Genomic DNA, 72,089 nt, shown 5'->3' with positions numbered 1-72,089 from the left:
AGTCTCCTCAAATAGGCTAACTTATGAAATTTCCATCACACAAATAATATTTTGTTACAAAATGAAATCGTGTTGAAAGTAATACATTGAGCCCCTTATAGGGGGACCAACCAGAAGAGAGGGCGCCCCCTGGTTTCGGCGCCTCTGGGTCCAGACCAGTAACGATTTGCCTTTTTGTGCATAACTTAAAACATCAACTCAATCAAAACAATCAATTATCTCGACAAGAGATCGAACATATCTCGCCTCCACTACCCCACTCCGTCACTATGTACCACCATAGACGCAGACCCTTTGGTTAGGGGGGGGGGAGGGCAAAAGTCGGGAAAGAAAAACCTCATTTTATCTCACGGTTTTAGTTTAGTTTTATTGCATTGATCGGTATGTGTGTGTGTGCCTGTGTGTGTATGTATATATATATAAAACATTATTTAAATACATTAGATACATTACATAATCAATTCATCCACCCCATAACAAACCAACAGCAAAAAGATGCAAATTGTCTATGAAATGTGTGCGCTCCTTTCCCTCCAAAACAAATTGTTTTGCTGCTATAAGTTATAGCAGCAACTGTCTGAAGTAATTAATTGTTTTCACTTCTCATGGGTAATTCACAATGCATCACAGAAAAGAAATTGCGAGCGAAGCGATCAAGAAAATTTTCGATCCAAATTTTTGGAAATTGAAAACAGTATTGATTTTATAGCGCGCAAAAAAATTTATGGGACGCCATGGCATTCTCTTTTACAATTTTTCCCATTCTGATTGTTCGGCCTCCAGGGACAACTTCCGCCGCTCCCTAGCTACGACTATGAACTTGACAAACTGTAAGAAAAGCAGAAAATGCGAGCGAAGCGAACAAGAAAATTTTACGAAATGTATTTTTAGTTGTATAAAATTTGAAGTCGAGAGGGCAATTGACCTTCTGTGCTCCCCTGAAATGCTCCTAACCGTCTGGAAGAAATAATTCAAGAAAGACGTGGAAAGTAATTCCATCTTGAGTATCCTTTTGTTCTGCTACACTTAGATTCTGTGTCTCTTGCTATCTTTTACTTCAATGTTTGCCCCCCTAGAATTGATTTCCGTCCACGGTTGGGAAAAGGCAATGCCTCTCTGCCCCCTTGTGGTTGCGCCACTGTACCCCCTTCTCCTGTAGTTGCTATGAACTTTCAATAATATAGTTTAATAACAGCGATATGATTCCTCTACACTAAATTTCTAGGGGCGAGTATAATAATGTAGGGGCATGGAACGTCTGGAAGGCGGGGATGGGGGGCAAGAATGGCCACACCTAACCCTTCGAAAACGAATGTCAACTTGAATGTATATATTTCAGACGTATAATTTGATTTCATTCATAGTAATTTACATGAGTTATTATGTAATGGCGTGGAGACACAGGAATAGCATAATTTCACATTCAAGTGGTGTATTTTTGAGGCGGCAGCACTATTACCAGAGTAATATGCCCTATGGGAAAATACATTGCTTGTCCCTTCGGGAAATAAAATCTATCCCCCCCCCCCGTGCGCACGCCTATGTGTACCACACTTCACTGGACGCGCACGTGTCAAGTTTATGAGGGCAACTACGTGCGGGTAGGTCTCAGGGCAGATTATGCGGACAGTTGAATTCTGTAGTTTTCCAGAAACGTTAAAAGATGCCACCATTGCTCTAAGAGTCTAATTATTTCTATATTTTAGAAACCTTTAGATAAGTGTAAAATATGCTGTAACTATTTTCTGTATGTAAATATGTGTTATTAAGATATGTGAAGACAACACAGTTTTGGTGTATTTTGAAAGTTATTTGTAGTTATTTGTAAAGTCTCACAGTAATTTTCCCGGCGATTGTTTTTAAATAGTTTACCCCGTTAATTGGCAAGTGTCGTTTGATTTGCAAATATCCAATTATATTATCTTAAAATGAAATAAAAATGCAAGCTTTGGGTGGCTCCAGAACTGCAGCCGATTGTTTTCAGATGCTGGTGGAAGAGGAGGTGTTGTTTGGGGGCAAATACACAAAAATTTCCAAAGGCAGTCGAAGTGAAGCCAATCCACACCACAGAGGGAGTAAAGTATGAAAGAGCACAAAGTAGTGTATTCTCAACGAGAACACCAACGCTTCAAATCAGGGTTTCACAACGGAGTGGATCAACGCTCCAGCTGTTGCTAACGCTCTGTAGCGAGGAGCTACATTCCAAGAAATGGTTCGAACTCCGTTCCTAATCGGAGCAGCGGAAATTGGAAAATAAACTTGTTCACTCCGCTCCGAGCTTGGAGAATACGAGCACATATAGAAACATTATTCATAAACATTCCAGAAAAAATGTATATGTTGACTACTACCAACACTGCACACGCTGTCAAAATCTTTGGTACGCTGGCTTCTTAGAACTCGTTACTTAGAACGTCGAAAGATTGCTTTATCCTTTATTTTACTTTGCATTTTGTGCCAATTTTGGCTAATTTGCGAAGATGGGGATGAGTGATGATATGATGAAATTGATGAATGGACACTCACAAACATCCATGCCCAGGCCGGAATTCGAACCAGGAACCGCTGGCGTCGTATAGCCATATGTGCTAACCACTCCGCCACGGGGGTGAGAACGTGGAAAGAAGTGGGAGGATTCAGTGGCTGCCAATCGTAAGTAATGGGGTTGCCTTCCAAAGTTCTATGGTACCCAACAGAAGTATATCCTGTCTCGGTTATCTCTGTAGCAAGCGAACGAAAACAAGTCTCTGCACAAGTAGTGACACGAGATGGCTCCACCAATGAACACGTGAGAGGAACGGAAGTGCGTGGGGGGGGGGAAGCCACTGCAGTTCCCAGCCTCCGAGCAGCGTGTATTGCTTCGCTCTGCCCACTCGATTCGCTCCATCACTGCCGCTATGAGCGGCCTTGCTCCAGAGATAACCTGGACAGGGTATAGCTTGAGAAAATCGGCAGAATCCACGGATTGGGTAGGTGTGGACAACGTCGAAAGTACAATAGGAATGATTTGGCAGAAAGTCTACGTGAGGAAGGCAGCAGCCTTTTCGTGTGGAAACTATACCCTGTCCCAGCTAACCGTAGAGCAAGACCGCGCATGTCTGCAGAGGAGGAGGAGGAAAATCGAGTGGAGAAATTGCAGCGTTGCCAACCGTACGGTTCTGACAGTACACGTACGGAAATTTCAAGGCATGTACGGACGTACGGCCCAGACCTTAGTCCGTACGCTAAATACCCGGCTTGTCAAAATTTGCTCTTGCAGTTTTATCCCTAATATTTCCCTAAGAAATTCTTAAACCAAACATACGGACCTGGAGACAACAATACGGCCCGTTTGCCATGTGCTTTCGATATTATCGTTTTCAAAAGTTTGCAACGCTTACAGTGCGAAGGAGGACATTGGGTAACTCCCGTCGCCCATTACACAATCCCGTTTCTCCACTGTTCATAGGTGGAACAGCCTCGCGCATCACTACTTGCGCACGAGACTTGTTCTCGTTCGCCTGGTCTACAGTTAGCTGGTACGGAGTTTAGCATTTCTGGCAATGGAAATTATTTCAGAGCGACGATAGTTGAATTTTCATGCTTCGAGAATGTGAGTAAAAATATTTTTTTTTCTAAAGGTGCTGTGGGTACGCATTGCGTACCTTGCGTACCCAGAATACACGCCGCTGGCTCTTTCCCTTCCGCCGTATCCGTACTATTACTGCAGTCGGTGCAAGCTTTGTAGCTATCTTCCCTCCATTGCTTCATTGTCTATAGCCTAATGCAAGTGACATGTTTGACTTTCAGTTGTCCTCACTGCCACACACCCTTTTTCTTGCCTCTGCCATACTCGAAACAAGATGAGGAAATGGTTGCTTATATCCTTATTTTACTATGTACATGTAGAAATATTGTTCCAAAATACTCTCTTAACACAGGCCATTGATACTCAAGAAATTTGGTTAGATCAAATGATATGGTGTTAAAATTTAATTATTTCAATAGTGTTTTTTTTTATGTAAGAAAGATTCTAGTTCAAGAAATCATTACTAAATTTGTTAATGTACAAATGATGGATTCATTTTTATACCATGTAAGTCATTATTTTGCTATTAATTCCATTTTACATAATTTTCTTTCATTTCATAAATTGTACTTCAGTTCTGCAAATGTGTAAATTTTGTACAAAATTGATATAGTTTGGAGTAAAGAGAGTGTGTGATACAATTACACATGTGTGTTTATGTATAAAATTTTCTTTCATTGATAATTTTGTTATAAAGCAATGCTACTTATTTGAACCAAAATATAATACATATTCGTAATAAGGAACGTTATCCCTTTCACTTGGACACCCAAAGCCATAATACAAAAATAACATAAAAAATTGGTGCAAAAATATTTTGCCCAAACAAGTTTTCCCTGGGTGTAGGCAGGTACAAAAATGAATCGTGGCAATTTTAGGCATGCTTGGATGTATGGTTCCGGAATCAAAAATGCGATGCCGACAGACAGGCATACGTACAATTTTGTCTTCTGACTCTACATTATTCAAGGGTAACACTAACAAATACGATCAGAACCCCACAATATGTAAACGTATTGCAACAAGTGGTGGTTACAACGTTATTCTACTCAGCTCTTCTGGTGGCAGTTTTCCAGGTACAGTTTTCTTCTTCTTTGTTACATATGGCATGCCAGCATCTCTCAAAGCTTTCCTCTTCTTATCCTTCCAATGCGAAACATTAACTTTCCGTTTTTTTCCATTATTTATGCATTTTTGATCACCCGGTGACAGAGTAACGCCCGACACAGCGTCCATTGTTTGGCGCATACAACGTTCTTCTGGCGACGAGCCAAATTCCCGTGCTTCTCACTTAGGTTTGCAGTGCTACCAACCTAATATATGATCAATGTAAATTTACTACATGGTGGGGAATGTCGCATACTCCGTTTTTGCCACAAAATCTCCACATTGGAAAAGTTGGCGCTTACAACGTTATATGGCAGACTCCTTCAATTATTCTGCTCCATTTTCGTATTCTCAATTGAACTCGCATTATTTTTTTCTGAAAGTTGAACTACACCTTTCACCTTAAAAATTTTGGTGAGAGCTTATCGGAGAGCGACACACACACACACATGCAAGCAGGAAGAAGTGACATGTAGCTGTAATCTGGTACAGTTGCAATGCAGCCGTTTTAGGACAGTTCTAGGTTAAAGCTTGCAGCTCTCATACAGTCTATCGGTGGTGTGTATGTATGTGTCTTGTGTTGTAGTTGTGCTGTCTAGTATGTTTGTGTAGTAGTTGTGCTGTCTAGTAGGTTTGTTTTGCGTAGTAGTTGTGCTGTCTAATTTGTTTGTGTTTGTCTTGTGTAGTAGTTGTGGTGTGTTTGTGTTTATATTGTGTTATAGTTGTGAAGTGTTTGTGTGTGTCTTGTGTAGTAGTTGTGCTGTCTAATGTGTTTGTGTTTGTCTTGTGTAGTAGTTCCTCCATTCATATTGGGGGTTAGGCGTAGAGCTGACAACTCTGCACTGTAAAAAGCCATGTCAAGAATCAGCAATATAAGGCCATGGATGTTCCCAAGGTAAAATATTCCGGAGGTAAAATAGTCCCCCGTTCGGATCTCCGGGTGGGGACTACTTTGGGAGGTCCCTGGACTAAGGATAAGATCTACGTTAGGAATAAGAAAACTATTAAATTAGGCACCTGGAATGTTCTGAGCCTTTACCGGCCTGGGGCATTTCAGTGTACAGTTAATGAGATAGTCAAGTATAAATTAGATGTAGTAGCTGTCCAGGAAGTTAGGTGGCCAGGAGAAGGGAATTGTAAAACTAAAAATTATACTTTTTTCTATGGTGGTACTGAAAATCATAATTTTGGAACAGGCTTTTTCATAAATAATAGAATTATCTCGGCTCTTAAAACAATAGAATTTATTAATGATAGGATATCATATGCAGTTTTACAGGGTAGGTGGTGTAAAATTATTTTAATAAACATACATGCACCAACGGAAGATAAAGATGATAATACTAAAGATGATTTTTATACAGAGTTAGAACAGGTCTTTGATAAATTTTCTCAGTATGATATGAAAATTCTGTTAGGTGACTGTAATGCACAGATTGGGAAAGAAGACACATTTAAACCCACGATTGGTAAAGAAAGTCTTCATGAATTAAGTAATGATAATGGTATAAGATTGATTACTTTTGCAACCTCAAAGAATTTAATTGTGAAAAGTACCACTTTTAAACATAAAGATATCCATAAATATACCTGGTCTTCTCCAGATGGTAAAACTCATAATCAGATAGATCATATTCTCATTGATAAGAGAAGGCATACTAGTATAATTGACGTTCGTACACATAGAGGTGCTGACTGTGCCAGTGACCATTATTTAGTAATTGCTAAATTAAGAGAAAGACTCTCAGTGATAAATCATAAGCAACAAAATCTAAAAGTTCTAAAATTTGATACAGGAAAGTTTACTGATGAAAGAATTAAGAAAGATTACCAAATTAAACTGTCAAATAGATTTGATGTTTTGCAGGATTTAAATGATGATGAAAATATAAATGAAACAGACGTAAATAAGAATTGGGAGCACATACGTAATGCAATAGAATCAGCAGCTAAAGAAAGTATAGGATACCATAAACCGAGAAAAAGTAAGCCATGGTTTGATAATGAATGTCATAATCTAATAGGAATAAGAAATCAGGCTAGACTTAGGTGGTTAAATAACTCTGATGATACAAATCTAAACAATTATAATAGAATAAAGCGAGAAGTTAACCGCACGTTTAGAAGTAAAAAAAGAGATTACTTGAAAAGCAAAATTAACGAAATTGAAACAAACAGCAAAAATAAAAATATCAGAGATTTATATAAAGGTGTAAATGAGTTTAGAAAGGGGTGGCAACCTAAAGTAAACTTGATAAAAGATAAAGACGGTGATTTTCTAGCTGACCCAAGCGATATTCTAAATAGATGCAAGAACTACTTTAATGACCTTTTAAATGTCCATGTAGGAGATAAATCAGAAGTGAATGAAGTACACACAGCAGAACCTTTAGTCCCAGAACCTAACTTGACTGAAGTTAAAGATGCTATTAAAAGGCTAAAGAATAACAAAGCACCTGGCATTGATTTAAAACCAGCTGAGTTAATTAAATATGGTGGAAATTCATTAATATGTCAAATTCATAAATTAATTTGTTTAATATGGAATAAAGAAGAAATCCCTCAACAGTGGAAAGAATCCATAATTGTTCCTGTGTTTAAAAAAGGTGATAAAATGAACTGCAATAATTACCGTGGAATTTCTCTACTCTCAACAACATATAAAATATTATCTAACATTCTTTTAACAAGACTAACCCCATATGCTAATGAAATTATAGGTGATTATCAATGTGGATTTAAACGCAACAGATCAACTACAGATCAAATTTTTCACATCAGACAGACACTTGAAAAAAAGTGGGAATATAATCAAAATGTCCATCAGCTATTCATTGATTTCAAAAAAGCATATGATTCGGTCAAAAGAGATAAATTATATAATATATTAGTAGAGTTTGGAATACCTAAGAAGCTTGTTAGTATGATAAAAATATGCACCAGTGAAACAGAAAGTAAAATTCGTGTGGGTATTAATATGTCTGACAAATTTACAATTCATGATGGGTTAAAACAATGCATTATCTCCATTGCTCTTTAATTTTGCCTTAGAATATGCTGTTAGGAAGGTAAACGAAAATAAAGAAGGACTAAAATTAAATGGTGTAACTCAGTTGTTAGCATATGCAGATGATGTAGACTTACTGGGGGATGATGTGAATACAATTAAGAATAATGCTAAAACATTTTTCAAAACTGCTAAAGAGATAGGTTTGGAAGTTAACAAAGAGAAAACTAAATATATGCTTACAGGCCGAAACCAAGTGTTAGGTAATAATCAAAATCTAATTATTGATAACAACTCGTTTGAAACAGTTTCCAAATTCAAATACTTAGGAGTAATATTAACAAATGAAAATTATATTAAAGAGGAAATAAAAAGTAGGCTTAATTCAGGAAATGCATGTTACTTCTCTCTTCATAAACTTTTGTCTTCTTGTTTAATATCTAAGAATCTAAAAGTTAAAATATACAAAACCGTAATTTTGCCTGTAGTATTATATGGGTGTGAAACTTGGTCCCTTACATTGAAAGAGGAACATAAATTGAGAGTATTTGAAAATAAGATCCTTAGGAAAATATTTGGACCTAAAAGGGATGAGGAGACAGGTGAGTGGAGAAGGTTACATAATTTAGAACTACATAATTTGTATTCATGTCCAGACATTATTAGAATAATTAAATCAAGAAGACTTAGGTGGGCAGGCCATGTGGCACGAATGGGAGAGGAAAGAGGAGTTTTCAGGATTCTTGTTGGGAAACCTGATGGTAAGAGACCAGTAGGAAGGCCAAGACGAAGATGGAGGGACAACGTCGAGATGGACCTAAGGGAAATCGGTAGGGATGGAAAAGAGTATATAGATCTTGCTCAAGATAGGGACAGATGGAAGGCCTGTGTTGCTGCAGCCATGAACCTTCGGGTTTAAGAAGGCTAGAGAGTTAGTTAGTTAGTTAGTTAGATGAGGAAATGGTGGTGATACCATTGAAATTTCCCCCCTTTAAAAAATCCCTCAATTTGCCATGGTGAAGCACAAGCACGATTTTATTGTATTTTAATGAAAGATGCACCATAAAATGTCTCCAAATGGATGATAGTACCAAAAACGTTATGTCTTTATCACAGTCCGGTTGTTAAAAGTCCCGAATCATTGACTTGATAAAAGCAAGAGACTTGGTATAATTAATTGTTATTTGTTATGCCATTTAAGATATTTTCAGTCGATTAGCTAATCGCCATCTGCATGCTGCCGGCCGTCATATTGAAAGTTGTCCGTCATATTAGATAATTTTTGATTTGATATATCTCGGGAACGGTGGTACGTACTATATCCTCCATTTGCAGACAACTGTTTACGGTGCATCTTTCATTAAAATACAATAAAACTTATATCGTTAATAAAGCTAATAAATTAGGCTACAACTTTTATTCGAGACATTTTCCTTTAATTTAATTTGTACAAATGTTACAAGGCAAAAACTTTATGAAATCCTAGAAAATTTTCAATTTTTAAAGATTATGTTTTAAATTAAGGCACAACCACTGACATTATCTGAAAATTTTACAGAACCTTTTTTGTAGCCAATCTAATAAGAATTAAGACAGAAAAATATTATCTGCCTATGATCATTGGTTACGGAGATATAGGTCAGGAACTGAGAGTCTGTGAAATCGATGTTGGGGCGGGGGAGCACCCCGGGGAGGGGTGGAGACTTTTGGGATTTTGCGCTGCTAGTAGTGTTCTATAGTTGTGTTATAATAATTGGCCAAAATTCAACATTCACGGAATTATTCCCGACATTCAAGTTTTCTTTTTTGCCATCATTGACTAGGCTAATCTGAAAACATATATTTGCCGCCAATAAACGTTAATTTAAGCAACGCATACAATAAAGCTAAGAAACAACATCTGCTTGGTACGTATCAATACATTCCATGTCGATGCAGAGCGTTTTATGAAAAATTGAGTAGTAAATAATTTAGCATGTTTTTTTTCCCCAATCCAGTTAGATTTAGTTAAATTTAGCTCTGACCTTTAAAACAAATTCACCTTTAGAAGCTTTTCATTAGCCCGTTTGCTGTAACAATAACGACGTTGCCAACATCTACTTACAACGTTGTTCTATCTGAAAATAACAACTTTTCACTGTGTATATATATTTTTTAAATACCGCCCCAATAAGAAGGAAAATAGTTTTGGTCAGTGTACGATGGTATAATTAACAGAGAATTAAAGGATATGCTTCAAAATAGTATTAGATATGCATCTGACAGATTATTTTTGTCTCCTGAAACAATGTGGTTTATGTTGGTTTCAACTTGGCAGATTGACAGATTGAATTGCAAACTGTTTAAAGATAATAATAATAATAATAATAATAATAATATCAATAATTAGTACGGTTACCCTTTTTTCAAATGTAATAATTGACATACAGCAATATTTAATTATTATTATTATTATTATTATAATTAAAAGTTTATAACAATTAAAATTTTAGTATCCTCGGACTGTTGAAAGTTTAACCACTAGCATTTCTACTCTGCATACACGGCCATGAAAGCAAGACTGGTATTTTAATTCTAAATCTCCTTTAGTTTGAAAAGAAACGATTTATTGCATATTAGGCCTACAATAATTAACGGAATATATACTTATTTTGAAGTTGAGAGTAGCGTTCTTTTCTTATTTCGTATATATATTTTATATTTAATATACATGTTAAATAAATCTACTTCATACTTAATATACATGTTCAATACATCTACTTTTAAAATTTTATTTGCAACTATCTCCTACTGTCTTGCAATTTTCTCGTTTCCAATTCAGAATTGTAAGCGGACTAATTTGGGGTCTTAACTATCTTTTTTATTTGAAAATACACTTTTTTGTTTTAAGTCCACTTTTATGCACAGAAGGCTAATCAGGATTTAAACCTGCATTTTATAGTGGGATCCGAATCACCATGTGCCTCCATCGTGTATCGAATCCGAGACCCCTTGATTTCAAGGCGACGACTTTATGGCGTTGGTTCTCAAAAGATTTCCTGCGGTGCAAATTTGAGATTTCCCCTCTGTCCTCCATTTTGGTTAGAGAGCGTCAAACTTTTGATTCGTTTTCTCGTTTTAGAATGTTTGTCTTGTGTAGTAGTTCCTCCATTCATATTGGGGGTTAGGCGTAGAGCTGACAACTCTGCACTGTAAAAAAAAAAAAAAAAAAAAAAAAAAAAAATAATCAAGAAACAGCAACATAAGGCCATGGATGTTCCCAAGGTAAAATATTCCGGAGGTAAAATAGTCCCCCGTTCGGATCTCCGGGTGGGGACTACTTTGGGAGGTCCCTGGACTAAGGATAAGATCTACGTTAGGAATAGGGATATTAAATTAGGCACCTGGAATGTTCTGAGCCTTTACCGGCCTGGGGCATTTCAGTGTACAGTTAATGAGATAGTTAAGTATAAATTAGATGTAGTAGCTGTCCAGGAAGTTAGGTGGCCAGGAGAAGGGAATTGTAAAACTAAAAATTATATTTTTTTCTATGGTGGTACTGAAAATCATAATTTTGGAACAGGCTTTTTCATAAATAATAGAATTATCTCGGCTCTTAAAACAGTAGAATTTATTAATGATAGGATATCATATGCAGTTTTACAGGGTAGGTGGTGTAAAATTATTTTAATAAACATACATGCACCAACAGAAGATAAAGATGATAATACTAAAGATGATTTTTATACAGAGTTAGAACAGGTCTTTGATAAATTTTCTCAGTATGATATGAAAATTCTGTTAGGTGACTGTAATGCACAGATTGGCAAAGAAGATACATTTAAACCCACGATTGGTAAAGAAAGTCTTCATGAATTAAGTAATGATAATGGTATAAGATTGATTACTTTTGCAACCTCAAAGAATTTAATTGTGAAAAGTACCACTTTTAAACATAAAGATATCCATAAATATACCTGGTCTTCTCCAGATGGTAAAACTAATAATTAGATAGATCATATTCTCATTGATAAGAGAAGGCATACTAGTATAATTGACGTTCGTACACACAGAGGTGCTGACTGTGCCAGTGACCATTATTTAGTAATTGCTAAATTAAGAGAAAGACTCTCAGTGATAAATCATAAGCAACAAAATCTAAAAGTTCTAAAATTTGATACAGGAAAGTTTACTGATGAAAGAATTAAGAAAGATTACCAAATTAAACTGTCAAATAGATTTGATGTTTTGCAGGATTTAAATGATGATGAAAATATAAATGAAACAGACGTAAATAAGAATTGGGAGCACATACGTAATGCAATAGAATCAGCAGCTAAGGAAAGTATAGGATACCATAAACCGAGAAAAAGTAAGCCATGGTTTGATAATGAATGTCATAATCTAATAGAAATAAAAAATCAGGCTAGACTTAGGTGGTTAAATAACTCTGATGATACAAATCTAAACAATTATAATAGAATAAAGCGAGAAGTTAACCGCACGTTTAGAAGTAAAAAAAGAGATTACTTGAAAAGCAAAATTAACGAAATTGAAACAAACAGCAAAAATAAAAATATCAGAGATTTATATAAAGGTGTAAATGAGTTTAGAAAGGGGTGGCAACCTAAAGTAAACTTGATAAAAGATAAAGACGGTGATTTTCTAGCTGACCCAAGCGATATTCTAAATAGATGCAAGAACTACTTTAATGACCTTTTAAATGTCCATGTAGGAGATAAATCAGAAGTGAATGAAGTACACACAGCAGAACCTTTAGTCCCAGAACCTAACTTGACTGAAGTTAAAGATGCTATTAAAAGGCTAAAGAATAACAAAGCACCTGGCATTGATTTAAAACCAGCTGAGTTAATTAAATATGGTGGAAATTCATTAATATGTCAAATTCATAAATTAATTTGTTTAATATGGAATAAAGAAGAAATCCCTCAACAGTGGAAAGAATCCATAATTGTTCCTGTGTTTAAAAAAGGTGATAAAATGAAGTGCAATAATTACCGTGGAATTTCTCTACTCTCAACAACATATAAAATATTATCTAACATTCCTTTAACAAGACTAACCCCATATGCTAATGAAATTATAGGTGATTTTCAATGTGGATTTAAACGTAACAGATCAACTACAGATCAAATTTTTCACATCAGACAGACACTTGAAAAAAAGTGGGAATATAATCAAAATGTCCATCAACTATTCATTGATTTCAAAAAAGCATATGATTCGGTCAAAAGAGATAAATTATATAATATATTAGTAGAGTTTGGAATACCTAAGAAGCTTGTTAGTATGATGAAAATATGCACCAGTGAAACAGAAAGTAAAATTCGTGTAGGTATTAATATGTCTGACAAATTTACAATTCATGATGGATTAAAACAAGGAGATGCATTATCTCCATTGCTCTTTAATTTTGCCTTAGAATATGCTGTTAGGAAGGTAAAAGAATCTAAAGAAGGACTAAAATTAAATGGTGTGACTCAGTTGTTAGCATATGCAGATGATGTAGACTTACTGGGGGATGATGTGAATACAATTAAGAATAATGCTAAAATATTTTTCAAAACTGCTAAAGACATAGGTTTGGAAGTTAACAAAGAGAAAACTAAATATATGCTTACAGGCCGAAACCAAGTATTAGGTAATAATCAAAATCTAATTATTGATAACAACTCGTTTGAACCAGTTTCCAAATTCAAATACTTAGGACCTAATATTAACAAATGAAAATTATATTAAAGAGGAAATAAAAAGTAGGCTTAATTCAGGAAATGCATGTTACTTCTCTCTTCATAAACTTTTGTCTTCTCGTTTAATATCTAAGAAACTAAAAGTTAAAATATACAAAACAGTAATTTTGCCTGTAGTATTATATGGATGTGACACTTGGTCCCTTACATTGAAAGAGGAACATAAATTGAGAGTATTTGAAAATAAGATCCTTAGGAAAATCTTTGGACCTAAAAGGGATGAGGAGACAGGTGAGTGGAGAAGGTTACATAATTTAGAACTACATAATTTGTATGCATGTCCAGATATTGTTAGAATGACTAAATCAAGAAGACTTAGGTGGGCAGGCCATGTGGCACGAATGGGAGAGGAAAGAGGAGTTTACAGGATTCTTGTTGGGAAACCTGATGGTAAGAGACCTGTAGGAAGGCCAAGACGAAGATGGAGGGACAACGTTGATATGGACCTAAGGGAAATCGGTAGGGATGGAAATGAGTATATAGAACTTGCTCAAGATAGGGAAAGATGGAAGGCCTGTGTTGCTGCAGCCATGAACCTTCGGGTTTAAGAAGGCTAGAGAGTTAGTTAGTTAGAATTTCTGAACTTGCTGGTCAGAACAGTACAGCACCGCACGGGGAAACATAGCCTAATATGGTTTAAAATGTTTTGCTCACCCCTCGGCCCCTCTATCAAATTCATGGGTATTTTGTATACCAAGGATGAAAAAATTATGAAAACTATCCATAGGTTTGGATGAAGAAGTTTGAGAAGCAAATTGACCATCACCGTGTTTATTCACTTGCTATTGCGCAATGAGAGCTTCAGTACTTAAAACAAAACCACAAACAAGCTTCTGACAACCTCTACACAAGCATAACAATTCATACCTTGAAAGCATGTAGGATACAAGAGAGAAATTAATGAAAATAGTCACGGATAATTAGCCTAAAAATACTTATGCATCCTAGTGTACAGTACAGCATAGAACCTACTAATCTAATATTAGAGCAAAGTCATGATAATTAAAAAGACATGAATGTTTTTCTTTAAAAAAGTTTTTTGTATAATTTCATTTGGAATTATGGAAAAGAAGTTATACGGATTTTCATAAATAATCTAAAAATGCTAAAATTACCACACACAGACGCAGTAGATTACCTAACTGAAAATTACCACCATATCTATTAAACCGTTCGCAGGATGTTTATTTTCTAGTGAGAGACAAGCAAGCGCGGTCTTTCTCCAAACACTACTCTGATTCATAATTCTGGACCGTGACACTTCCCTACCCCAATATATACGCCCAGAAGAAAACTGTTCGAAGTTGAAAACTTTGTGTGAAAAATAATATGCAGCTCAGTGTGGCTGGCTGTGAGACAAAAGGTTAGCACAGGTGGGTGTTTTAAGGGCGTTTACGCATCGCAACCAACCACAACTCCCAACACCACTAATAAACATATGAAAGTACGTTAGCGAAGGCGAGTGAAAGTGTTGGAAAAATCTGTGGACGTGCGATAAAAGCAAGGGAACGATAAAAAAACGAGGTCTTGAAGTCACTGATAGGAAACAGGCGGTGTGAGTGCTGTTAGATGAAGAAACTGTGGAATTCGTTGCAATTGTGATTTCAATTGTTCGAGTGTTCAGTGTAAGAACATCAGTGGTATGCAGTTATATAATACGAGGCTTGAGATAATGATTGATCTCTAATATCAATATATTACATTCGTGTAGGTTGTGAACAAGAAAAGGCAAGTGAAAAACTACCCATAATGAAGAAACGTACATTATCCGGGAATGTTGGCACTGTATTGTTCCTAGCTGCTTTTGTTTGTGTAGCAGTTTCCTTTTGCGCGCCAACGTGGCTGGTTAGTGATTATAGAATTTCGGGTGCTAAATTGGACAAGCTTGGACTTTGGTTACATTGTTTCCGAACACTACCAGATCCTCAAGATCAGTTCCAACGTCGTTTCTTTGTTGGCTGTCGATGGGTGTATGATCCCTTCACAACAGGATATTATGAAATAAGAGATTTCCTTTTACCACGTAAGTAAATAAAATATTTTGTACATTCTCTACAGATAAAATTTAATTTATTTGTTCAGTCTTGTGGATTTTTTCTGACACAGTCATTCTGCTGAACAAGATCTTTACACAAATTCGGGTTCTCTTTTTATAGTGATTCTTTTTTCTTCATACTTTCGTCTTTTGTATTTTGTCTGATTAACCTAATGATATAAAGTGAGCTGGACATCCTAAAGAACGAATGAAAATCATTCTTGCGGAGTGCTTTTATATTTCTGATACTAAGCCCAGCAAAGATATAGTTGACGTTCTGAAGATTGATTGATTTGGTGTTTTAAGTCCACTTTATGCGCAGTAAGGCTAATCGGGACTGGACCTACAGTTTAAAGTGGGATCCGAACCACTTGTTCCTCCACCGGGTATCGAACCCAGGACCCCTTGATAACAAGGCGACGACGCTACCACTGCGCCATCGGGGAGGCGTTCTGAAGAGCAACGCATGTTAAGAAATTAAAAGGACCGCCAACAACATTATTCGACTCCACTTTCATGTGAAATTGACGAATAGGAGTCGCGTGCCGTGTTCCAAATCTCTCTGTGCTTAGCTGCCAGATTCCAACGAAGCTTTTTCGAAATTTCCTCACCTTTCGAAAAACAGCTACGAAATTCAAAATTCTGAAAATTTACATTTGCTTAGAATTCCTTCTAGAGCATTCACGTGAACCTTCATGTGGTGTGCTTTCGCTGTTGTCTAGATATTCTTAATAGTTTAATACAGTGGTTCTCAAACTGTGATACGCGTACCCTCAGGGGTACATGAACCACTTGAAGGGGGTACGCGATCAGCTCGGAGACTGGTTTTTCATGTATGGTGTACCAAAAAAATACAATTACCGAAATAGACTAAATTTGGAGCCGAATCTCCGCTTGAAAGTTTCAAGTGCACAACCAGACACCGAGAAACAGTATCAGGCTATGCAGACACATCCTTTTCACTAGAAACTCTGAGGATTTAAATACGAACTCCAAAGTTGTGCTTGACAGTGTGTTTACAAACATATTTTTGTTCTTTACTTTTTTCAATAACTTTAGAAAACATATATGAAAATTAAAGTTTTTAATGTACTTCTTAGCATACAGGTGTTTCGCATTTCTATTTTTGTAACTAATCATAAATATTGTAAACGTGGGAACACCAAATAAAATAATAAACGTAGGATTCTAATTTTTTTACCATCTTTCCACATACAGCCCGAATGCAATTTTGCTCTATTGCAGATACACACCTTCAACATATGAAAAACACCCCACCAATCAGGCAGTCAAAAAAATTACCCAAAACCCACTATTCGGAGAAAACCTTTGGTGTGGGTACATTAGACGTTCAGTTACGATTAAAGGGTACAAAGAGAAAAAAATTGAGAATCGTTGGTTTAATAGGCTTACGTAGCCACGAAGAAAATATGTACATCAGCAATTATCGCAAGTGCTATAGAACCTTGTAGTACCATAATCTTCACGGAGTGCAGCTGTAATATAGAGTGAATAGTAACAATCTTAAAATGTTAAGCATTAATTGTGAACAAATATTTATGCTACGCATCATTCAGAAAAAAAACATGTCACGAACGAAACCCCGATTATCCCCTACGCGTAGACAAAAGTCGATGACGCGGTTGAACTTAGTATAGGGTAGTTGGTATAGTGTTGGAGACATCCGTTGTTTTATCGCTTTTGTGGGTTGTTGTTCTGCTTGCGATCTTCGTTGACTCGTGTCCCTTGTGAACTCCATTACGCAAAAGCATATCCTGTTCGTTTATCAGTTGAGAGAAGTATGCAGAAATGCAACTGCAAACAGCATACCATCTGCAGAATTTCCCTTTTCTACAATTCCTCTTTTTAATGGATTTCTGTCGTCCTTTCTTCTTCGACCCAATTAACCCAATAAGTTAGTAAAACAATAAATCCGGTACGCATAATAACAAAATGGAAATATCTTTGAATTCCATGAAATCCTCAGTATTTATTAGAAAATTTTCCTTCGGTTTGGCGAACTGGTTGCCATTCGCGATTTCCGTCTGTTTGTATTTTATAAAGAAACGAAAATTACAGAAGATTCGTGTCTAATGCCTATTATGTTATTTGACGTAAAATGTGTAATATTGACTATTATTAATTGTAATACAACGCGTCATTTCACTTGTTGTTAACCTCTTCGCTGTAGTAATCAAAGACAAAATGAAAGACGACACAATATTAACGAAAGTAAATCGTTCTGTTTCGTACAAATTTCCATTATCAGCCCTTTTCCCAGGTGCCAAAGTAAACCCCAGAGTCCCTCCATGCGGGGTGCAGAAAGTTCAAATTGAAATCAACGTTGCAGCCAAACGCTCTACCAGACCTCGGCAGGTATATATTTATAAGAAGAGTAGCGGAGTGGTTAGCACATCGCGCTACGACGCCAGGGGTCCCGGGTTCGAATCCTGGCCTGGGCATGGATGTTTGTGAGTGTCCATTCATCAATGTCATCATATCGTTACTCATCCGCATCTTCGCTAATTAGCCAAAAGTGGCACAAAAGCGAGGTAAAATAATGAAAATAAATATATTTACATGAAAAGAGAGAGAGGGGGGGACTATATGGTATGTATGCATATATGTTGTTAAATTTTTAATGAATTTGGTAGAAAAAATCTTGCATGTGAGTCCTCCCGATCTCACGAAAACATACATTAGAAGAATATTCGAGGGATCTTCAATGAACATCTCAACTTTTTGATAAAATAGTTTTCGATATTTTAAAATTTACCTTGGTTTTCTGCTCTTTTATCTGTTACATGAGCCTTGTTCAGAAGTTCCTGAAACGTCCTGTGGAAAATTGCATTTTTTTAACAATTGTAGTTTGAATAAAATGTAAATAATGTTGTATAGTGGAAGCATTTAGTGTGTGAACGAGAATGTCATTACTAGTGTCCGGACTTTCAGGATTCAATAGACATCATTTTAGGCTTTATAATGAGATGATTTAGCCCGTTTTAGGATTTTTTCCCTACCCGTATTTTTATTGAATTCAATCACAAATCTTTGCATTTACATGAGCATCAATACTGCAAACACATTTTCCTTCACATATTACATGTTGACTAAACTTAAGGCACACAAAAAACACAGTTTTTAGAAAATACAGAAAATAATAAACATTTAAACGTGTCATTGTTGAGCTATTTCTTTTGTAATGCCAACTTTGCTTCCCTTTTCTTTCTCATGCTTTTTCCCTTGTCTCATTTCCATACCTCCTTCTGTGTGTGTGTGTGTGTGTGTGTGTGTGTGTGTGTGTGTGTGTGTGTGTGAGAGAGAGAGAGAGAGGGGGGGGGGAGAATACGTTTTCATATTGCCGTACAGTTAATAATGTGTTCACTCTGATGAAACAAAACAAGGTTTCCGCATATTTTTTTTTTACATTTATTTAGCTGAAAAGTTCAATTTAGCCTTTTTTAGGATCTTAACTCCTTTTAGCCGTTTTTAGGACCTATAGGATTCATGTATTTCATTAAGAAATTGCTAAAACGAAAATATATGTTAGAATAGTGACGTTACCAAGTAAGGAATAAAATAGGTTAAAACCTAAGAATCCTAGTCATTACACTCTCCTGAAGCAGATGCCGGCCTCGATGAGAATGAGTGATGATATGATGAAAGTGATGAAGGGACACTCACAAAGAACACTCATGCCCAAGCCGGGATTCGAACATCGGGTCCTGTCGTCGTAGCTGTCCTAACCACTCCGCCACGGAGGTTAGCTGTATGAATTAAAAGAAAAATAATTTGACTAGAACATTTATTTTGGAGATGATCTCTAATTAAAAGCAAGCCGAAAAAAATTACTCGAGAACTAAATTCACTGGGCCACTGATTAATGCCGTGGATGTATACAGCGGCATTCAACTCAAGACACAGATTGACAAGAGGGAGACAAACAGTGGGTTTATACGTACTGGTTGCAGATCCAGGCGCCAGAGATTCGTTGGCATTTACTGAAATTTTCTAAGTCGATTTCAAGCTTAGAAAGTCTAATTGCAACTGGACCTACAGTTTAAAGTGGGATCCGAACCATTGTAGGTGCCTCCGCTGGATATCGGACCCGAGACCCCTTTGTTACAAGACGACACGGGCGGGGCGAGAACGGGGTTTGCTAAGTAATTTCTGGTGGTCGTTGACTCCTTAATGGAACAAACTCTGACTTACAGTAACACATCTTTTAATTTCACCGACAGTAAACAACAAGAGCAGGTCTCTCTGTCAGTACTAGCCTCAAAGAATTTCCAGAGCAAATAGTGTCATTCTTGACCCACATCTGTTTATTAAATTGATTTTTTCCACACAAGTGACACTATGTTGCGTAATTTCTGGGATTATACAAAATTTCAGGAGTATGTAGAAAGCATTGCGTGGCCTTTTACACCTCTACCTCGACCTGCATTGTGGAGGTTGCGGGGCTGGCTAATACGCCACTGCATGGAAACTACTTATCTAATTTTAGAGCGAAGTGGCGATAAACAAAAAGAAAGCTTTTGATATTGAGTCATTAAATTTGGAATCACAAAAGAATTACAGCGATTTCCATAAATGTCTGAAAATGCTTAACTTACCACAGGCAGCTAATTGAAAATAGCCACTGATTTATTAAAGTTAATGGCGCTTGCAGACTGTTTATTTTGTAGTGACAGGCAAGCAAGGCGCTATCCTCCTCTAAGGTCGCCGCAGATTTTTCTCCGGGGGGGGGGGGGGCAGAATAAGAGTTCATATATTGCCCATCAGTAGGGATAGGCGATATCGGAACTTTGATATCACGATATATCTTCAAGAAAATTTCGTTAAAGTAGATACGATATTTTTCTGTATCGTGATATCGGAGATATATCGTCTCCGCGATATGTATCGCCAAATATCGTGACAATATATCGCCGATACGATATATATCGCCAAATATCGTGATAATATATCGTCGATATGATGTACTTCACCAAATATCGTGACGATATATATCGCCTGGATGATATATTTTCAATATCGCAATATATCGTCTGGACGATATATCGCCCAACACTACCCCATCAGTCATCTAAAGTTACTTTATTGTTGATGTTGTTAAAGTTATTATTATTAGTATATTTAGTATTAATATTAGTAGTAGTAGTAGTATTTTGCAAACCAGAAAATTGAAGTTGACTTGAAAATACTTCGGCCACAAAGTCTGTGCCACAGACTAGTAGGGGAGTGCGGGATCCCGAAAAGTCGGGACCGGATCGGGAAAAAAAATTCTCGTTCCGATCCCGACTTCGGGAAATAACTTCCGGACTTTTCGGGAAATACTTTGGTTTGAGTTTGGTTTGAGTTGATGTTTTAAGTCCACTTTATGCACAGTAAGGCTAATTGGGGCTGGACCTACAGTTTAAAGTGGGATCCGAACCACTTGTGCCTCGATTACAAGGCAATGACGCTACCACTGCGCCATGGGGGAGGTCATTATAAAAAGTTGTTAATTCTCGACGTTTTCTGCATTGCAAGTGTCTGGAACTTATCGGAAATTGTTTCTTTTTATTCTAGAAATGCAAAAACAATCACGTAAGTTGAAAATGACGTGTAGAATTCGAGATTTATAGATCTTCGGGAAATTTCGAACATTTCCCGTCCCGAAAATTTCCCGACTTTGTCGGAAAATGGCGAACATAGGTGCCGACTTCATGGGGCTTGGGGAGGCTCGAGCCCCCCCAATGTTAACGATGTGGGGGCAGAGCCCCCCAAATAATTTTGCTTAAGAGGATCTAATGTATTATTTTGCTTCTCTTGTAAAGTTTACTCTGAATTGTGCCACATGAACTTAACTTTAAATACACATTTGAAATGTTCTAGACCATCAACTTTGGGGGGGGGGGGGCTATGACCGGAGACAGTAAAACACATGACTTATTAATATATACTAAGTATATAATTATGTGTATTGTTAACATTTTTACTAACAAGAGTTTCAAAAGACGATGTGCATGAACTAGGGGAGTGGATGGGACGTTCGATCTACAAATGGCTCTCACATGACATTCAGAACGAGATCATTGATATATTAGGGAGATCTGTTTTGCGCTCCGTGGTAGGAGATATTAAAAGTCGGGATTATTTTGCTACTATGGTTGACGAAACTTGTGACATATCCATCCGTGAACAAATGACATTTTGCATTCGAACTGTGCCCGACCCTGTGGCCGAGTGGCAAGTCCGTGCTTGGCCACGGGAGAGGCAGGTCGAAGCTAAGCAGTCGTGCGGGCTTAGATAACGCGTGACGTGGAAAACCGAGTGCGAGTGTTGAGCCAAGTGGAAAATAGGACTCTGATCGGTAATAGTATTTGACAATAGTTAATAAGAATAAAAAGGATAGAAATGGAACGTGAAAATACCATTTTGATAAATTTCGCATATGGAGCAGCAAAACCCAGTGCAATGGACGTGCATGAGTTCATTTACAGTAAGTTTAAACTTAGTATTGATGAAATTTTAGCAATACAAATACCGACAACTGCGCGTGGTGTTTATTTGAAATTAGTGCGACAACGTACTATGTTAAAATTGCTAGAACAGTACCCAGGTGAATTAGAATTTAAGTATGATAATGGGAACGTAGTGAAAGTAAAAATTAGCGACGCAAGTCGAATAGTGAAATACGTACGTGTATTTAATTTACCTATGGAAGTTGAATTAAGACAAGTGCACGGGAAATTCAGTGAATATGGAACAGTGGATGAAGTGACAGAAGAAATGTGGAGTGAAAAGTTTCGTTACCCTGTGCCCAGTGGCGTACGTACAGTAAAAATGTCATTAAAGAAGCCAATACCATCATTTGTAACTATTGGTAAATATAAGGCACACGTGATATATACGGGACAAACTCCAACGTGTGAGTTCTGTGGTTCGGATGAACATTTAAGATACAGTTGTAACCAGCGGCAAATGACTACCCTACGGGTCCCACCGAAAGTCAAGGCAACCTACAGTAAGGCAGCTTTGCCCAATGAGACCGACATAGTAAGCTCAGAGGGTTTAGCTAGTGCATCAAATCAGCAGAAAAATGAGGTTACCTCACAAATGAAGCCAACCGGTAATAATGAGATGGGAAAACAAATAGGAAGAACACAAGAGGAGGGAGCAAATAAAAAAAACGTCAGAACCTCAAGATAAAAAACACTCGAAGGAAGAAAAAGAATCAAGAGAATTAATGAAGAGTGAGAAGAAAAAGGAAGAATTCATGGACACATCCCTCCCCCCCACTACCTTATCACCGAGGAAACTGCATCCGCCACTAAATCACTGAGTGACAAACAAGAATCAGAAGAAGACAGTGATCTTATTTCCACTTGTGGGAGTGAGAATAGTAATCAAATGAAGGTAAGTGAAACTAAGCTTAAACGAAAAACAAAAACAAAAAACTCTATAGCAAAACGGCGTTCTACCAGACGATTAGGAAATAACTTTTCAAATAGTGCTCCAATTATTGGATTAAATTCTCCAGTAGTGAAGATGGGGACTGGTAATCGAAGTAAAGAAAGCGAAAAGGCAGCTCAAGAACATAGTACATAGAGTAATTTATTTATATGGAAAATATGTATTATACAAAAGTGTGGATTATTTTAATACTATTAATAGTATTATATAGGAATATGGAAACATCAGTAATACGAGTTGCAAATATAAATATAAATAATATACAAAATGAAACAAAGTTAAAATCACTACGTAGTTTCTTGCATCAAAAAAGTATAGATGTTGCGATGTTGCAAGAAGTAGGCCGAAATTCGCTAGAATGTAATCAAAATTACATAGAATATAATAATTATAATTCAAGTGGTACAGGAACTGCAATTTTAGTTCGTAAAGGACTATCATTTATCCAAGTACAAAAAGAATCCAGTGGAAGGCTAATCATGGGGAAATTGGGAACCTTGACATTAATTAACGTTTATGCACCGTCGGGATCAAGATACCGGAACGAAAGAAGTATTTTTTATACATATACAGTACCACAATACATTGCAGGTAGTGCAGATTCAATGTATTTAGCAGGGGATTTTAATTGCGTATTATGTAATGTGGACCAAACACCGGGTTATAATTTTTCAAATGCTTTGCAAAAATTTTTGCACAACTTGCTTGCAGTTAAAGGACGTGTGGCACAGTGGCGGCTGGCCAAGTGAAACAAGTGCAGATGTTTTCACCTAATTTTCAAATTAATATTGACATTTTTCATTTGCTTGTTAAATTTAACTATTTCCCAGCAGAACGCACACGATAATACTCAAATAACACGCCGCTCGGCGCTACGCACGTATTGAGTTCGTCCCAACACAAGAGCAAACACCGCTAGGTTGCGGAAAACTTAGCCGGTTGTCATGGCAACGGTGACGTCACCTAGCGTTGGCCTTGAACGGGTGTCGCCTTCTAGATGAAGCAGTTCTCTCGTCGGAGAAAACATCGCATCCAGTGGTTGTGGCAAAATCTTCGCGTTCTCGCGAGATCTTGTTCCGCGTGTGTGTTTCGCGTTTCCTATCGTGTGTTGTGTTCATGTGTTGAGCTGTGGTTTCTACAATGAACCCAGTAAATGACTTAGTGTGTAATTTGTTGCAGACACCATTTTCCAGATGGACGGATGAAGACAAAAAAGACGTTTTAAATTGGGGGGGGGGGGCACTGGCACTTACTATTTGTTTTCATTGCCTATAAATATACTTCTTCACCTGTTATTTTAGGCACGAGCCGCTACTGGACTGTGGCAAGAAAAAAGAGGCAATGAACTCGGATACACATACGTCACTGCAACTAGTACCTCGAGAATAGATAGGGGATATGTTTCAAGTGAACTAAAATCAAATATTACCTCTGTTCATATGGAACCGGTGGTTTTTAGTGATCACCATGCTGTAATTACAACAATGACATCACCGGTAAGGTTAACTAGAATAGGGAGGGGAACTTGGAAAATGAATACATCACATTTAATTGAAGAAGATTTTAGATTTGGCTTTGACAAACAGTGGGAAAAATGGACTAAGAGATCATTATATGAACAAAATATTAATAGATGGTGGACAGAAATTTTTAAGCCAAATTTCCAAAGATATTGTAAACAATACTCCTGGGAAAAACAACACGAATGGTATAATAAATTTAATTTCCATTATGCAGTATTACACGACCTATATAAGAAAAAGAAAAATGACAGTGACACGCAAACGAAAATTAAAAAAGTAAAAGCACAACTACTGCGCCTACAGCCAACAAAAGTAGAAGGAATACGTATACACAGTGCGCTCCCCAATATAGATATTGAAGAAGAAATAAATTTAGTTCACGTAACAAATATATATCAGCGACAAAAACAGAGTCTGATAACAGAAATGCAGGATAATCATGGAGTAGGCCATAATGAGGGGAACCAAATACAACAAATAGTGTATAAATATTTGGAAAATAAATATTCAAACGCATATCAAAATAATGAGAAGTCTAGTCAATTTTTAGACAAATACATACCAATCCTGAAATCAGAAGAAATGGTTGGATTAAACCAACCATACACAAATGAAGAAGTGTATAAAGCAATAGTACAGGGGGGTACGGGGAACAGCACCTGGGGAAGATGGAATAGCGACTAATGCATATAAAGTTTTATGGCCAACAATGGGTAATACTTTAACAAAATGGGTTAATACAGTATTAAACAAAAATAATTTAGTAAATTACGAGACAACAGGAATAATAATTTTAATACCAAAAAATAGTCAACCCAAGGAGATGAAAGATTACAGACCAATAACTTTATTTAACACAGACTATAAAATACTGACTAGATGTGTAGCAAATCGATTAAAGTTGATTTTGACAAAACTGGCTACACCATATCAATATGGAGTAGTTGGAGAAAAAAAAATATACCATTTATTGACACTATTACGAGATGAAATAATAAAATCTCAAGACTCCCAACAAAATAAATACCTCGTAGCGATTGATTATTCACAGGCATTTGATAGAGTGGGACATAGTTTTTTGTTAAAAACAATACAAAAGATGGGTATTCATGGACAAATGTATGAAAATATTAAAACATTAGTGACAAATATAAGCTTAAAGGCAAAAATCAATGGGTTTTTAACTAATAAATGCATAGTCAAAAGAGGACTTCCGCAAGGAAGCCCATTAAGCTTACCCCTTTTTGTAATGGCCTTGGCACCTTTCCTTCAACACTGTCGCACGACCGTAAATGATAACATTACAGGAACAGAATTTACGATTGGAGCTTATATCGACGATGTCACAGTCATATGTAAAAATCAGGGCCATATCATGGGCAGCGGAAAAACAGACCTTCATTCAGAACACTTTTACTCGAAAACTATTTGAGACATTTGAATGAGCTTTGTTGTGAATTGATTAGAAAGGATGAATCTTAACAGTGAATATTGACATTTTTTTATCACTTTCATATTTTAAAAGATATTAGCTGTCAAATATCTCACTTTTTGGATCGGCGTATAGAGCCCGATTCTAAGTTACTGTAAAAATTAAACCTTGCAAAGCTTTCTTGCATCCTTCCTGAGTAAACTGATTTTTTGTTTTTTTCAAATTGAGAGGCCCATTGTGACAATACGCCATTTGCAAACATTGATATGCGTTTTCGAACACCTTTGACAATGGCTTTATTCGAGCCATAGCGGGGCTGGCCATCGGCTGGCGGGGTTATGTTCAAGTCCTACAAGTTCAGCCGTCTGCCGATAGATGACTCTGACCAGGTTTTACAATAGTGGGCGTGGCTTCGCTTACTTCTTCTTCTACCCTTGGTATTGTCTTTTCCCTTGGGGGCGGCTTTTGACCGTGCTCCGACCATTTCGGAAAATCCAAAGTTGATTTCCTTCACCCGGCTGTTTTTTCATTGTGTTCCATTTGTCTTATTTCTATTTTCCAAAAGGATAAATACATTAATACAGAGACTGTCCCAATTGAATCTTACATACATTATAGCAAAATTAAAGTTAGTTTTAAGTCAATTACATGCTTAAATAGGGTAATCGGGACTGGGGCTACAGGATAAAGTGGGATCCAGACCACTGTGTAGTTCTACCGGGGATCGAACGTGAGACCCCTTGAATACAAGTCGAGATAATTACTACTAATTTCATCGAGGAAACTAAATGACTTATTTGGGGAGGGGTCCGGACCCCTCCCCAAGAAAGACTTTCCAAGTGCAAAAATTAAATAATGAAAATATATTTGTGTAGCATTCATTTATTACATAATCGATGGTTATAATTTCCTTTGAACTTATTGATTGATTTGTAATTTCTAAGTCCACTTTTTGCACAGAAAGGCTAATCGGGACTGGCTTACAGTTTAAAGTGAGATTCGAACCACTACTTGCATCCACCGGGTATCCAACCCGTGATCCCTTGATTACAAGGCAACGACGATACCACTGCGCCATCGAGGAGGCCCACTCTTTGAACTTGGAAGAAAGATTGGAATTAGGGGGCTTAGAAGGACAGTACCAATTACCAGAGATTTATGATTGCACGCTACTATTTATAACAATATACATAAAATATTAATCAGGAACTTTACTTTTCGCTAACCGGATCTAACATTCTCTCTTATTAAATAAATATTCAATTCTTCATCAATTTGAAATGAATTTATTTGCCAGGGCACTTGTTTTTATGCAAATTATGCCGATCTTAACTACAGGTAAGCTAGATAATGAATACGTGCTGCTATTCGATCTTTTTACCTATTTATGTGATAATAATATAATTTTAACTTAAACATCATATTATTATTATTCCTGACACACTTGGTTCGGTGTATTTCTAGATACGTGCCTTGGGAGGCCCTACAGAAATTACAGCGAAAGGAAGTGAGACAGTCGGGTACTCTTTCAAACTCTAAATCTTGTTCTTGTCCCAAGTTATGTAAACGCTCTCTCGTTTTCGTCTCGATCTCTGAATATAATTTCAATTATAGTCACATTAACTTTAACGCATTTTAAAAATACAATTTGTATCTATACAAAGAACACGCTTGGGCAATACATTCACATTTACAGAACACCGATCTATTTCATAAAGAGGTAAGACAACTATGCTGAAGGTAGATATTTAAATTTTAAAAATAATTCACTGCACATTCAATTATACTATATGTAATGTTATGTTATAATAATGGAACCCACATCTTGCAAATTTTTTAATTCTAGTTTCATTGATATTTTACTTTGGATATTATGTGAATACATTAATGGTGATGGAGGGAGAAAACACACCGGAACGACAAGTGACCGGTGACACGTGTCGCTTGAGAATTTCACCAATCGAGCGTAGGCATGTGCTGCCTGTCATGCCGCTACGGTGTGAAACGTTGCTGCTGATTGGCTCGTTCCCAAGCGACATGTGTTGCTTGTCGCTTCGGTGTGAGTTCTCCCTAAGAGGGCGAGTGACAATGAATTTAATTACATCTTCATAGTTTGTTCGTGACTGAAAGAAGCTACTCGTGTCGCATGTCGCTCGGATTGGGACTTTCAATATCGTGTATCATGTCGACTCGGTTTGTTGTTCGTGCATGTTTTGCTTTAAACTGAATAGGCTCTTGTTGCTTAATGTGAATGTCCCGTGTCGCTTCGGAACGAGCCAGTCAACAGCAACGTTTCTCAATGTAGCTGCAGACCGAAGTGACAAGCGACACATACCTCCAGAGAACAATCCAATCAACAGCAACGTTTCACACAGCTGTAGAATAACATGTCATACAAGCCTGCGTTCAATTGGTGAAATCCTCAAGCGACACGGATATTTCATGCCGTCTAAAGCAAAATATTCACTGTGCATGAGCGAACAACAGGCCAGGGCGACACGATGCACGGTATGAAAAAGAACTCAGTCCGAGGGACACACAAGCAACAGACAACACAAGCTGAATGGTTGGTAGCATTTATTACTGAGAGCCAGTTACCAAGAGACACGTGTCGCTTGTCGCGTGTTGCTTCGATATGAAGTATCCCTAAAAGTAAGCAGCTTTTGAATAGTTAATAGGTAAACAGCAGTGACAGCGCCAGACTTTCTTACGTGGGAGAACTACTGGATACCTGTCAAAGATTTGGGTGGACCACATCTTCACATAAATATATTTTGATATTCAAATTTTACGTGATCGATACTAAGAGGGTCCCTACCCTTGCAGCCACTTCTGTAGCCTTTTTAGCACATATGCTCTTAAGCTGACAATAACTATTAGTTAATCATTTTCAAATGCAATTTTAACATGAATTAATTCAGAGAACAACCAGTGTAGCATACAGGTATGAATAAGCGCATGATTTTCTAATGTCACTATATGTTTGCATTCACCACACCTACCATAGTTTATCAGAAAGATATTAATTTACATTGAAGAACGAGATCAGATCCTGCGTGGCCTAGGGACACGAGATCGAGTATGAGACTCCGTCTCTAAAATAGAGCCAAACCAGAATTGGAGGTAGGATATTTATTCCTTCTCATGTGTGAGCCGACGAGCTGTAGCTATGTATACAGTTGTGAAATACGTTTTCTACCACACTTTCCTTTTCGTTTTGGAGAAAAACTACCAGTTGCCCTTTAGTTTCTAATAATTTTTGACACCGCTGATTTCCCAACACCAGCCACTTCAGCGATTTGCCGCACAGTCATGGATGTGTTCTCAGTCAATGTAATAATTCTAGAACGTTTTCTGGGTGTTATATCCATACTGAAAACGCGTAGGAACACGGAGCACAACAAAAGCGTGTTTACTACAGCCAAGCACTCACAGAAGTCTGTTGGTTAATAATTGGCATTGTACCACAACGACAATAATGAAACAACAAAAATGCTTCAAACCTTGCAATTGTTGCAATTGTTGTAAACAGTATCAAGTACGCATCAAACAGTTAGCTGATACTACTAGTATAATTTATGTTACGTATTTATTCGATTAACTCCCATAAATCGTGGAGAACTGTGGGTGATTTTTCTCTCTTTGTCCGCATTAATTTGCACAGCACTGTATGTGTGAGTGTGAGTGTGTGTGCCCGTATCTATAGGTTAGATTACCATTCTTGTATGTATTTTTTCTTTGTATTTCTTATTTCTCTGTAATTTTAATATATATTTTTATTTTTCAATATTTTAATTATTTGACATTCATTTTTTTTTGTAAACATGGTCAAGTGGAAGAAAAGGCTCCACAGTCTTAACTTCGCCATGTAAAAGAAGACGAAATAAATAAATAAATAAATATAGATACATTGTTTGAAAAGTAATAATAATTCAAGGGAATTTTAATGGTACACTTCTATGGTACGGCTAAATGATCGGGCAAGAAATTTTATGTTAATTGCGCAGTATTTCCACATTTATGGTAAACACCAACAAATACTGCTGTTTCACTACATCTAACACGGATGATCTTTCTTCTTCCTCGCCGTTACCTCATTTCTGCAGGTTTCATTTTTTTAAATTAGTATTTCATACTCTCGGTCTCGACTACTTCAAACATACCTGAACGTTATTTATCAACTTCATTATTTACAGATTATCATAATCGAAATTACAATCATAAAGATAAATCGTAAGTGTCAACTGTGAACCTGTGCGCATTCATTTCACATATTCAGGCGAATTCAGTTTTCCGAGGTTCTAAGAGTTGAAACAAGAGCCAGCCCCATAGATCAGTCCCTGGGCAGGATTGGGGTTTGATGCCTCCCTTTCCCCGCACTACTAAGCACCGACATTTTATACTTTCTTCTTATGCAATGGTTTTTGATATTTACATATTACAAATTGTGAAATGATGAAACAATTAAAACTCAGTAAATGAAACAACAACAACAATAATATACTAGACCTTGGTGGCGTCCCTTCATCATCATCGCGATTAGCCGAAGTTGGCTAAAAAATGACGCTAAATAACAGAAATTGAATAAGATATATAAAACATGTTAAATTTGAAGATCAGTAAAGCCGGCGAATGGCAAAACTGTCATAAAAGTAACAACAATAATAGCGGCGCACCGTAGCGACTATTTTATTTTCGGAAAGGGTTTGCGTTCCTAGGAACTCCTCTATCCCTCTCCAGTAGTCGGGGCATCAACCCATCTCATGGTAGGTGTAAAGAAAATCCACCCACTGTTTATGAGTTAGACTGTAAATATTTATTTCCCACAAGAATACTTCCGATCTGCAGCAAATTTGAGCACCAGACCTTGAATATAGTTGTTTTTAATATACGAAGATAAAAAGATACTCATTCGTCTAGAGAACAATCCAATCAACGTTCGTCTAATATCACTAAGGTAAGGACTTAGGGCAGTGCGGGCTATTCTCAAAATTATATTATTGGTATCCTGAGATCCATGCCAACCCTATTAAACAAACACTTCAACTACCCCAACTTACGAGGAATTTATACTCAAGCTCTCAGCCTCGAACCCCTGTCCTTTAGTAATTTCAAGAATCTGAAATATTACATGCAGATATTCTGAAAATACACAGTTTCATTTCATGCAATGTACAAAGAGAAATGTCATTCCTTTAAATTAACAGTTCCTATCACGTTTCACACAGTTGTAGGATAACATGTCACACAAACCTGCGTTCAATCAAGCGACACGGATATTTCACACCGTCTAAAGCAAAATATTCACTGTGCATGCGCGAACAACAGGCCAGGGCGACACGATGCACGGTAAGAAAAAGAACTCAGTCCGAGGGACACACAAGCAACAGACAACACAAGCTGAATGGTTGATTGCATTTATTACTGAGAGCCAGTTACCAAGAGACACGTGTTGCTTCGATATGAAGTATCCCTAAAAGTAAGCAGCTTTTGAAGCACAGTATGAATAGTTAGTAGACAAACAGCAGTCACAAAACATATGTAATGATATATATATATATATATATATATATATATATATATATATAGAGAGAGAGAGAGAGAGAGAGAGAGAGAGAGATAGATAGATAGAAAAAATTGCCTATAAATCCGCACCCTAATCAAAACTTATTAAACATATCAAAACACATTTTTTCATTCATCAATTTTTTACGCTTACAATAACCTCTAATTATTACTAAATCAATTTTTGTATTTTCCATCTAATATCTTATTCTATTTAGCTCTTGCCAGTAGGCACTTTATCTTCATATGTACATTTTTTTGCCCTCCATCTCATCAGACTTACGCTATCATTCATTAATTTCCTCAATTATCTCATCCAACTCGTTTGCATTTCCACCCTTCTACATAGGAGTTGTAGCTTACCTGGCGACGTCAATTGAACAGGGGAGGTCAAATCAGCGTTAGCTTCCATCGTATACATTGCTCTCATCTTCAGGGATGAGATGTTGTTGCTATGTATGTGCTCGAAACGTTGGAAGATAACGCCGATATAATCTGGCTGGTACACCTGTTCGAATCCTTCTACATGCTAAATTGAAACAACAGTCTTTCGTAATCATTAAACAGGATGGAATATATAGCGGGGAGGCTTTTGTAATATTAGTAATTTAAATTACATCCCCATTAAAAACTGAGCATCCTCGATGGCGAAGTGGTAGCGTCGTCGCCTTGTAATCAAGGGATCCCGGGTTCCATGCCTGGCCCAGTCCCGATTAGCCTTACTGTGCATAAAGTGGACTTAAAACACCAAATCAATAAATCATTAAGAATTAATTTTAAAATTTTATAATGAATTTCGGGTGAAAGATTCAATATACTAACCTTCATTATTAATTCAATGCCTAGAGAATTATAAAAAATTGGGGGGAGGTTGTATTTATATACACGAACGCTCGGGAGCTGCACCTGATTCAAAATCGGTCATAATTTATTTCGGAAATTATTTTTGGGAGAATAAAGACATTCGATAGGAGAGCTTGACTGCCGTTCGATTCCCGGAGGAGAGGGTGAGGAAAGTGGACTCTCCCACTGCATGAGGTGCATCTACGCACAAGGGACTCTACTATACAACTTCGTGGGAGCATAGAGACGATCTGCATCGCCTCTATAAATAACCGAGACTATGAATATGTAAAGAGCCACCACCACCCACCCACCAATATGCCTTCAAAACACATTGCATAATGCAGGTGGGTGGCTTTACCAATATCTTTCAAATACAAGTAGCTAATTATAGTAACAAAACATATTTTTATACATAATTGGATTTTTTAAAATTACAATAAAATAACAAAGCAACCCATTTTGTTGTAATTCTATAAAGAATAAGTTAACATAGGCCAGAATCGGTGAACTTCCCGTTCGGACAAATGTCGCAGTTGAAGTAGTGGTCTAAACAGGTAAAAACTGCTTACTGGCACGTAATCTGACTTAAATTTGGCATAAAGCAGTCTATTTTTTTTTAGTTTGAAAGACCTTGTGACATTTGTCGAGCCGGGATGAAGTTCTTCATAACTAATGAGATAAAGGAAAAGGAAAATTTAATTCGTAACACTACTAACGGACTTATTACGCCATTCGCATGATGTAATTAGTAAATACAATAATTCTAATTACATGATTATTAAAAAGCAAACATTTCTTTGTAGATAATAATGTAAAATGCCTGTTTTTGAACAATCCCCCCTGTTGTAGGTTTGTTATCCATGAAATATCAATCTGGAAATTTTGTTTCACAGGTACCTGTCATAGAGTAATCCTTACGCTGTAAATATAATTTTTTTTAGCTCCCCCATCGGAGGCATCTGGGCTCAAAATTTTGAAAAAGAGAATCAAGAAACGATCAAAGAGCTATAACAGTAATTCAGTCGAAATACTCTGATATTACATAACTTCCCTAAAAAAAGGTCCTAAACTTTGAATTTTGGTCAAAATCAATATGTTGAAAAAATACACGAAACATACAATGTAGCTTGAAATGAACTGAAAACAATGTTTCTTTACCCAAGCTAGATGAGTTATCATAATTACCGCAACTGTCTACAAAGGCTAAAAATGCCGCAAATCATAAGTCAAACATGACTGCAGTTTTTAAACGAAATCAAGTTTAGGAAAATACTACCTTTGCATTGGGGTTACAACAACAAAAATATATATAAATAGAAAAAGTTGACCATATTGTTAATTATTATCTTTTTGGAAAACATGGTATTAAATAACCATATTTTGCTTTAGACCTAATATTAATTAAAATATGCAAGTTTGATTAAATTAGTGCATATATTGCGTATCAGTGAAAGTTTTATAAAAATAGATCAAATACATTCACAGTGTTGGTTTTATGCAAGGATAATGTTGGAAAATTTTCCGCTTGAAATCATTCACACTGAGAATCGAACCTGGGTTTACTACGTGGCAGTCCGATGTCATATTTTCTCTGCTTTTCTCATATATCAGTTTTTACTCAGTTCCACACTTTTTCACATTCACATTCAGAACATAAACATCCATGTCTTACTCGGGATTCGAACCCGGGACCCCTGCTGTCGAAGCGCGCTGCGCTAACTACCTCGCCCCGGAGGTCAACAATAGACTACTGGGACTCCTTATTCGTTGAAGAGAAGAAGCTTTCACAATTATGTATGTTACAAGCCACATATTGTTGCTGCAGGACTCTATATTATCGTCCGGAATTTTGACACGAAATGGTAAGATCAGCTTTTGGCAGTGAAGACCCGAACAGCAAAACCTAGGACATGTCTGAGGAAAGAAATGACAAGGGTTTTACGACCTGTCAATCACTAACTGCCCGTGTACCGGAGGAGGCGTGTTCTTGAGGAGCCTCGCGAAGCGGGCCTGGACAAAACATCTGGCGGTGTAAACGCTGTGCGCGCTCTATCGGCAGAAGGAAGGCGAATTCGGAAAAGGCCTTTCCATGATATACAGTCTTAATGGAATGTATACGACAATATGAAATAGAATCTGGTGCCTTAGTAAATAAGACTAAAACGTGTTACTTAACATTAGGAAAACAACATGAACAGCCACCTGACGTGACGTTTAAAAAAGTGGATCAAGTTAAAATCCTAGGAGTGTTTTTTACAAATGACACTACAAAAAGCATAAAACTTAGTTATGATAATATATATCAGAATATTAATTATACCATACACAAATTTATACAACGACCCTTCACTTTATGTACGCGAGTCAAAATAGCAAATGTATATATTTTATCAAAACTGTGGTATGGAGCCCAAATTTGGCCATGTGATAATCGTAACTTAGCACGAATAAAGAAAAGTTTAAACCGGTTCCTTTGGGCAGGAAAAGTTTTCCGAGTGAATCAGCAGACACTTAGCTTACAAAAACAGCAAGGAGGAATGAGTTTGGTGGACGTTGGTAAAAAAACAAAAGCTTTGTTTAATCATCGATATTTTTCAATGATTCAATCTAAAGAAAATGTCGAGGACATTCCAGGGTATACATATATAAGAGATATTCCATTAGAAGCACCAGTGAATGAGATCAAAATTCCCACTTCCCAAAAAGTATATCAAGAAGCTATAATGGAATATTTATATGGACTTATAAAGAAAATAGACTATAATCAGCTAACAGTGAAAGATTTGTATAATCAATACCTTACTCAAAATATGGATACGCCGCACATAGTGAAGAAACACCCACAATATAATTGGAACAGAATTTTTACCAATATCTCGGCAAAACATTTATCCAATAGACAATGCAGTCAATGGTACCAAGTTGTTCACGAACTAATTGATAATGAAGCAAAACGACATCGGTTGGGGTTTAGTTTAGACCCTAATTGTGAGCAGTGTTTATTAGAAGATACAATAGCACACAGGATGACGTACTGTGGAAAGGCAAAACAAGACTGGCCGGTACTCCAAAAAATGATAGCACATATAAGTCGATCATCAGTTCAGTGTATTACTCCGAAAGTAATAATTTTTCCGGAATTTAATTTTTTCCCTGCTACAAAGCATCGAGCGATACAGTGGATTATAGGTACGTACATGATATATATTTTTTTCAATGGACAAACAGGAAACAATATGAGGGACTATTACCGAAGTGAATATGGGAAAATTTTACCTAGTAAAAAAAAAAAGGTTATATGCAAACTATATTCAACACACACTGTATGACTCAACAATAATGTAACATTTGTTGAAGTATGGTTAAACCTTGTTAAAAAGTAGTAGAATGTAATAGTTATATTGTAAATAAAAAAAAAAAAGTGGTTAGCACATCGCGCTGTGACGCCAAGGTTCCCGGGTTCGATTCCCGGTCGGGCTTGGTTGTTTGTGAATGTCCATTCATCAATTTCATCATTTCATCACTCATCCCCATCTTCGCAAATTAGCCAAGAGGCACAAAACGCGAAGTAAAATAAACTAAATCAATCAATCATTCGAACTGTAAATGACAATTTTAATATTTTTGAGGAATTCATGGGCTTTTACGAGATTCCGAACACTGAGGCCAAAACTTAAAAAAAGGGAGGGAGTGAGTCATTCATTAATTTATTTCAGTGATCAGAACCCCCCCCCAAAAAAAATAATTTCGACAAGTCGGCGCCCCTGATGGCGAATATTTCCCGTCCCGAATGTCGGGATTAAAAACATATCCTGTCCCAACAAAAAAAATCTGTCCCGTACACCCCTACAGACTAGAAATGAATGTCTGTGCTTTGGCGTTGTTGAGAAGTTCAGACTTCAGTCCACTATTTCTGCAAAGTACAACCTGCAAACACAGAAAACAATATTATTTGTAGTAAAATATCGCTACAATATTACATTCTTGATATTACCATTCGAATTACATGGACATTTTTACAGATATCTCAGGGGTACAAGAGCCCCTGGCTTCCTGGCCCCCTCTGCGGACGCCTACAAACCAGGCACGTATCCAGGAATTCCTTTCGGGGGGGGGGGGGGGCTGAACACCATTTTTTTAAGGGGTATAGTAAGAACCTCACAATTGTGTGTTTAAGACCAGAGGTGGCAATTGGGTTCCAAAACGGGGGGGGGGGGGAGGACGTTGCAAGGCTAGTTTACTTTCTCTTGGTAGCCAAGGCTTAACATTAAGAGGTCATAATGTTCAGGCAAAAAAATTAAAAATGGGGAACAACTATCTCTTAAATCGTTGCCACTGTAAGGCTATCATTTTAATCAAAACGTGAAAGCGGAACATTTTTTACCACTCGACTCCTCTGTGCCGGAATCATCTCAGTATGTGGGTTTGTCCATTTCTTCTCATCAGGCATAAAATCATCTATGGTGTCTTTGAGTGTTTTTACGAAGCTGTTACACATGCACGGGATGGACAATCCACTCGACAACGCGAGATTCAAATTGTGGGCTGCGAACTGGACGCAGACGGCTCTCGAATATTTCTCTCTGATTCGAGCCTGAACACCACTAACGTGTCTTGTCCTCCCATTTTTTCAGCTCTTATAAAAGCCGAAACCCAACAAATTGTTCAGATTCAGACCTTAGCACTCACAAGTGTTCAAAAATGCCTGTCACAGCTTCCGCTGTCTTGTCATATATCGGCACGAAACAAAGGAAGTTTTTTCGAATACAGGTGGATCACGAAACAATTAATGCACAGTGAAAACCCTTCCGTTCCCAACACATCTAATGTTTCGTCTCCCAGTATGATGAAATGCTTACTCATTTATCTCTAGTGACGTGCCCAAGGGAGGTTTGGTGAGGTAATAACCCCATTTGACCCAGTATTCTTTATATATAAAAAAAAAAAAAAAGGAACGTCAAAGACAGGGAAAAAATGGCAAAATCAGGACTGACCACCAAGAATAGTATGCGTAAACCCTCTCCCTTACAAAAATCCTGGGCACGCCTCTCTTTATCTCGGACACATTTTTTAAAATCAACTCACGAGAAGTTTTTATCATCCTATTGGAGATTGAAGTAAGATGCGTTCTTCCTGCAGGTTTGGATATGATCCTTAAGGGTGCTGTCGTCTGCTTGCCTTCACACCTAACCTTAACAAGGCCCTAATTTTCCATCCTTGTGACTTGGATTTTCAAGACTTAGGAAGGTTTCAGACCGAAGGGACACGCGATACATGTCGATTGGAATGGGCCAATCAACAGCAACGTTTCACACCGTAGCGACACAAAAGGCCGCACAAACCTAATCTTCAGGCGACACGGTGTGAAATCTCCCTTATTAGGCCATTGTCATTGTCACCTCGAAGTAGTAGCTCTTGTTGACCACAGAAAAAATTATCCTCAACCGGTGATAATGCTCCTCAGTTTTCTTCTCTCTCCTATATTTTCTGTGCTTGTTCACTATACAGGCAACACCTTACAATTTGATATACGCAGGACATGTACTATGTAGACATTTTAACGAAAAATCGGTTGAAGTCAAGGATGGCTAGGTGGCTCAGTTGGTAGAGCCCTGATTCAGGTCCTGGTAGAGCCTGCAATTTCTGCCTAAAATGTCTACATATGCAACATCATCTTGCTTTCACTTCTCGACATTCATAAAATTTTCGGCTGTCTCTTTATGGTAGTTAAGTGTTTGAATGTGTTTCGAACCCAGTAGGCTTAAAGAAAAGTATTTTTTATACCATGAAATTCTCGGACTGCATGTACGAAATTTAGTTCTGGCAAAACTAAATCATCACTCAAAACTTTGATTTTCAGTTGATCTATGCAGTTTATTTCTGTTTTAATAAACCACTCCAATATCCGGTACTGCTGAAATATTCACTTTAGAGAGAGACCTTTGATCACTTCGGCCCTCGAACGGAACTAGCACTACACCGAGGCGCCGGAAGTTCTGCTGTCGTCAATGTCTTCATTTTCGAATCACTATATCTTATAAAGCAATCAGAGGACGCTGACTGATCTGATCACCAATCGACTGTATGAATTGTCACACTTACCTCTGAAATCTCATTAACCGATTCTTTGTACAGATCAACCGAAAAATTGAATCCGCGTATTTACATCCTCATTATATTCTAGAACGTTCCGCAGATAAAACGATTCGTTAATATCGCCAGTAGTTGACTCCTTCTCTCATTCAAGAACGTACCCTCTCCCGCCTTCCAGAGATTAGAAATTACAACGAATCGCCCTACGTGTGGCGCTACCTTTGTTGTGCAGCTTCCAAATGCTGACAAGTTTCTACATAGTGCTCAAGTGCGCTGCGACAACACCGAAAGCTCAAGAAAAGTGTATGTGCAAAATTATCAACAACAGTTTTATAGAACATTCTCCGAGTTGCCTCGATAATTGTCTATCTCCTTAAATCATCGTCACATTATTCAAAAAGCCAAAAACCTTATTTTATCTAGTGTAAAATAAAAAAAATCATGGGGGAGGGGCTCGAGCCACCTCAACCCCAGCTTGGATACGTGCTATTATCAATAACAGGGTTACGGAACATTCTCCGTCTTGCCTCGATAATTATCTCCTTAAATTATTGTCACATTATTTTATTTCACACCACAAGAAATCAAAAACCTCATTTTATCTAGTGTAAACCTAAAACTTTCGGGGGGGGCTCGAGCCCCCTAAGCCCCCTCTCTGGATACGTGCCTGCTACAAACATTACTTGAATTTTAAATTCTGAGCCGTAGCTCTTCCCTGCCCTCCTTCCCTCTTGACACGGAGCTCTTTACCCTTGTAGACACCGGTTATTTTATCTATGGTAGACACCCAGTTGAAAACTTCATGGAGTAATTTGGCATGTCCGGCATGTCGCAAAAGTAAAGCGCTGTAGAAAAAAGGTTAACAACGTTCACACAGGTGGGTGTTTACGGGGCGTCGACGCATCGCAACCAACCAAAGAACACTAATAAACATATGAAAGCCCGTTAGTGAAGGTGAGTGAAAGCGTTAGAAAAATCTGTGAACGTGTGTTAAAAGCAACTGAACGATAATAAAAGGAAGTCTTGAAGTTATTCATAGGAAGCAAGTGATGTGCAAGTGCTTTTAGAAGAAGAAATTTTGCGAAATTCGTTAATTTACGAGTGTTCACAAGAACATCAATGCACTCAACAACATCAGAAATATATTACAAATAAGCAGGTTGAGATAATGATCGATCCCTAATATTAATATATTACGTCCGTGTTGCTTGTGAACGAGAAAAAGCAGGTGAAAAACACCCATAATGAAGAAACGCACCTTATCCGGAAACACTGGCATTGGAGTGTTTATAATTGCTTTTGTTTGTGTAGCAGTTTCATTTTGTGCACCAGCGTGGCTGGAAAGTGATCGTAGAATTACAGGTGCTAAATTGGACAAACTTGGACTTTGGACACATTGTTTCCGATCCCTGCCAGATCCTCAAGATGATTTTCAACGTCGATTCTTTGTTGGTTGTCGATGGGTGTATGATCCTTTCACAACAGGCTACTATGATATTAGAGATTTCCTCTTACCACGTAAGTAAATAAAACACTTTGCACATTCTCTACAGTTTCAATTTAATGTTATGTGGATTCTAAAAAGGCAGGGGCGAGCTAATTGTTGGTGTGCACTCAGAAAACTGAAATTCGAAATTTCATATATATATGTAGATTAGATTTTGGGACTGTGGACCCACTGTACCCCCTCGAGAATTACGTCGATTTTCTTTTTAATCGACAGATTTCAACGGTTTACGTAGTAATATAAAAGTGGTTCCAGCGTAAGGAAACCACAAATAACTGAGATATTTGATCGCAAACTATGACCCACGTAAGCACAAGAAACTCCTATTCCGGACTACTATCGCTCATTTTTCCCATATTAAATGTTGTCTATCATCTGAACACTTCTCACTCGTATATTTCGTCACTTTTTACATTTGTACTTACCTATTGTGCATTGTGAAACATTCTTTAAGGTGAAATATTGCTTTTCTGACGTTTTGTGACGAAAATAATGTCAACCATATACGAACCATACACGGATAGCCCCACAAACCATTCACGGCAAGGTTAGGTTCGATTATGTTAGGCAAACATAGTGGTCATAGTAATATCATGATAATAACATGATTTACCGGTCCAGCAGATTCTACAATTGAAAGAAAATACCTCTGTACTCTTATAGTATGGGGGTGACACCTATAAATCATATATTTCACACTTTTTTACATTGCTAACGTACTATTTTGGAATGCGGAATATTTCCTAAGGTGAAATAATGCATTTCTAACTAAGATAATGTCTATTTCTTACATTTACGAGTACTTACTGTTACTTGTTATTTCGATTCTGTAACACGTTGTGGCAGGCGATAGCGTACTGGTTAAGGGCACGTTGTGCGAGTGTTTTGTCGATTTATGCAGTGTTGCAACCTCGTTCACCAGAAAATAACTTCTTTCGTGCCCAGATTTGAAATTATGCTAATACCTCGCAAACCATTGACGTTAGCCCCAAAAACCATTTTCCGTAAGGTTAGGTTAAGTTAGGTTAGCAAGCATAGTTAAAGAAAAAAAAATACTAGACACGTCATGTTCTAGTGAAAACACGGAGAGTTTGAAACACTGACTATGGGGTTACGTCATCTTAACACACGGAACATTGTGCTCGTGCAGAAAGCAAATGGCGGCAGCAGAAACAGCGTGTCGGACAGAGATTTTCGCAGAAAACAACATGTATTCGCATTAAAATGGATCAAAACTACATTCACGAACTTCCGCAACGCTACAGAAAATGATTTCCGTAAGTACTTTCTCCTGTAAATTTGAAGAAATCCATCACCCCTATACTATAATGTTACCAATATCTCCACGAAGTATCCAAATGCTAGAAAAACTCATTCCAGTAAGTACTTTCTTGTGTAAAAATGAAGAAATCCATTTGGCTGATTGGCAACTTTTACCTTTCCCGTAAAAAAATCCCAAACAGTAGCAAAACTAACACTTCTAGAGTATCCTGACATTACTACGACCCCAAATTTTAACTATGTTTGCCTAACCTAACCTTACTGTGCATTGTTCATGGGGCTATCCGTTCATGACATCAGCGCCAAATTTTAACTGCAGATTCGTGATTATGAGGCCTAAATTATTGACTATGCGAAAATTGAAACAAGTTGGGGAACCGTCCGGTATTGTAAAATTATGGCACAACTATTTCCAATATGAACAAGAATATATAATTTTAGAAAGTAGGCCTACTAACCTTAAAATAATGCTCTTTCTGCTACGTGGATGCAGGGGCAAAATGTGTCAAATGGCAGACGAATCACACCATATGAACACTAAACATGTACAGGGTATCTTTCAGCAATATGCTGCAAGATACTCCTGAACATGTCAGTGTCCGTAGGTCCATACAATTGTTTCCACATAAACTCATCTGCATGCTCCTCCACAAGCTTCGAACCCATAACCCCTCTCTGCCTCAAGTATCCCTTCACACTGGACCAAAAACCTTCCACCTGGTTTGTACAAACCCCAGTTACTGGATCGCGGAAGTGCATCTTGTGAAAATAAGGGAAACATTCCCAAGGCTCGATAGGCATTTATAAGATGCCCATTCATCTGTCCAGATTTCTGTTCCTGGTAGTAAATTCTTCTCGATCAATGGGATCAGAGTTTCGGATATTCGATCGGCAATGAAGAAAAGCAATCGAACAATCCGAGAACCCATCTTTCCCTAACACGCCTCCCTCTGTTGTACTTCCTCCTCACAAACACGCTCTCGTCAATCTGTACAACAGAACCAACCCCTTCAAATTTGAAGCAGTCAGCTGACTTAAAAGTAACTTCCAGGAACAAATATGTTGAACATAGCGAAGTAATTGGCACTCTGCATTCTTGCTTACATTCACGATACTGGAGACAGGACGAAGGGAAAAACTGCAAGACCACAAAAATATAATTGAAAAAATGCATTACAGAGACAGTTTCATATTTTAAAAAAATGTTCCGGTCATAGCAGAGCAATACAACTTACATTTGGAACACCTAGAAAGGAACTCCACCAAACCACGCTCTGCCCGCTGCCGTACTTTTAACTTCATCCACACATTCCAGCGATATCGTCCACTGCATTTGACACATTTCTTTTTTCCGTTCACTAAACCATCCTCCTGCAACTCACGGATATACACCTCTGACTCCCGGCCGAAGAACGCCAAGATTCTGAAAATGTCAACACACTCCCCAATATGCATCTTCAATGAATATCACTTACCACACTAAAAATGCATGCTCACCTTGCAAACAAAATCCCAGTACCATGTGACATAAACCGAAACATCATCTGCAGTAAATCTCGAGCGGCCTGACATAACACCAGAATTGCCAACCTTCAGTCTCAGATATTTCCAACACGGCTCCAAGTTACAAAACACAAATAACTTAACAACATATTCCTTCATATCACATACAGATGTACTTTAATGTTACTGTATATGCGTTTTAAGTAGGTTATATCCTAGACTCCATTTCCTTACTATTTCAACACTTCGCAACATTAAAACATGCTTCAGAAAATGCAGACCTACAAACAGTCACCTTAACCTATTTTGCATGACATATTCCTCACTAATAAATACATTCTGCATGTTTTAAATGCACAAAATCACAAAATAGTTTTTCTGAGCTTCTAACCTACTACTACAATCAGTTCCAGCACTCCTCATACTCATATGCAACTTGTAAAAATCACAACACAGTCAGGGCTGTAACCATTAGGCCTAACTGACATGGAACCCTTGAATAATACATAAAACAATATATGGATCTGAGTATAAAATGGCCGTAGGATAAAAAAGAAATTGATGCTAAACTTACTCTCTTGGCATTACCATTATTTGCTAGAGATAATAAATTTAGGGCCACAACGTACTGTGATTCTTTTTGTCTGTATGTATCATCTGCACTGTAGAATTTGTCTTCTAGTTACAGTGGCAAAGTGTTTAGCACATGATACGATGCTTGGAACCCCAGCCTGGGCATGGGTGTTTTTTTGTGAGTGTACCTTCATAAATTTCATATCATCACCACTCATCCTCATTGTTGCAACTAGCCAAACATGAGAGAAAAGTAACGAAATATCAAAAATCAAACCATCTTCTAGTTAAGGGTTGTTAGGATGTAGGACCACACAGTGTTATAGTGAGGTAGTCCAGATCCTGGACTCAATATATACCACTGTTAGTGTATGTGCTTTTTTTATGTGCAAGGAATTTTTTTAAAAATGGCCCTGTGAAATGTTTGAACAGTTTGATTAGACCAAAGAGAAGTTATATGTATAAATACACTTCCCTGTTTCTGATACTGTATACATGAACCTACTGTGGGGAAGTTTGTTGAGTGCGTTAATGAAGCTATGTAATAATTTCTGTAATTTTTCTTCCAGCAATATAAAATATTTTGGATGTACTGGTACTTTATAATTGCAACTTAAAATATTTTTTACAGTCTTTGTAGCTGAATTTTGATGTTTTTTTTATTAGGAGCTTACAAAATATTATTAGCTGCCATGTTTATGTAGAGTTTAATGATAATAACACTACATACAGTTTGTTAGTATGATAAAAGTATGCACCAGTGAAACAGAAAGTAAAATTCGTGTGGGTATTAATATGTCTGACAAATTTACAATTCATGATGGGTTAAAACAAGGAGATGCATTATCTCCATTGCTCTTTAATTTTGCCTTAGAATATGCTGTTAGGAAAGTAAAAGAAACTAACAAAGGACTAAAATTAAATGGTGTGACTCAGTTGTTAGCATATGCAGATGATGTAGGCTTACTGGGGGATGATGTGAATACAATTAAGAATAATGCTAAAATATTTTTCAAAACTGCTAAAGAGATATTTTTGGAAGTTAACAAAGAGAAAACTAAATATATGCTTACAGGCTGAAACCAAGTGTTAGGTAATAATCAAAATCTAATTATTGATAACAACTCGTTTGAACCAGTTTCCAAATTCAAATACTTAGGAGTAATATTAACAAATGAAAATTATATTAAAGAGGAAATAAAAAGTAGGCTTAATTCAGGAAATGCATGTTACTTCTCTCTTCATAAACTTTTGTCTTCTCGTTTAATATCTAAGAAACTAAAAGTTAAAATATACAAAACCGTAATTTTGCCTGTAGTATTATATGGATGTGAAACTTGGTCCCTTACATTGAAAGAGGAACATAAATTGAGAATATTTGAAAATAAGATCCTTAGGAAAATCTTTGGACCTAAAAGGGATGAGGAGACAGGTGAGTGGAGAAGGTTACATAATTTAGAACTACATCATTTGTATTCATGTCCAGATAATATTAGAATAATTAAATCAAGAAGACTTAGGTGGGCAGGCCATGTGGCACGAATGGGAGAGGAAAGAGGAGTTTACAGGATTCTTGTTGGGAAACCTGATGGTAAGAGACCTGTAGGAAGGCCAAGACGAAGATGGAGGGACAACGTTGAGATGGACCTAAGGGAAATCGGTAGGGATGGAAAAGAGTATATAGAACTTGCTCAAGATAGGGAAACATGGAAGGCTTGTGTTGCTGCAGCCATGAACCTTCGGGTTTAAGAAGGCTAGAGAGTTAGTTAGTTAGTTACAGTTTAACATGATTTGTATTTTATATATTATTTTACATAAAATGTTTGCTATTTTTACATATTAAAACTATTCAGTTTTATAGAAATTTAGTGTGTTTACATATTACATTTTCCTTTCCTATAAGCTTCACCTCATCACTACATATATATTTATATTTCCCCATGCTTTTACTTTTGAAAATGTTATATTATCCAAGAGCCTAATAATCACCATCAAATCATTATGAAATTAATGTACAGAGTGTTCCGTTCAAATCTCCCAAATTTCAATTAACGAATGACGATGAATTGTGAAATAACTGTAACACCAAATGAAAGGCCAGATCTTCAAGTTTTGTTTTCATGACTTGAAGTTGTCCATTTGCTCACTATGCAGCGCCACTGTTGCATAAATAAAAATGACGACTGTTCAACAACGTGTGCAGGCAGTAGTGTGGTATGCTGAGACAAAAATTGTAATTGCAAAGCAACGGAATTTCAGATGAGTGTACGGAGGAGTTGCATCTGATGCTAAATCAATTAGGCTGTGCTTTAGTAAGTTTCTAACAACCGGCAGTGTCCTAAAACAATCTGGTGGTTGTGTGTCGGAGGAAAAGGTGGAAGAAATTCGAGCAAGGTTTCAGAGAAGCCCGAGTAAATCCATCCGCCAGGCATCTAGGCAATTCAATGTGCCTCCAACAACAATGCATCGAGTTCTGCACAAGTGGCTTCCGTTGTATCCGTATAAAGTGCAGATTGTGCAACAATTGAAGCCAGATGATAAGCTGCGTCGCAAAGAATTTGGTATGGAAATGCTGCAGCGTATCGGCATGAATCCTCACTTTCTTGACAATATCCTGTTTTCAGATGAAGCAACGTTTCTTGTGTCGGGGATTTTCAACCAGCATAACGTATGGATCTGGGGATCTGAAAACCCACATGTGTACAGAGAATATGTCCGTGATAGCCCAAAATTGAATGTTTGGTGTGGTCTAATGAAGGACAAGATCATCCGTCCTTTTGTTTTCAATTAAGATACAGTAACAGGCCCTGCGTACTTGGACATGTTGGAGCAGTTTGTGTACCCTCCAGTTAGTTGCTCTACAACCGGACATCATCTTCCAACAAGATGGGGCTCCCCCACACTGGAGTCTGGATGTTCGGAGGTCCCGCAATTCGACATTTCCTAATCGCTGGATTGGACTCGATGGACCGATATGGTGGCCACCACCTGACCTCACTCCGCTGGACTTCTTCCTCTGGGGTTGCATCAAGGATGGTGTGTTTGTAACTCCAGTGAATAACATCCCTGGGTTACGAACCCGCATACGTCATATGATTGCAACAGTAACAGGGGATATGTTGGAGAGAACAGGGCAAGAAGTTGAATACAGACTGTTAGTACGATCATTGGGGCACATGTGTATTAGTGTGTGGAAAATAAAATTTATGAGTTTCTCTTCAATACTCTATCATTCATACTTTCTTTTCTACGATTAATTGAAATTAGGGAGATTTGAACGTAACACCCGGTACTTTCATCAAAAGTGATTCTGATATTACTTATGTACGTTATTCTATAAATTATTTCTTTAGTCCTTTAAATTTCTGATTAAAGAAAATACACATTTTAAATGTTGATTGCAATGCTAAAAAAAGGTACAACCATCTCCATACGTATACTCAAAGTTCACTTGATGATCAGTAGGGAATGGATTTTAAGGTACGGCACCTTTCCAAAAATATAGCTGTTTCATACCGATCATTTGAGATATGTATTTTAGGACATGAAATCAAGAAAAATGAACACACTTTGTTGCACCTTTTTGTGAGGTTAGGACATTGATCCCCTCTTTGATGCTTCAGCACCTTTTTCCTTCCTTTTCTTTCATGTTTTGTTAAAAATTTTGAAAATTAAATAAATGATTTTCACTCATCTTGAGCAGTACTTAAAATCCTGTAGTCTCATTTTGTAGAGCAGAACAATAGCTCTAAATTGGTATTACGTCCCCAATGGTTCCCAAGATAATGTAGCAAGACCCGCGAGAGAAAAGAAAATCTTCATCAAAACCTATTTGGCAGAACCACAGTTCTCTATGCAGTCCGCACGCATTATATACAGAAGGCAGAGAAAAAAAGAGTATTGAATAAAGGCATTTTATCAGCACCTTTTTTTGAACCTTTTTTTCCCTTTTCTGACCATAATTTTACACCTTTAAATCCGTTCCCTAATGATCAGAGTCACTGATTTAAATCAAGCAACCTTGGTTACAGACACTTCCATAGTGTAACAACTCTATCGAAACCATTGGCGTCGTTAGAGTTTAGAATTGTCCATGACTGACTGTTAAGTGCTCCTACACAGTAGTGTAGTGGTATCGCTTTCACGTAAACAAGGAGTCCCAAGTTTGATCCCCCACTGAAGGAACAATCCACATTGGTTCGGATCATATCATATTGACAACCTCAATCTTATTAATTCTGTGCAGAATTTTCAATTTCATGGAATGAGAATGAGTCATGTTAGTTTCACTTTAAACTTAGTCTGAGTTATCCTCTCTGAGCATAAAGTGATCTTAAACTTTGATTATACATTTGGCGTGTGAGAACCAGATGTATGTAACTCCAAAAATGCAGGATTCAGCTTTGTTTAACCCATAAGAATTAGCCAGCCGATTTTGAAATATACTTTTTGATCACTTCCGATGAGAGTCTGAGGTCACCTGAACCCTTCCAAGTGTTGGGACCTTGAATCTGCTGTTAGTTTTGCTCGCAGGGCCGTAGAGATACTGTGTGGGTAAAGTTTGCCCAGTTCACGCTCATACGTTTCAGTTTGGTATTTCAACATCTTCTTTTTTTATCAATTGTGTGATTCGATCCAAATGTTCAAAATCAATTAAATTAGATTAAGCAATGAAGATATTACTATTTACATATTTCAAAACAATTAAATTTTAGACTTAAGAACTAATTTTTCTTCTGGGTATTTTTTACTTGGCGTGCTTCCTTACATCATGGAAGAGAACACTCATTTTACCATATTTGTTCCCTAATTTTTTCTCAATTTTATCTTTGCGTAATGACATACAAACAGTCGAACTTAATAAAATTAGATGTATCAATGAAGGTATTACTATTTATATGCTTTAAAACAATTAAAATTCGGACTTCAGAAGTAATTTTTCTTCTGGGTATTTTTCCGAGCATGCATCCTTACATCCTTAGCAGAGAGCACATGTCCTGCCAGGCCAATGTATCTCCTCTGAAGAGTCAGAGTGATGTATCTCCATCTCTTCTCATTAGAGGTAGAGTAACGTATCTCAAATGTACTGTTTTTTTAAAGAGTCAGACATATTTTTAAGAATACTTTATTTCCTCCCACCTGTTAATTTGATAAAGTGGAGTAACATCTGTCTACTTCCCACATGACGATATGGCGATGAATGTACTTTTTTTTTTTTAGTGTTGCAAGTGAATGGATATTGATTTTTGTTAATTTATGAACCATTGATTATATTATTATAACAACACTTTTCTCCCCCTCTATTTCCAGCTTTCCTGATTGCTACGCAGTTCTTCTACACCCTCTGTTTCTTGTTTGTACTGATAGCATTTGCATTGGTCTTGCTGTATTTCTTATGCTGTGGCCCAGATATGGACAAGTTTGTGAAGCTTGTTTATGTAATTGGATGTGATCTCTTGTTAGCAGGTTTGTACAAGCTTTTTGATATAGAAAGTTTTAGTTTAAATGGAAATAAGATTAAACACAAGCCACGAAAATAGGTGGCTGGGCAGAATTGTGCTGGTGCCACACGTGGGAAAGCTAAGCGAGAGCGGGACAAAAGTCGCTCCGACGTAGCAACATAGTGAACTTCTGCCATCTGCCTAATTTCATGGCCTTGCAATGTGTGTGTGTATGTGGGGGGAGGGGGGAGATGCTATTCTTGTTTTGACTCTGGGCCGAGATAGTAGCCTACTTGAACAACTCTTTTAACTCAGGTTAGTACTCGTTATGGAATCTCTATCTCTAAGTTTGATACTATTGAGGGGGGTAAGTCAATGCCGCAAAAATTTCGTCGCCGCCACCCACACCTTAGGGGGGGGGGTAAATGTGAAATTTCAAATGGAACACCCCCATTCGTTTTACATATTTGGATTCCGTGTTGAAAAAGAAGTACTTTTTGTTCGAAATATTTTGTAAAAAAATTGCAAACTTCAAACATTTATAAACATTTGGTAGTTTCAGATTCATTTTGTTCCCTTTATGTAATAACAGTTTTGGTTTCCGTTGAGAACATTGCATAAACAAATTTTATTCAAAAAATGTGTGCAAAGAATTCGGCATAAGAAAATTGTTTGCAATTTATGTTTTTGTGTAACAATAAATAATATTAATTTGTTCCAACTCTTTGGATTCAAGGAACAATTTCATATGTACAACAAAGTTAAGTATGTTACTACAAATTAGTTATCATTTGAGGTACACAAATAAATGTTTAAAGGAGCAAATGTTCAAAATTATGACCGTTCTCTTCAATGCATTTCAAAACACGGTGTCTGAAGCTCCACACTGTTCGTCCCAAAATGTCAGGAGTGATAGAGGCACAAGCATCAATAATTCGTTGCCGCATGTTTTCTGGCGTTGTTGGAACTTTGTGGTAACACTTTTCTTTAAGTAGTCCCCAAAGGCAGAAATCAGGCAATGTGAGATTGGGTGAACGAGCTGGCCAAGAAACTGGTCCTCCACGTCCTATCCATCGACCAGGAAACTTTGTGTCTAACATGGCTCGAGCCTGAATGGAGTAGTGAGCTGGACAACCAACATGTTGCACCGCTGATGCAGTGGCAATTCTTCTAACAGCCCTGGCAGAATATTTACCAAAAACTCTCTGTACTTTTGTCCATTTAATGTGCCTTCAATGAAATATGGTCCAGTAGATTGGCTTCCAATTATTCTGCACCAAACATTTACACTCTAAAGTCTTTGGTGTTCAACTTCTCGAATCCAATGCGGATTTTCAACAGACCAATAATGCATATTGTGTCTGTTGATATGACCATGGTTGGTGAATGACGATTCGTCAGAGAAAAACACCGATGAAAGAATTGCTCATTCATTTGCATCTGTTGCAGCGCCCAATTGCACAAATTTAAACGATTTTGAAAGTCCTTCGCCATGAAGTTCCTGGTGCAAAGACATACGGTACGGATGGAACTTGAAACTTCTCAGAATTCGCAGAGTACTGGTTTTAGAGATTCCGGAACCTAGGGATATTTGGCTTGTGCTGATGTGGGGATTGTAAGCAACATCACTTAAAACATTAATTGCAGCCTCTTCATTTGTAACAGTTTTCCTCCTGGTCTTAGATTTTGAATGAATACTGCCAGTTTCCGTGAATTGTTTCACTATGCGGTAGAATGTTGCAATGCCTGGAGTATCTCGGTCCTTGCTGTACAAAGTTCTTGTAGCTTCAACATTTTGATGTGCTTCACTGTAAAGCAGAATGATATCAACTTTTGCTTGTATTGACAAACACACCATTTTACAAACCTACTTCTCAATTCGACAAACGTGATACTACTAAATCATTGGTACCCTGCCAAGATACAGGAGAGACATTTACATTATTTCACTCCAACACAAATATGGTACGGGTAATCACATCTCAGATCCTTCGTAGATTTAATAAAACACAAAGTCACGTTTTCACGAATGTAACGGAAGCATGGTGTTGAATGTCTTTGAAATATTCAAAGCCTTATCCCTTCAAATTAGGGATGGCCAAACGGATCCGGATCTGCTTGGATCCGGATCCGAGAAATCCGGATCCGTAAATTCCGGATCCGGATCCGAAAATCCCGGATCCGGATCCGAAAGTTCCGGATCTGGATCCGGATCCGAGAGTTCCGGATCCGAAATTTCCGGATCTGGATCCGGATCCGAGAGCTCCGGATCCGCGGATCCGGATCCGGGTCTGAAAGTTTCGGATCTGGATCCGGATCCGAGAGTTCCGGATCCGGGTCTGAAAGTTTCGGATCTGGATCCGGATCCGAAAATCCGGATCCGGATCCAAGAGTTTCGTATCTCAATCCCATTATAATATTACCACACCTTAGTCCTACAAGAATTTTTTTCAAGTGTTGTTCCTAAAATACTTTGCTACGCATCGGCTAACACACTCGTGCACAAATGTCCGAAGTGATTTTGTAAATGCCATTGAAACGAATATGTATTCATTCGAATGTATTGGAAATGAAAACACACATAAATGTGAGACATTCCATTCCAGGATGAAACCTTTAACACATATAACAAGATAGAAATGTTATAGAAAAATTATACAATTGTTCTACAGTTACAGTTTTACAAATTAAAATAAAACATTATAATATATGTAGTGTTAAATAATTACAAAGTGTAAGACTAACAAGGGAGGTTATCTAAAGGTCCCCCTCCGATTTCCATGAAACTTGGCAGTATAGTGGGGCCCAAAGGAAGAATTACGTGTTTTTTTGTTTCAGCTAAAAACCGGTTTTAGGGGGCAAAACCCCCTCAAATGTCAAGATGAGGACAAATTGAAGTGAGGATCTGACCCCTGTGTCTTTCCGATTTCCATGAAACTTGGCAGGTGTATAGTGGGGCCCAATGGAAGAAATACGTGTTTTTTTTGTTTCAGATAAAAAAACGGTTTTAGGGGGCAAAACCCCCTCAAATGTCAAGATGAGGAAAAATTGAAGTGAGGATCTGACCCTGTGTCCCCCTCCGATTTCCATGATACTTGGCAGGTGTGTGTATAAACGGGCCCAAATGAAGAAATACGTGTTTTTTTTTGTTTCAGCTAAAAAACGGTTTTAGGGGGCAAAACCCCCTCAAATGTCAAGATGAGGACAAATTGAAGTGAGGATCTGACCCCTGTGTCTTTCCGATTTCCATGAAACTTGCCAGGTGTATACTGTATAGTGGGGCCCAATGGAAGAAATACGTGTTTTTTTGTTTCAGATAAAAAACGGTTTTAGGGGGCAAAACCCCCTCAAATGTCAAGATGAGGACAAATTGAAGTGAGGATCTGACCCCTGTGTCCCTCCCATTTCCATAAAACTTGGCAGGTGTATAGTGGGGCCCAATGGAAGAAATAAGTGCTTTTTTTGTTTCAGCTAAAAAACGGTTTTAGGGGGCAAAAACCCCTCAAATGTCAAGATGAGGACAAATTGAAGTGAGGATCTGACCCCTGTGTCTTTCCGATTTCCATGAAACTTGCCAGGTGTATACTGTATAGTGGGGCCCAATGGAAGAAATACGTGTTTTTTTGTTTCAGATAAAAAACGGTTTTAGGGGGCAAAACCCCCTCAAATGTCAAGATGAGGACAAATTGAAGTGAGGATCTGACCCCTGTGTCCCTCCCATTTCCATAAAACTTGGCAGGTGTATAGTGGGGCCCAATGGAAGAAATAAGTGCTTTTTTTGTTTCAGCTAAAAAACGGTTTTAGGGGGCACAACCCCCTCAAATGTCAAGATGAGGACAAATTGAAGTGAGGATCGGACCCCTGTGTCCCCCTCCGATTTCCATGATACTTGGTAGGTGTGTGTATAAACGGGCCCAAATGAAGAAATACGTGTTTTTTTTTGTTTCGGCTAAAAAACGATTTTAGGGGGCAACCCCCCTCAAATGTCAATATGAGGACAAATTTAAGTGGGCATTTGATTTGTGTGTCCCCCTCCGATTTCCATGAAACTTGGCAGGTGTATAGTGGGGCCCAAAGGAAGAAATACATGTTTTTTTTTGTTTCAGCTAAAAAACGGTTTTACAGGGCGAAACCCACTGAATTGTCAAGATGAGGACAAATTGAAGTGGGGATCTGACCCCTGTGTCCCCCTCAGATTTCCATGAAACTTGGCAGAAGAAATACGTGTTTTTTTGTTTCGGAAAAAAAATTGTTCTAGAGGGCAACCTCCTCTCAAATGTCAAGATGAGGACAAATTGAAGTGGGGATCTGACCCCTGAGTTCCCCTCCGATTTCCATGAAACGTGGCAGGTGTATAGAGGGGCCCGAAGGAAGAATTACGTGTTTTTTTGTTTGAGCTAAAAACTGTTTCAGGGGGCAAAATCCCCTCAAATGTCAAGATGAGGACAAATTGAAGTAAGGATCTGACCCCTGTGTTCCCCTCCGATTTTCATGAAACTTCGCAGGTGTATAGAGGGGCCCAAAGGAAGAAATACGTGTTTTTTTGTTTCGGCTAAAATACTGTTTTAGGGGGCAAAACCCGCCTCAAATGTCAAGATTAGGACAAATTGCCGTGGGAATCATCTGACCCCTGTGTCCCCCTCCGATTCCCATGAAATTTGACAGGTGTATAGAGAGGCCGTATGCCCCCTGTTTCTTCCTATGCCATATTTACGTGGTTTCGGGGACTTCAATTTCTCCTCATCTTGACATTTGAGGGGGGGCTCTATACACCTGCCAAGTTTCATGGAAATCGGAGGGGGAGACTTAGACCTCCCTAGTAAGTAAGTGTATTAATTAATTACAAACCGCGCACGCGAGCACACACACTATATATATATATATATATATATGTATGTGTGTGTATGTATATTATATATATATGTATATTAGCAGGTAACAATATGTTATAAGCACATTCTTACTTTCCAAAGAAGCGCATGTGGGATGGCAAAACGGATCCGGATCCGAAAATTCCGGATCCGGATCCAAAAGTACCGGATCCGGATCCGAAAGTACCTGATCCGGATCTGAAAGTACCGGATCCGAAAGTTTTGGATCTGGATCCGGATCCGAATCTGAAAATTCCGGATCCACAGATCCGGATCCGAAAGTTCTGGATCCGCATCCGGATCTGAAAATTCCGGATCCGGATCTGAAAATTCCGGATCCGGGGATCCGGATCCACAGATCCGGATCCGAAAAATTTTAGGATCCGGATCCGGATTTCGGATCCGCCAGGATCCGGATCTGGCCACCCCTACTTCAAATCCATAGGTAATTCAAAATAAATAACAGCACATGGCAATTCACAATCCCTACTATTTCAATCTTTTATGCAATGTTCTCAACGGAAACCAAAACTGTTATTACATAAAGGGAACAAACTGTTATTACATAAAGGGAACAAAATGAATCTGAAACTACCAAATGTTTATAAATGTTCGAAGTTTGCAATTTTTTACAAAATTTTTCGAACAAAAAGTACTTCTTTTTCAACACGGAATCCAAATATGTAAAACGAATGGGGGTGTTCCATTTGAAATTTCACATTTACCCCCCACCCCCCCCCCCTAACGGGCGGGTTGCGGCGACGACATTTTTGCAGCAGTGACTTACCCCCTCAATAGTATCAAACTTTTATTCTGTGCAATTTTTCGATTGGATGCATTCTGCTTGCGATATTCCGTACTATCATTATAAATGGACCACCCACCTGGTATAAAAATGGATGTATGTGTATGGGTGTGTGTGCGTGTTTGTTCCGGCATAACTCTCAAATGCCTGGAGCGATTTCAACCAAATTTGGAACACGTATCACTTGCAATTTGGAAAGAAATACTGGGGGGGGGGTAAGACACCCCTGGCACTCCTGGGGGTGGGAGTGGGAGGGGGTGACATGCAAAAATAATTGAAAACGACCGATATTAGTGTGGAATCCATAGTTTTCGGGGTCTCTAAGATGAATAGGGACACTCTCAATGCCGTTCAACTCCAAGACACCCCCTGGCATCCCTAGGGAAGGGGGTGACATGTAGAAATAATTGAAAACGACCGATATTAGTATGAAATCCAAAGTTTTCGGGGTCGATTAGATGATCAGGGACACTCAAAATGCCTTTCAACTCCAAGACACCTCTTGCAGCCGTAGGGGGTGGGAGTGGGAAGGGGGTGACATGTAAAAATAATCGAAACGACTGATATTAGTGTGGAATCAATAGTTGTCGGGGTCGCTAAAATGAATAATGATATTCCCAATGCCATTCAATTTATTTATTCTTGGTGTTGGAGGTGGAACTAAAAATGTTGTTAAATTTATATTATAGTGAATTTGTAAAATATATTACTTTATAATTTGTATACTGTACTTGTACTTTTAAATACCTGTAAATAAAATTAGTTACATATTACGCTATAGTTAGAATTCATTAAACACCCGTGCAATGCCGGGTAATCAGCTAGTATACTATAAAAATGGATGTGTGTGTGTGTATATATATGTGTGTATGTTCCAGCATAACTCTCGAACGCCTGGAGCGATTTCAACCAAACTTGGGACACGTATCACTTGCAATCTCGAAAGAAATACTCTGCGGGTAAGACACCCCTAGGGTTGGGAGGGGGTGACATGTAAAAATAATCAAAAACGACCGATATTATTGTGGAATCCATAGTTTTTAGGGTAGCTAAGATGAATAGTGACACTCCTAATGCTGCTCCAAGTTCATCACCTATCGGGTTGGGGGGTGAGAGGGGGTGACAATTAAAATGTCAAAAATTTCCAAGGTTAGTGTTGAATCAGAGTTTTTGGAGTCGCACCAAGGGTCTCAGGTTCAAATCCCAGCCTGGACATGGGTGTTCTTCATGAGTGTCCCTTCATCAATTCATTACTCATTCTCATCTTTACAATTAGCCAAAAGTGGCAGAATACCAAAGCCAAATAAACCAAATCAATCAATCAATCTTCTATGTCGAGAGTAACCCAAATTATTTAACCTTTTGGTGCCCAAGCATCTCGAACGAGATACCCAAAAGTAACCCTCGGGGTACCAAGCATCTCGATCGAGACGCTGTGTTAAGGTCGTAGTTTTTACGTTATAACTTTACTATTTTTGGCTAGAATATCGATTTTATTTTTTTATATTGTTCCTAACACATGTATTTAACAGAAATTGTTTTTTGCATTTTTTTTTGTCTTCATGAAAATGGAGGGGGAAAAGTGGGAAAAGGTACTTACTTCTCTTTTGCGGCTCTTTTCAACATCAAATTTTTGCCGACAAAGGAAGACCGGCTTTGTTGTTCTGTTGTTACATTGGTCATACGGCAATGATGCAAATATTTTTCTGTTTCTTACATGCCAGCGATAATTTCTATGTGCATTTTGAACTTTTCATATCCTTTTTTTCGTGGGGCGGTGGGAGGAGAAACCCCTTTTTTTTTTAAAAAAAAAATCAGGGGATTTCCCCCCTTTCACCCTCCATATGTGCGCCGAATGTGAATAAATTATATATCGTCTGAATCTGTGAATCATTCTGCGTACAACGGTATATTGTTCATATCTCCAGGGCAAATAGTCTCTGAGCTAAAGTTATTTCAAGGTACCGCTGCATTTTGAAGCTTGAATCAGTGGCGTGCCGACAATTCCTTTTGGGGGTATAACTCAAGTTACATTGGTCATATGATAATAATGCAAATATTTTTGTGTTCCTTACATGTTAGCGATCATTTCCATATGCATGTCGACACTGTCATGTACTTTTTGCTTGAGGGGAGGGTGGGGGAACACATTTTTTTCCCCGAAATTTTGGAATTTTGAGAGTTAGCCCCCTCCCCCTCGCCACATATACGCCGAATTTGCAAAAATTTCATATAGTCTGAATCTCTGGTTCATTCCGCGTACAACGGTATATCACTCATCTCTCTAGGGCAATTAGCTTCTGATCTACACTTATTTAATTAAACTATGCATTTTGCTCAAAATCGGCTCGGTACCCAGAGGCTTACTTGTGAAAAAGGTCTTGGGCGTCAAAAGGTTAAATGGTGCTTGCATAGCATCAGCATGTATGCATGTAACCACACTGTTGCTATGAGCTAGCAGTCACAGCATCAGTTTCAGTTACGGACAATTTTGGAGATAACCAGATTTCAAATTATCTGATATCCATTATTAATGCAGCAAATGAATCTGGAAATCTGAATATCCAGACAACAGACAATTTGGATATCTGGATAGAACATATCTAATGAAGGATTTGTAGAAAATCTGTACAGTGAAATACAATAATGACAAAAATAATAGAGAATACGTGGACAGCCTGTAAAATAGATAAATGATGAAACTGTCTAGATAATACACATATTTGGACATTTTTGATAATAGAAATAAGTGGATAAAATGTTATCCAGATTTGGCCATCCCTAGTGTTGGTAGCTATGTGATCTTTGCTGAAGAATGTTTCCGGTGTGATTTCTCTTGCCGACCTGCAGTTTTTTACACTTGTATAATGTCGTTTCTGACATGAGTATAAACTTTGAGCAACTGACACTTACACATATCAATTAGGAAGTGAGACAGATGCCTCTATGAAACTGGAAGTTTGCTTCCCATGTTGGGCAAGAAAGCAAAGTGCAAATTTTCAGATGCACTTAGAGGAAATTAATACAGCTTTCCACCAGATTCCCACAAAGTCAATCAGATGTGGTAGCAGCAAGTTACATGTATCTCATTCAACAGTGCATGATGTGCACAAAAATTTGCACCTACGATTGTACAAACTGCAACTTTGCAATGACAGAAAGACTTCACTGAAACTATTTTGGAGATTCAGTCTGCTTCTTGGACAAGCAGCATTTCACAAGCACAGTTGCTGAATATGGAGAACAGAACCTCCCCATGCAGCGGGGGATGCAACAATGTTGTCAAACAAATGGAACAGATTGGACTTCTGCTACACCACTAAATGGTGCACATATCAATATATTAGGTATGTAAAACACTTTGAGCTACTACACTGATTGAAGAAAACTGTATGAAAATATTTTAGAAACTTTCAGGTAATTAATTTAATTATGACACTTTTATGCTAGATATCATGTATTACCTACACCTCAGATGTCCTAGAAGAAATATTTGTACCATTCACTGGCCATGGAAATAAATATTTCCACCAAAAAAAATAACTGGTATTGAGACTTTATGGGGGACTGCACATCATTACTTTGTTAACTGTATCACTCCCTGCAAGGGCCTCCCCGATGGCGCAGTGCTAGCGTCGTCGCCTTGTAATTAAGGAGTCCCGGGTTTGATTCCCGGTGGTTCGGATCCCACTTTAAACTGTAGGTCCAGTCCAGATTAGCCTTACTGTGCATAAAGTGGACTTAAAACAACAAATCAATCCAATCCAATCCACTCCCATGCAACATATTTTTCCAAGGTGGGGTTGATGCACCCATACATTTTTCCTTGTTCATTGTTCCTAAATATTCTACAATCATTTTTTAAATGTATTTTAATACAGCATGTGTGACTTAATGCTTACGTTAGATTATTTGAGGGCCTCCCCGATGGTGCAGTGGTAGCGTTGTCGCCTTGTAATCAAGGGGTCCCAGGTTCGATTCTTGGTGGAGGCGCATAGTGGTTCAGATCCCACTTTAAACTGTAGGGCCAGTCCTGATTAGCCTTATTGTGCATAAAGTGGACTTAAAACAACAAATCAATCCAATCCAATTAGATTCTTTGAGCACAATGTTCATTTACTGATATGTTGCAAAGTGTATTTTTGTGAAAATGAAAATTACTGTCACTTTAAATTACAAGATGAACTTAGATTATGAACACAGGCAGTGAAATAATGAAAATGTTATGCTTTTGTTAGCTTTTAATACTCTCCATCATAATGCCCACTTAACATGATGTTCTAAGTGTGTGGGCTTGAGGAACCCCCTCACCAAGGAGTAATCTTTGCATGTGCCTAGCAATTACAAGAAAACTGTGTGTGTGTGTGTGTAAATATTACTTTTATTTTAAACAATATTTCTTCACCTTTAGGCTAATCATGCACAAGTAAATGGTACTCTGAGTTAGTAGCTATGTGTAGGTGTTTATAAAATTTACTCTTGGTGTTTATATTTCAAAGAATGAGTAAAAGTAACATTTTGCCCAGCCTGGATAGACATGCATTATGTGTATTATAATCAAAATTTCAAATTACATCATAATAGTTTACTATGATTCTGGGCTCATAAAGCCCACTCTCTTGGAAGTGTTGGTGGTATACTTTCTGATATGTAAGTTGTATAATTTTGTGATATTGAAGATAACATAGTTAGATCATTATGTTAAGCATAAGAAGATAGTGACCACCATAAACAAAATTAGATTAATATTGCAGGGTTAAATATGTTGTCCAGACTTCATTGTATTCCAGTCAGAAAAATAAGTGCTGTTTCACTAATGTGTGTGTGATGGCCTCCCCACTGACATAGTGATAATGTAATTGCTTTGTAATCAAGCCATCCCAGGTTTGATACCTGGTGGAGGCAGCAAATAGTTCGGATCCCACTTGAAACTGTAGATCGAGTTCCAATTAGCCTTTCTGTGCAGAAAGTGTAGTTTTTGGAAGCAGTCACCATCTTCAAGTTTCGGGATATGTGATCTCATGTCTTGACTAATTCCATTTGTAAATAATTTCAGGATTTGTCGGTTCCATAGCCGTAATCGTATTTGGATCAATTGCGAATGGCCGTGGTTGGATGCCTGAACCAGAGAATAACTACTTCGGCTGGGCCTTCGGTCTGGCTGTGGTGGGAGTCTTCATGTCATACGTTGCAGGAATCCTCTTCTTGGTTGAAGCTAACATCCAGAAGAAGAAGAAGAAATACATCAAGGAATCCCAGTCAAGGTTTACCCTCGAGGAAACAAAGGCTTAGTTTGATTAGCTTCGAAAGGCTTTGCAGCTGCTGGTTACAATGCAATCCTGTATTGAACCTTTCCTAAAGCAGCTAAAAGTGTTGCAGGTACCCACCCATTACAATACAATCATGTACTGATCTTATGTGTAAATGATCACATAGCAGCTATGATTGTGTATTAATTTTTTTTGAAGATAGACTAAAGCAGCTACAAGAGTTGTGCCTTTTTTAATGAATTGAAATAATTTTACCATATGTTATTACTGGTATTGATGTGAAAGCTCATTGTCAATGTGCTTAGTTTGCGTAAGCATTACTTGTTCTTTTTTATGTAGCACTAGTCAGTGACAATTATTTGACTCTCACATGATTATTTCTTGTATTAGTTACTTTTGCTGACAAGATGAGCTACTTGGCAGAGTTATTTTAATGTAAATTTATTGCAACAATAAGTGAAGTATATAAACCAACAAAGTGTTCCGGTAAAAAAGGTACACTCTGTCACATATCAGTTGTTCATATTTAAGTTTATTGGAATTTGATTATACAATCAACAATCTTCTATTTTATATTTTAGGAATAAAATAACTTTGTAACATTTGGTAGTCATATACAACTACCTATTATCTTGCAACTTTTTATTTCTTTTTTTATAAGATTATTATCCGTCCTCGTTGTATGTTATGCTTTCTTTTAGTCCTTTTATTGTAATTTTTATATTTGTATTATAAAGGAAATCTTAAGAACTGCAGGATTAAATATAAGGTAATGTTAACATATGAATCTCATTTTGTAAAATTAGATATTTTTAAGTGACGTATAAGTTAATTTCCTTATTACTTTTATGTTATGAAACCTTCCGTCCTAATATATCTGATTTACAATACAAGTAGTATTCTTGAAGTAAGTGCCTATGAAAAGTTAAAGTACCTGGGATCTAACACTGTATATAGTTTCAGAACGAACGTATATTTAGCCATATCGTGGGGGCATTATTTTCTTTCCTCCATAAGTGTAAATCAGGTAGATTAATTACTATAATGCTAGCTGAATAATGATGTAATTTTTAAGAGTGTATAGGAATGAGCCTGTGCTACTTTTATGTAAATTTACTGCTAGATTGTGTTGTTCTTGCACTACAGTGACAGCAAAGAATACTTTATGTCTTTAATTGACTTGCACTCTGCATGGATTTCTTCATACACAGATATCTGACGTATGAGGTCGGTCCAAAAGAAACCAAACTTTTTCAAAATTATGTTGTTGTTATGCAGCTTAAACAAATTGCTCTCCTTCAAATTACATTTTCCACTGTTAATACACCACATTCAGCATTACTTCCGCTGTTTGATTGCATTCTGGTACTAGGTACCAACTTGTCATGCCACTATTCAGAGCCATCTGGAGCCTATTGGAAAGCAACGAATTGCAGTCAAACTTGGTATAGAGGCTACGGAGACCATGGGAAAGCAAGTGCTGATGAAAGAAATAGTTGAAATTTTCAGCTGGTGCTGAAATAACAACAGCCAGAAGTTGGACATGCAAAACGTTATTTTTAGTTTATGACAGTACAGCAGTGTTCAATATGTGTGCCATCAACGTGAATGACCCTTTGCAATGGTGTATGCATGATTTTTTTCGAGAGGGCAGGGATTGTAAATGTGGATAGTGCATAGCTTCGTTTGGGGGACATTTTAACGGGGGGTTTGCATTTACACCTTTCGTTTTTTGCGAGTTGTTAACAGATTTTTGTTTGAAAATTTTTATTTTCTCAAAATTTCATGAGGGGCTGTCCATCAGCCCATACCCCCACTTTGCCTTCACAAGTGACCCTTTGGAAGTGTAAGATAGCATGATCAATGGTCGCACAAAGCATTCCCAGGATGATTTTTACTGTGCACCACATTTCAGTGCCACATTTCCACCTGGTGGTGAAAATTTTATTTTGTTCATCAGCATTTGCTTTGAATAGATTCCAGAGGGAGTAGGGGAACTTTAATTACGACCGTCTGGTACATGGAATATCCATCCTTTCAGAGTGTATTTCTTCCTCAGTGGCAGAAAGAAATCTACAGGTGCCAAATCAGGAGAGTAGGGATTGGTTGTGTTGTGCTTCGTCACATCGTTGTTGTGGTGCAGCATGTATGTTTTGTTTGTTCATGCTGCAAGCACAGAACACTATCTCACTTGGGAGTTTGCAAACTGAAAATGTGACTATGACAAATGGAAATATTACTTGTAAAGAATCCCACTACTCAGCACCACTGGTACATTATTTTCAAAACCACTTTCAATTTTGGACAGACATCAAAGTTTTCTTATTTACAGTTGCATTTAGAACACTTGTAGACAGGCACGGTGAAGCTCAAGTGTAACATTTTCTTACCAGTCACGAGTGTACAGGAGACAAATAAAACGCAAGCACTCATAGTTCATTTTATTACCGCATAAGCACTGAAGTTAGTATATAAAGGAAAATATAAGTATTTACAATTGACTAAATTCCAGGTCTTCTTTCCAATGTTTTAAAACTGTTTCCTCTTTATTTAGGAATGTTCAGGAATTAAGACATTAAGAAACTTATAATGGATAAAAAATATTCTTTTGACTTAATTCCTAGGTATTCTGAAGAAGGAACAAGAAATGGTTGTGAAATGTTGAAAGAAAGATCTGCAGTTCAGCCACTTATATAAGCACATCTTTTTTCATGTTATTTATTTTTTATGTATTTTTATTTTAGTTTATACAAGTGCACACTTGATAAACCTATAACATCTGGTTTTTTTACTGGTTTCATACCAGCATAGTAAACAAAAATGGAAGACAGTAAAACAAATTAAACATCATTATGTAGACCTCTTAACTTGTTTATGTATACACAGACACACACACACACCTACCTTTCAGTTTCCTTGACACTACTGGAAGAAACCAGTATTTTGCATTTTATTGGGTTGTCTACTGAGGACTTGTGTTTTATGTCTCCTGTACACTTCTTACTGTTAAGAACATGTTCTATTATTTTGATGAAATGTTACATTGTTGAACTTTGGTAATTTGCTGCACAAGTATGTTGCACAATGTTCTGTAAAAAGTTGAAAGACATTTGCATTAAGAAAATAACATGAGCGATTGTTACATTGTAATCTTAAAAGATAAACTGTTTGTATATCTCTGTTTTCATTCCTGATTTCACTTTGCCAGTTACATATTAAGGTAAAGCCACAAATCTCAGAGGAATTTCTTTGTGTTGAAAATGTGTATGTTATACTAGATTTGCAATAGGAACTGTTATTTACAAATCAACATTATGATAAGAATTCTGCTCACCTAAAAGGCAGCAAAACTATATGTCCGTCCATTTAACAAAATAATTTTGGATATCTTTATGGTAAAGATTGTTTTCTGCTATTTTTGTTGTTGTATGAAGTGCTTTGAAGTTTCTATGAAATTGTTCAACAAACATTCCATTAGTTTAATTAATCTACAGAAAATGTGCAAATTTCTTACATGTGATAAATGAGCCAAAAAAAAAGTAATTTTTCAGACACTTCTGTTTCCAGGGTGGGAATGCCTTTATCTAAAAAATAAAATAAAATTTAAATATTAAGAAGAACTGTTCTTCAGTTGATTGCTCGACATTGTGATACATGCAATAAGTGACTGTTCTATTTGTAATAATATCTGTAAGATAAACTACATGAACAATTTGCACAAAGATTTGCTTTACATCTAAATGTGTCATATTAAATTCAGTATTGAAGACTGACAAAACTCAAGGCAAATTTAGTTTCCTTCAAAATGCACTAACGTATATTGCTATTTTAATTGTGTCTAGCTACAATAATGAATACTACTGTATATTTTGTATGAGTTCAAGGAGAAAATTAACACATGGGTGAAATCTTTAAAAAATTTACACGATACAAACATCCATGAAATTTGAGTTTCGCTTCTTGTACACTGTTGTTATGCACGTCATTTACCAAGTGCCTTACACATTCACAACTTTTCATTTAGATGAGTTCTTTACATAAAAATATTCTCATTGCAGAAGTGTATTTGTACATTTTTTAAAAAGATATTTACGAAATATAATGGTGTTAGCTATGTGATTTAGGAAAAAAGGTTTCGTTTCTATACTATAGTTTCAACTGTGGTTAAACCCTACTTCAGTCAATATAGAAAATAATATACAGTATAGAATCTAGCAGAGGTTTCAAATTGTATAGGTTCCCAAAGCAGTTTACTATATTTGATTGAAACCTGTTTGCATGTAAACATACAGCATTGATAGAAAATGTTACTACTAACATATATGTTATTTAGTATTCACATGGTAAACATGTTGTTACAGTATTTTATATAGTGTATGATAACTGATTGTATGGTGGTATGTTGTAGTGTTTTGTATAATGGTCACAAATAAACAAGAAAGAAGAAATATGGTGTAATTATTGTAAACTTGAAATGTAATTGGTGTGAAATTTACATTATTATTATTATTAACCAGGGCTCAGAAGTTGAAACCTATTTTGGGGGTGGGGTGTTTACAATTGAAACGACTTATTTATTCTTCCATACGTGCACTATAAAGTATGTATTTAAACAGGGCCATTGATTTACACCTAACACCTTTTTATAGGAAACGTTATTCCTTTTGGTTGAATGGTTATCGGCTTTTTAAAATGTGATGTAATGTTGACATCTTGCATGGCTGCCATTACATTTACACTCATCACTTGGAAACTACTTCTGATTGGTTGTGCTACATGAAATGCTAAGGAAATTAGGAAAAATGCCATGGAATATGCGATGGCATCAAAATGCTATGAGTTTTCTTCAATTTGCACAGTAGAATTCAATCGTAGATATCGCTGGATGAATACGGTTTTGTCGTATCTCCATTTTTCCTTGGAAATGAGTTTATGACATTATCGTGTTCGTACATGTTAATGCGCCACGTTCTGAAGTAACATATCTGGATGTCAAGGAGTGTGAATTATCAACATTAATAAAATATTTGCGGAAATCGTTTAGTGGATTCAAAATCAATATAAATAAAATTTCAATCAGCTCTCCTGAAAGGTTAGTGCTGATGGACATACGACAAAACAGTATTCAGCCAGCGATATGTTAAGGAAAATGCTTTTTGTCTAAATTGGGCCTGTGTGAAAAATTTTAGGGGGTGGGTTTTTTGGGGGAATGTGCCTAAATCACTGGGGTTGGGGATGTGGAGGGACCTTCATGATCATGCTAAAGATGGTAGTTCTACTTTCAGTTAGAACCAGAGGCATTTTTATTTTGCATTTATCACATTTTATAGTATTGGTAATTTTTCATCGTACATTTCTGGAGTAATTTTTAATTGCATTTTCCTTTTTCATGGTTCTTACTTCATGCCTGTTCGCATGTTAGTGTTGCAAGCAGTTGCAAAATAATCTGCACAGTAAAAGATAGAATATGTGAACACTTGAATGAGCCAAGACGAACATCTGAGCTTGATCCACACAACAAACTCCGTCACTAAGAACATAATCATAGAAACACGTGCCATCTTTCAGCAGAAACCAGCATTAAACTTTAACATTAGAAAAAGTTCATCACCTGGCTCCCTCACCCTGAAAGATTCCATATGGAAAGCAAACCTTTTGCAAAATTCTCTACCCCAATTGGTAGTGGAGTGGGAGCAAAATTGTGTTCTGGCATATTTTCCAACTTTGTCCATGCCACAGGGGTGGAAAATGGTCAGTAAAAGTCAGTTTCTGATCGTAGTCTGTAATTTGTCAGATTAACGAATACAGGGTGTCCCAAAAGAAATGCAGGATATAATTTTAAGAAAAATACATTTTATATACAGTCAACTCTCGATTCTACGACCCCGGGTATAACGACCCTCTCGAAGTAACGACCCTTTTTCCGGGAACCGTGAAAAATTTAGAAAAATTTGGAAAAAAAAAAAGTTGAAAAATTGAAGGAAATCGGCCGAAAAATGCGTTGTTTTTACCTCCACTCATTCCCTTTACGAGCGCTCTACCGCTCACAGTTAGGTCTGAACTAAAAATAGACACAACCACACCATGCTTGAGTGATATCCAATAGCACTTGACCTCTGCCCTCACCTCCCTCAAGTGCACCAATGTTACCCCGCACCCGACTGCCGCTACCCAACGTGCCAGGCTTGTTTTGCCACGCTTGCTCTTGGATATGCGAGAAGAGAAGATCGAATGTGCTTGGATGTTATTTTAAATCGACTTGACTTGTTTCCTTGTCCTAAGAGCTGCTGAAAACTCGCGGGGGAGGGTGGGAGCAGCCCGAAATGACTGCTGGACTTGCAGTCTTTGCCAATGTGTATGGCAGGTCAAGCTCTTTCATCGATAAATACACCACCTTGAGAGATAAGATCGCAGGAGTAAATAACGATCTACCATTTTGATATGTGAAATGCGTAGTTTCATAAAGCTTGTTTTCAGTTCATTTTATGCCGATGGGCTAATCGGGACTAAATATACAGTTTAAAGTGAAATTCAATTCCAAACCCGAATGATTATTGACTGCCACGCTGTTTAATGACTTGTCCTAGAATACGCATTGGGTGAAAACAGATCGCAAGTTGCACGTTTCCTTTTTCACGCTGAATTACAATGCAAGTCAAGGAAGGAGTTTGGACTGCTCCCTTGAATGGGGAAGGAGGGTGAATGAAGTTGGTTGAAGCAAAGAAAAGTGACTTTTTTTTTTATGATGTATTTTACACAGCTGAACCAGAACGAAAATTACAGCCCTGCCTTTTTTTTTTTTGTCTGGTACCTAGAGAGGTTGTGTTGTTTCTCCCAAGAGATCTAATCTTACCAGTTAATCTTGTAACAGACAATGCTCCAGTAAACCCGTATAAAATCCAACATTCATTCTGCCCGATTATCTCCCGACTTTTGCTGGCACCAGTCTGACTGGTGTCAAGATTCTTCGAGTTTCGCTTGCAATAAGCGAGAGATTGTTTTCCTTTCCATAGGTCTCGGGTTTCTCATGAACTAGAATTGTAAGAATTTCCTGGAAAAGCAATGACTGTGCACAATTGAAATAAAGTAACATTATTTTAAATTCTCTTTTGTGAAAACTTTTTCATGTTCTATTTTCCTTCTCACAACACGCACAACAGGTTGTATAACTACCAGGATAAATGGTGTTACCATCTCCAAGGCATATTTGTGTCCGTTTGAGCTCCCTTTAAGCTGCAAATTGGTGCAAATTTGCAATAACGACCCCTTCGAAATAACGACCCTTTTCCCGGGAACTGTGAAAGGTCGTTGAATCGAGAGTTGACTGTATTTATTAGTTGGCAAAGTTATTATATTACATTATTTGAAAGGGTAAGTATTGCCATTAAATGTGGAAGAGGATATCTGATAAATGTCCACAATGCATTTGACACACTCAAATTCTTTTAACAACATTCTGAATCACTTTTTAGCATAACTGCGACTCAATGCCATTGGCAGCTCTTTGAATTTCTGCTTTCAATTTAGGAATCATTCTTATTTTTACCACATAAACTTTGGACTTAATGAATCCCCACAGGAAAAAAGATCACACGGTTGATACGTTCTAAGCACAATTACTTCACGCGTCATATTATTTTACTATTAATATTAACTTAATAATACTCTGCAGTGAACGATGAGACTCGGTGAAGTACACAGACTCCTCTCAGGTACAGGGATAGTGTTAGGCAAAGACAATATTCACAGCACAGAGAAATAAAACCACATTACTGCCGTATGTATAAACTGAAAAGTTTTATTCTTTATTTATTGCAATTATAATGCAACTATACTTGAGACGAAGGCGAGGATTTCGCTTTGTCGATGAATTGACTCAATTAAAACGCATAAAACTCAATGCGTGGCTATCGGCAAGCCTATGATCACATAGACCTAGCTTGCGCCCCGAACTACCACGCCAAGAGATATGCAATGATAACTGAGCCAATATTTGCTCTTTAGCCTTTTATTTCCAAATTAATCTTTAGGCTAACTTTATTATTTGACGTAGAATGGTTGCAGTATTGTGCATATCATCAATGCATGGCTATTGGCGTACCTATGTTCACATAGGCCTAGCTTGCGCCCCGAACTACCATACCAAGATGTATGCACAACACCGAGGAGTTCTTTTTAAGTTTAAAAGCTTCGTCGATCCGTGGCGAAAAAGTGTGATGATTCTTACGCGATATCCTCGCTTTTATACTATTTTCGAGAACACAGATTAAAGTACAGATGAATCATTCACTATCTACAAAAGGATACTATCAACAAAACTGTGATCTATACATCTTTAGAAATACAAATTCGTATAGTGCACTCTTGCAAACATGAAGATACATTAAACTACTCATAACAGAGCATAAAATACAATAAACATTAAACAAAAGATATACATTACAAACAGGGTGCAATATTACATATAATAACAAAGAAATTACGCTTTCTTTTACAAAAATAAATACATTCTTCTACTGGTGACGTCACATAAAAATGTGGATCATATCATCTGCCCCTTCCTTTCGGAAACTAAGTTTCAGGAAGGAAGTTATCTACCTGGAGGAAACTTAGTTTTTAAAGTACAAATTCTTTCTTTTTATCCTCCGAAAAACGCACCAGTTTTAGGTTATCCAAGTTAACCTTATCATATAATTCTTTAGTCCTTGGAATTAGCAATGTCACAACATTATTTTCCACTTTGTCCACTAGATAAGGTCCTATCCACAACATAAATAACTTTTGAATGGTCCTATCTAGTGAGGAGCTTAAGGAATGGTTTTTAACGATCACGAAGTCTCCAACTGTCAATGTCTTGGCGTTTCCCTTCTGTTTTATATTCTTCGACAGTTTCTTCTTCTCCCTGACTTGGGCTAAGAATAATTTGGACTTCCAATCTGGTTGGGCTTCTTCCTGTTCGGGCCAATTGAAATGGGTTAGGATCTCTCTGGGTATGGGATGGTTGAAGAATAGTTCAGCAGGCGAATATCCAGTGGTCTCAGAAATAGAATAATTAATCATCAAGACGACTGCAGGCGTACGTTACCATCAGGCTCACCAAAAATTAAGGAACTCATACAAGATGAATATCATGACACAGTAACATCTCATTGTTTCACGTATTCAGTTCTTCATCCAGGAGTTTCCTTTTTGCTATAGGTATGGGATATGGAGATCGATACACAGGTTCTGTGGTGGTGAGTTCAATCTCACACTGGAAGTTTTTAATAGTACCTGGTCTCTCGGAAAATACATCTCTATGCTTCAATAAGACTTCTTTCAATTGGCTTCTACCCCTTTCGCATAAAATCTCATTCGCATTGACCTTCTGAAGAATGTCGTCAGGACTAGCCGTCCACTGATCGACATGGGAATCTTCACGGACTTTTCTTACATACGTCTCTGTCGAAGATCCATTATTCACGAGGTCCTGCTCTACCGGAACTCCGTCTACGGTGAGGGATAACTTCTCGCGCTGTAGGTCAATTCCTGCTTCATATTTCCTGAGGAATGGGTAGCCCAAAATAAAGTCAGCTTCGAGACCCTTCAAGACAAACATGTCCTCCAATAAATTTCTTCCAGCAATCTCCAGATATACTTGTCTACATCCTACAACTCTAGTTTTGTTTCTCCCAGTGAAATCAGTCAGCCTAACATCTGGACATGTTTGTAACTGCAATGATGGCAGCTTCTCTTTAATCTTCTTCCAAATGGCGTAGCTCATGAGATTACATTCGCTGCCAGTGTCCAGAACACAAATAAAATCGACGCCGGTTACAGTTGCTTTAATTAACGGAGCCCTGGGTAAATTTTCCTTTCTGCCTGCCTGTTGTAGTGTTCTATCTAAACTTTGTTCTCCCTCATTTAGAGTCAGCACAACAAAAAGATGATTATCTTCACTATTTATATCGCTGTCATCGGTTCCCAGAGAAGTCCAAGATTTTAGCCCAACCGTGATCGGGAACGAAGAATTCACGTTGGGCAACTGGCTAAATCCGACTGCATACCACTCGGATTAGCACTAGTCGATGGTGCCCAACAAAAGTCTCTGGTTATGTCGACGCTTTGACGTTGCTCGTTCGTCAAACGTGAAGCAGAAGGTTCAAACGGAGGCGCCGTCGCTCTGAAATTACTGGGTTCAGAGGCGTTACGTGAAGAGTCATGGGAATGGTCTTCTGGATCAGATCTGGAACGATGCGGCCCACGTGCGTAGTTGTTCCTGCCATCCCTTCTAGGAGGATTACGTCGTCTGTTGTAATTGGAATATCCATTCCTCTGGTTCTGCATAACTTGTCTGACTCTGGGTTGTTGGTTTCCAATTCTATTTTGTCTGGGAGCATTTCCCTGGCCTGCACCTTCCCTATTCCACACAGGCTTCCAACTGTCCTGCTCTTCAAGCACCTCGAACCTTTTCAGAAAGTCGACTAGCTGCCGTACAGTTTGAGGAGAATTAGCTAGACTCAGACTGCAAGCTCTATATGGAAGCTGGGAGATGATTAAATTCACAATCTCAGGTTCTATGCAATGGGCAGACAGATTGCGGTAGGCTGAGTAAATAGACCAGGCATATTCCTCCATGCTCATACCGGACTGCTTTAAGTATCGGCGAGATCTCACTGCTGTCAGCTGCCTCTCTTTAGCCTCTTCTGAAGCATATTGTTTGCGAAAACGACGGCAGAAATCAGAATAGGACTTGAACTCTAACTGGTTTGCTCGAAACCAATGCTCAGCCTGGCCCTTGAAAAGCCGAGGAATAATTTCCAATCGGTATTCGTATGGAATCTGCATTAAATCAAAATTGATATTAAGTTCTTTTAAGTATTGCTCAGCATTCTGGGCTTCCAGGTCTCCCTTGAACTTCGACAAGGAATGAAGGTCTGCCATCCTTGGAGTTCCAGTCATTGCTGATCGCTGAGTTGTTGGCGGCGACTCATCTGGCCCGCTCCTTGAATTTCCATGCCTTCGTGTTCGCTTCCTGATTTTTGCTTGATACTGAGAGTCAGAGCTGGTGCTGGAAGAGGAGGAACTGCGATCTTTCTTCCTTTCTAGACGTTTCCTCTTTGTCCTTTCTTCATAAAGACTGTGCCGGGCCCTGCGAGATTCACGCTCTCTGTAACCTCTGTCATCGCCCGAAAGACTAAAGGTAGGTGGAACAGCAGACGCCACTTCATTAGCTCTTGAATCAGCAGTAACTCGTGGGCGACAGACTTGTTTGTCTTCTCTAGTTCTCTCTCCACCGGCTCTGTCCATTGCTTCATTTAGTTCAATGTTCATGGTTGGCAACGCTGCACTCTCAGCAACTGCAGACGGATGACCAGCTGTTCGAGATCCAGTTTCTGTTTCTGTTTGGCGGGTAACGTGCATGGTCTCTAACTGATTCGTAAGTTGTTCTACTTGAGTTTTTATTTCCTCAACGTCCTTGCTTCTTTGAGACACAATTACTGAAATCTGACTAATATTTTCTTGGACCTCAGCCCGGAACTGTATTTTGTCAGTCTCGGCCTCGGCCAATATCTGTTCCATCGTCAGCTGTTTTTCAATAATCTTATTGCACTCCTCAGTGAATCTCGAATTAATATCCTCTACATCGATGCGAACACTTTCCGTGGCTTTATTAACATCGGCTGCCAAGCTACGCCGGAACTCATCAAAGTCCATCTCTCTAGCCTGCCGAATTTCTTCAGAGAATCGGGCCCTAGTATTCTCGTTCTCAGACTTTAGTTGTTGTATTTCACAGGCCATCTCGCCTATTTCAGCTCTTAAAGCTTTCATAGATTCATCGTGCTGCTTACCGATATCATCCTTTAGCAATGCACATTCTCTGAGGATATCTTCCTTCAATATGTCAGATTGTCTACAGATATCAGCCTTCAGTGCTTCAGACTGTTTACACATATCAGCCTGCAATGTGTCAGACTGTTTGCAGATATCAGCTTTCAAGCTGGTAATGGAATCAGCTTGCTGTTTAATATCAGCCTGCAGTGTTTCAGACTGTTTGCAGATATCAGCTTTCAGTGCTTCAGACTGTTTGCTAATATCAGCCTGTAATGTTTCCATACTTTCAACTTGCTGCTTGCTAATTCCTTCAATCATGGTTTTCAAAGCTTCAAACATATTTAATGGATCAGATGTAATAGTTGTAGACAATGATTCACATTCTTTACAAACGAAATCGGTAGCTTCGTGGCTTTCAGATCGAACATCTAAGCCACAACATTCATAATGTAGAAGCTTTGTACATTTCTTGCACACAAATGTGGTTTTATCTTAATCAATGTTCCGACAACAATCGGGAACATTAAGCTATGAATTTGAAGCAAGATTTTTATTTGCGCTACGCAAATGTTTTCTTTCCATTTCGAACGAAGTAGTTCTGTGCTTTTCTGCAAATATAAAAGTTTAGTGCTCTTGC

General features: G+C 37.7%; 1 protein-coding gene across 2 annotated transcripts; it reads left to right on the top strand.

The window, feature by feature from the left end:
- The first annotated feature begins 15,047 nt into the window (after positions 1-15,047).
- On the top strand, positions 15,048-64,078 carry sinu (claudin family member sinuous). 2 transcript variants are annotated; one of them, XM_083129877.1, is made up of 3 exons: positions 15,048-15,455; positions 48,562-48,717; positions 59,425-64,078. In XM_083129877.1, exons 1-3 carry the CDS (start codon positions 15,182-15,184, stop codon positions 59,658-59,660), a joined length of 666 nt encoding a protein of 221 aa, XP_082986003.1. In that variant the 5' UTR covers positions 15,048-15,181; the 3' UTR covers positions 59,661-64,078. The 2 variants fall into 2 exon arrangements, with proteins under 2 accessions (XP_082986003.1, XP_082986002.1); XM_083129876.1 differs by lacking the exon at positions 15,048-15,455 and adding an exon at positions 39,230-39,905.
- Positions 64,079-72,089: the final 8,011 nt, after the last annotated feature.

The sequence above is a fragment of the Lepisma saccharinum genome, chromosome 10 (genome assembly GCF_977018435.1).
Source record: "Lepisma saccharinum chromosome 10, izLepSacc3.1, whole genome shotgun sequence".
Classification (NCBI taxonomy): domain Eukaryota; kingdom Metazoa; phylum Arthropoda; class Insecta; order Zygentoma; family Lepismatidae; genus Lepisma; species Lepisma saccharinum.
Note: the sequence above shows the minus strand (reverse complement) of the source record. Positions and strands in the feature narration are given on the sequence as shown.

Coding starts and splice junctions, on each gene's coding strand:
- sinu (XM_083129877.1), top strand. CDS start 15,182: ATGAAGAAACGTACATTATCCGGGAATGTTGGCACTGTATTGTTCCTA. Junction 15,456..48,561: donor AAGAGATTTCCTTTTACCAC/GTAAGTAAATAA, acceptor CTCTATTTCCAG/CTTTCCTGATTGCTACGCAG. Junction 48,718..59,424: donor ATGTGATCTCTTGTTAGCAG/GTTTGTACAAGC, acceptor AAATAATTTCAG/GATTTGTCGGTTCCATAGCC.